This window comes from Chelonia mydas, chromosome 9 (assembly GCF_015237465.2).
Source record: "Chelonia mydas isolate rCheMyd1 chromosome 9, rCheMyd1.pri.v2, whole genome shotgun sequence".
NCBI classification, from domain to species: Eukaryota; Metazoa; Chordata; order Testudines; family Cheloniidae; genus Chelonia; species Chelonia mydas.
In genome coordinates, this window is record NC_057855.1 from 63882981 (window position 1) to 63954562 (window position 71582).

At 43.7% G+C, this 71582-nt stretch overlaps 3 protein-coding genes across 16 annotated transcripts; all 3 read right to left on the reverse strand.

Moving 5' to 3' along the window:
* Positions 1 to 2790: 2790 nt before the first annotated feature.
* On the reverse strand, positions 2791 to 34388 carry CENPI (centromere protein I). 14 transcript variants are annotated; one of them, XM_043522219.1, is made up of 22 exons: positions 34205 to 34291; positions 33001 to 33123; positions 32484 to 32856; positions 31942 to 32079; positions 29725 to 29843; positions 28946 to 29077; positions 27262 to 27310; positions 26776 to 26822; positions 23801 to 23890; positions 21645 to 21773; positions 21188 to 21352; positions 20791 to 20911; positions 17212 to 17303; positions 16760 to 16877; positions 16604 to 16668; positions 15911 to 16008; positions 14830 to 14965; positions 12171 to 12295; positions 9819 to 9867; positions 9435 to 9668; positions 5484 to 5525; positions 2914 to 4287 (listed from the first exon to the last, which is right to left on the reverse strand). In XM_043522219.1, the coding sequence occupies exons 3-22, from the start codon at positions 32701 to 32703 to the stop codon at positions 4156 to 4158; spliced, it is 2301 nt and encodes a 766-aa protein (XP_043378154.1). In that variant the 5' UTR covers positions 32704 to 32856; positions 33001 to 33123; positions 34205 to 34291; the 3' UTR covers positions 2914 to 4155. The 14 variants fall into 14 exon arrangements, with proteins under 14 accessions (XP_043378148.1, XP_043378152.1, XP_043378151.1 ...); XM_037909213.2 differs by having other exon boundaries at positions 28946 to 29053; positions 34205 to 34290; XM_043522220.1 differs by having other exon boundaries at positions 28946 to 29053; positions 32940 to 33123; positions 34205 to 34290.
* Positions 34389 to 37558: 3170 nt separating this feature from the next.
* TMEM35A (transmembrane protein 35A) lies at positions 37559 to 42183 on the reverse strand. The gene is made up of 2 exons (XM_007063918.4): positions 41912 to 42183; positions 37559 to 38826 (listed from the first exon to the last, which is right to left on the reverse strand). The coding sequence occupies exons 1-2, from the start codon at positions 42029 to 42031 to the stop codon at positions 38440 to 38442; spliced, it is 507 nt and encodes a 168-aa protein (XP_007063980.1). The 5' UTR covers positions 42032 to 42183; the 3' UTR covers positions 37559 to 38439.
* Positions 42184 to 47507: 5324 nt separating this feature from the next.
* TRMT2B (tRNA methyltransferase 2 homolog B) lies at positions 47508 to 55118 on the reverse strand. The gene is given in 7 exon segments (XM_027826329.3): positions 47508 to 47711; positions 49455 to 49554; positions 50395 to 50514; positions 51259 to 51363; positions 51529 to 51740; positions 54914 to 54995; positions 54998 to 55118. Coding segments are annotated over 7 exon segments (867 nt in total). The 3' UTR covers positions 47508 to 47584.
* Between the last annotated feature and the right edge of the window lie 16464 nt (positions 55119 to 71582).

Genomic DNA, 71582 nt, shown 5'->3' on the forward strand with positions numbered 1-71582 from the left:
GCCCAAATAGTGAACAGTTTCCATTTGGTAGAATGTGTAAGTTTGGTAGAATACTTTCCTAAGATGAATCAGTATATTTTGGACCTCTGAAGACGGTTGGAGGTTAGCCAGCTGGCATCCATGTGTAATGAAGGAGATGTACCTCCTTCGAGAAGAAGTAGTAAATGTAGTAGAGGATGGATGGATAGATAGATTTATACATTCCTAGGCCACAAAGGACCATGTAGTCTGACTCCCTGTATGACACAGGCCATAGAACTTCCGCAAAATAATTGCTAGACCAGATCTTTTAGAAAAACATCCAATCTAGATTTAAATATCAGTGATGGACAATCCACCACAACCCTTAGTACGTTTTCCAGTGATTAATTACTCTCATGCAGTACATGTTAAAAAAATTACAGCTTATTTTTGGTCTGAATTTGTCTGTCACAGAGTGGCAGGCCCCTGTGTCAGAGCAGGTGCTCCCAGTTGAGCCAATTAATGCAGCAGGGCAGCACCTGGGCTATAAAGGGTCAGAGGACATTCAGTGAGGGCAAAACTGCAGCTATCCTGCAAAGGCACCCAAAGAAGAGTGCTGATGCTGGGGAAGATGGTCCCTGTCCCCAAGTGAGTTTTGTTTAAGGAGCCCTAAATTAGGGGAAAACTAGGGTGGGGCACCCTGGCCACAAGGAACTGCTCAGATGCCAGCCACCATGTTACAGTCTAGCTTCAACTTCTAGCCATGGGATGGTGTTATACTTTTTGCTGCTAGCTTGAAGAGCCCATTATTAAGTAGTTGTTCCCCCATGTGGATATGTATAGACTGTAATCAAGTCACCCCTTAACAGTCTCTTTTTTAAGCTAAATAGACTCAAGGAGTTCAATCTAGCCCTCTAAATTCAGGCTTTCTAATCCTTTAATCATTCTCTGAATCCTCTCAGATTTATCAACATCACTCTTGAATTGTGGGCACTAGAGCTAGACACAGTATGCTAGCAGCAGTTGCACCAGTGCTAAATATAGAGGTAAAATAACTTCTCTCCTCCAACTTGAGATTCCCTTTTATGCATCCCATGATCAAATTGGCTCTTTTGGCCACACCATCACCAAGGGAGCTTATGTTCCACTGATTATCCACCACAATCACTCAGATCCAAGAACCAGAATTGAGTTGGCCCAGGCAATAGTGGTGTTACGTGATCATCGTGACTGAGCTCTGGCTGAGCTTTGTTAGAACCCATGGTATCAAAGCAATTGGCAAGTAAGCATAGATCCCGGGAGTACGGACATGTAGGAAGGCATCTGACAGGAAACCAGAGCTTTGACACCCCCTTCCCCTCCCCCCGGCCCACGCAGCAAAATGTAAATGGGTGACTGTACCTCATATAATGGTGTCTTTGACTGACCACTTGTGGTTGGTTGCAAATTGCCTGCTGAGGTGGTCTGCAAGGACTAAGTGGAAAGCTCCTGGAGTAATTTCATGATGAATGCATCCGATGAAGTGAGCTGTAGCTCACGAAAGCTTATGCTCAAATAAATTGGTTAGTCTCTAAGGGGCCACAAGTCCTCCTTTTCTTTTTGCATCAGTTCCTGGGACTCTCAGCTTTTTGACATGGAGAGGGAAGGAATACAAAATATCAGCAGACAGGGATGAGCATGATCTAACACATTACTGAGGCATTGTCTGTCCTGATCTGTCCATTCCTTCGTTACAGAAAGGAATGCTGTGCATGCCTGATAAATTGCTCCCAAACTCCAGCTTGCTTATTTCAAGGCAGACTTCCTGGGAAGTCAAGATGGTGGGTTTGGGGGCTCCCCATGAGAATGGAAGCATTTGTCAGCAGCAGCCTGGATGGCAACAGTAGAAAAAAAGGGTATCCCCCCTTGCATACCTTTAGAGGATTCTTCCACAAGTTCAATTATAATCTGTATAAGCATAGCATCTAGAAGTCCTAGTCATGGAGCAGGACCCCATTGTGCTAAAAACACTGTATAAACACACAGCAAAGATGTTCCCTGTCCCCAAATGAAAACTGGGGAAACCTGTTTCTTTTCTTCTAGATTATATACGTTGGGCAGAGAGATTTCAACCACTCACCACACAGAGCAGGTAAAGTCTGGCATGCTGTATTACATAAGCACAGGAAGCCACATGCCCTAGAAGTCAGAGACAAGCTCATGATATTTGTGGATGGGTCTATAACTAGTTGAGATCCACTATGGGGAATGGCCATAGTGAACACCTAGGACTATTAAAATGTGCTCTAAATTCCCTACTGGAGAAAAAGGAATTAAATGAGAGAGACCTTCAAGAGCAATTAGGTGATATCTCCCTGCTATCTTCAGAGGCTGAAAATGAATATTCCACCTCTAAAAGTGGAGTTAACAGGCATTTCAGGCAAAACCAGTCTCTGTACTATTATTGCATGGTATTAGTGGCCAGTACCATGAAGGTATTTTCACCACAGAGAAGAGGCGATTTGGGTAGAGCTTGCACTGTAAGATCATGTGAAACCATAAAAGTTTTCAGTACTGGGATTGATGATACCAAGGAGAGCTGGACAGAGGCCATTCATACTGATGTGGTGGGCACTGAGCTTCAGTACTGAGGAACCGTTATCATGGAGACTGGAGCACAGTGAGAATGTCAGTAGGATGCATTATGGGCCTTGAGCTACCCTTTAAAGGGGAAGGATGAGGAGATATCTTTTTGCTATTATGACTCCATGAGGGTAACCTAGTTTTATGCCCCCACAGATGGGGTAGGAAAAGGCCTCAAAACATCACACGTTAACTCCAAATAAAAGTTCATTTTGTCAAGAGTTATTCTGAAAGTCTTTCAGGAAAAGGTTCTCCTGCTCTCTGAGAAGATAGGAGCCACACTTGTGGGCATAGCCACTGATGAGAAAGTAAAAAGCCATTTCTCAGATCCACTGTTTGAACATAAGTGTTTATTAACAAAGTCATTAGACAACAACATGACCCCAAGGCTAATACGGTATTGGAGACAAAGGAACAAGCAGGATCTTTCAGAGGCAAGACACCACCATCTCTTGGTAACCATTGCTGAAAAAGGAAAAACACGTCAACATTTCCTGAAGTGTCTCCTTTTCGGAGGCAGAAAGAAAGTACAAACTACTTGGAATCATGATCAGTGTTCTCTCTCTTGTCCTCTGAGCATGGAAGTTCAAGAGCCCAGACCCTGCTTTACAACAACATCAGTGTGAAGTTCACCCAAAATATCCTGCTTAGAAAATGGAGTTCAGTTTCTTTTAACTGGATCTGAGTTTTAAAAAGGGCGGGAAGGAAGAAACATATCTCAAGAGAGTTCCTCTGCAGTGGCACTAAGGCAGTATTTTACATAATATAAACATATAATACACAGTTATGTACATCGCTACAAGCTCAAAAGGGAAAACTGCATTTAGACTTGTCACAAGAAAATAGTGAGCTGTTAGCAATGCCCCAAGGGTGCTCAAAGCATCCATAAAACATGAACTTCAGCACAAAAATTTTCCAGCTACAGTGTGAGAATATCCTACAGAGTGGTACAAAGGAAAGCATCCTCAGGCGGTTTCATACTGAAAGCAAAATCTAAGGGGTCAGTTAGGCCAGCCTGTTACAGACCCTCAAAACCAGTATAAACAGACACCAACACAGAGGACCCAGCAGGTTCCTTAAAGTCCCTGAGTCAATATATACAATACCGTAGAAAGGTGTGTGTGCATGCATGCATTTATATACACACACACACACACGGTGTTCCTCATTACACACCGCAGAGGGAAGTCAGGAATCACTTCTATGTGAAGGAGCACTGCTAAGTGCTATAATGAAATAAGAAAAGCAGAAGTGTTTGTGGCTTAGTTGAAGTAGACATTCCAGTATGAGGAAATGGATAGTGACCAGTGACATTGCACAGAACACAAACTCAGCAGCAGCAAACCACAGAAGTTTGGCAGGGACATCCAGGTTCAGTGCACTGTTGAATAAGGTCAGTTCAACCATTCTTTCCCTGTCCTTGTTTTCCTAAGGAGACGTCAGTATCAAAATGTAACACAGCTAGCTGCTCAGTCTACTTCTTCCCTAGACTACAGAGGTGTCAGAGGCAGGGCCTGCTATACTCTGCTCTCCTGGTCTGGACAATCAGAAGAATCCTTATGAACCAGTTTGTTACACCTGAACATTCCCTGACTTGGTTTGGGAGACCTGGGAAACACGATTGATGCTGCTTTCGATGAAGAGTTTCAGGCCTTGTAACCCCTGCATGTAGAGATATTCCAGATACCAGTTCCACCTCCTCCCCTATAGAAAAAGAAATATGGCAGTTAAGTGTCTGGGGCCATAGATGCAGTTGTAGCCTCCTTTTGCCTTAACGTGGAAATATGCAAATACAGACTATAAAAAGCCTGAATACACCTGCCCTGCCACATAATTATGCACTGCACAAAGATTACATCCCACCCCAGGCTCCCAAGTGACTGGATGCCTCATAGGATCTGACACTGAGCCTTTTACCTATAGGTCACCATTTCAAATCTGGCCTACCTTGATAGTGATCTAAAGTCATTATCATTTGGTAACTTCTCAGGACCTACATAAATCCCATTTCTGGGAGACAGAAGCCCACTGGTTGTCTCCTTGGCAGGTCCAGCAAAGTGGTTGGGGATTGAATGAGCCATAAAACTGAACTCTCCATCCCACAATGAAGTTACCCTAGTTCAGTTTTAAGGCACGTTGACAGGGCAGCACAAGGGGAAGCTTGAACCGTCACTGCCCAGGCTGATCCTATTCAGTGGAGGATTTCTGTGTGTAGCAGCATTCACAGTCACTTTAGCAGTACATTCACTTTAAAATTAAAAAAAAGAATATACTGCTACCCCAGAATGTGAACACTATTTAGACTGGTTTCAGAGTAGCAGCCTTGTTAGTCTGTATTCGCAAAAAGAAAAGAAGTACTTGTGGCACCTTAGAGACTAACTAAATTTGTTAGTACTCCTTTTCTTTTTGCTATTTAGACTGATATTGGAAATTCTGACAAGCTTAATCCATTTGTGAGAGAACAATTTCCCCAGGAGCAAATTCTCCAATAGTTAAGAGTTAAGTAAAACTTCTTGACCTACAATAAATGAAGCCTCAGGACAGAGGTGTGTAAGTCCACTGGCTGTACATGGCTGCTATACCAAAATGCTCCCAGACCAGAGTACACTGCTCTAGTCATCAGGTAACACACAGTCCTGTCCTCATTATGAACAGTTGGAACTCTGTAGTGAATGCAACTGAAGCAAGCTTCTCTGGATCCACAAGTGAGTCTTCATCTTTGATTGAGTTCTCATGCGTCATGACCAGACGAGAGCATAAACCCTCCTTTCAGGCGCCTTATCCTTCTCGTTGGACATGGTATTTTTGAAGATGGTGAATAGCACCCCTGTACTTATAGTATTAACCTATAGCTCAATACAGCCAGTTTTCACATACTATTTGAAAATAAAACACATTACCTTAATTAAGTTGAAGTTCAGGGTTTTATCTTCGGGCCAAGCCTTGTGGGGTGGGGGAAAAAAAAAAGTAAACAGAAGTCAGATCAGATAAAACCCTCTGTCCTGAGTTGTTGGGCCTCAGCCCTGCTGAGTCCCCTTAAGGCAGGAGCTCCGTGAGTGCAAGGAAGCTATGGCAATTGTGAATATGCACCAGGATGGAGCTGTAGCATTCTCCTGACACCAATCCATAAATAGCAAGGTACCATGGAAAGTACTCTGCCAGAAGTCAATACTTCTGGACAGAAACAAGGAATATTTATAAACTTATTGAATTCCCATGTCTCAAAGGCTAAGGAACCACCATCTCAACACTACCAATGGGAGCAAGAATAGAGAATCCTATGAGGCTTAGTTTATTGCCTCACTGTTTCAGGGACTGTTCTCTGAATCTGCTGCAGAGCAGCACCCTCTGGTGCTCTGGAAAGATTTACTCAACAATGGAGCATGTTTTCAGGAGAAGCAGGCACTGCAGACAAGAACTTTTCCTCTCCTTTGTTTTGCTAACAATCTTTAAACCTGTTTGTGGTTCCCATGTAGAGAACAGTCAGTGATTCTGGATGAGGAATGCTAGCACTGCCCATCAGCAATGTCTTCTACAGGGTGTGGGGAGGTGTAAGAGGACCTCAGGACAAAGATGGAAGGAAAAGAAAGTCTTGCTATAAAGCTGGAGAAGTCAGAATTCCCTTCTCCCAATTTTTGTTTATCATGTAAAAGCATTTTTAAGAACATAAGGAAAATCCCTTCGAAGTTCAGTTAGGTGAACAAGCAGCACAGTTACATTTTGTAATTAGAGCAACTGGGTGACGCAAGGTAACATGCTGTGGTCTTTGAATCTAAGTGGCTATTCTTGGGGGAATTCTGTGCCACTGCGCAAGAATAGAATTAATGTCCCCTGCAGATTTTACTCTTTCCTCACGGAAAAATTGATTTATGCATCCCTGTCAGGTAGCGGTTTGCGGTGGGGTGGGGCATGTCTAGTTCGGGCATTGAGAACAACTGGGAGAGACTTAAATCACTGCTTTGGGGGCGGCGCTGGGCTCGCTCTGTCCCTCTCGCTATCGCGGTGCACCCAGAGCCAGGGGACACCCCCGTCAGTGGCTCTTATCCTGTGCTGGGCTCCAGCTGCTGGTCGCAGCTGGGCTGGGAAGAGGGGCAGTATACCGGACTTTTTCCCCCCTGAACAGGCCACTCCCAGGGCCGGGTCAGACCCGCCCTCAGGTCTGCAGAAAGCTCCACATACACCCTGCTTCCTGCCCCCACATGCCTCAGCCGTGGACGAGGGGCCACTGTGCAAGGAGCTGCCCTCCCATCTGCCCCCCCCCGTACCCAGACTTCCCTGCTGAGCCCCACCCACTCTGCATCCAGACCCCCACCCCACCAAGCCCCCACAAGCTGCACCAGGACCCCCACCCCACCAGTCCCACCCAGACCCCCCCAACCCACCTAGCCTGACTCCCCCAGCACCTGGACCCCTCCACTGAGCCCCCTGTACCCAGACCCTCTGCCTTGTCCCATCCCTCCCATACACCCCTTCTGAGCCCCCAACCACCATCACCTGGATCCCCCCTACAGAGTCCAATTCCTCCTGCACCCAGAACCTCCCAATGAGCCCCCATGCACCCAGATCCCCCCCACTGAGCCACCCACACTAGGATCCTACCGGGCTGAGCCTGCTTGCCCTACACCTGGATCAGGGGGGTAGGGCTGGGCATGTGCGCAAGACACTGTCCCCTCTCGCTTACTGTGGAGCCACATAGATGTACTAATATGCTTAGTAAAGAAACTATTTGTCAAAAAACATTCCCTAAATTTTTTTTGTTGACTGTATTGTAACAGACATACTTGCTGACAGTTATTTGAAATAAATTACCAAAATAATTGAAAATGGTGTGATTACATTGTGTTATGTTGACAAATAAAATATCGTGCACAGAATTTTTAAAATATTTTTGGCATAGAATTCCCTCAGGGAGTATAAGCTGCACCCATGCACTGAACGTTCAAGGGTAGGATAGGGCATGGCAGTTTTCAGAGAATGCATATGATGCATGTCCCTTGCTTTGTTTGCATTCTGCATGGGCTCCTTTTGGAAATTCTGCCCTGAGACCAAAGACTTCTGGTTTAAAAGCAATATTTTAAAGTGCTCTAACACACACATGCAGACTTTGATTTTACATTAGAAGTATTGTCAAGGAAATTAGCAGTGAGTGACTAGAGAGGAAAGGTGAAAGACAGTTAGGATAATGTAATGATGTTTCCTAAACAATGGAATTGAAGGCTTGCCTACACTTGAAAGTTAACTTGGATTAAGGTCGAGAGTGAATTTGGAGCAAAATAAATAGCTCCAAGTGTAAACATTTATTTGAGAATAAGCCCCTCTCGCTGCCCCCCAGGTGAGCACTGAAGTTAGACCTCTGAAAACCAGAAATACAAAGTTAAGATACATGCCACACTCACAATGTGACCTTAACTCAAAAGATGGCAGAGTAAGGTCCCAACATGCCAATAAAACACATACCAGCACTTCCCTTACAGATGCTGCAAAACCCTTAGTGCTCATGTGCTGTCTTGCCAAAGTCTAAAAACCTGTTTGCTGTGGCAAAACTCAGGTTTAAGACAGGAGTAGCAAACAGAACCTACTTACACTTGGCCTACACTCAAACACTGAGGGTATGTCTACACCGCAGTTAAAAACCCACAGCTGGCCAGTGCCAGCTGACTGGGGTTCACAGGGCTCGGGGTAAGGGACTGTTTTATTGCGTTGTAGACATTCCAGCTCAGGCTGCAGCCCAAGCTCTGGGACTCTCCCATCTCAGAGCCCTAGAGACTGGGCTCCAGCCAGAGCATCTACACTGCAGTTAAACAGCCCCTTACCCTGAGCCCCACAAACCGAATCAGCTGGCATGGAACAGCTGCGGGTGTCTAACTGCAGTGTAGGCATACCCTGAGCTTACTCCACACAAGCCACCCCAGATTTGCTAAACGTTACCGCCCTTTCATCCATGTCCTGAGGATTCCTTCTGAGACATTGCCTTCATTTCCTCCTCATTAAGCCCTAAAGACCACTGTATGCCACAGAATGCGGACAATCCCCAAACCAAGGAAGACACCTGTGCACACCTCTGTGGCAACACTGTACAAAACTCAGTGCTGAAATGGGGCATACTTCATCCTTCCAAGTACACATGCATCTCATCATATCACAACAGCAGCTCCGTCAACCTCCTCCAACTTATTTGTCCCTCATTCAATACAGCTACAAATAACACAATGAAGGCATTTGGAGTGCATGCAGATAAATGTTGGAATTCAAATCTGTGGAGACTGCCACAAATTCTCATAGAACAGCCTCATCTCTATTAATTATGCTTCCCCCCCCTGCTTATTGAACTATTGCCAGTAGTTAGTGCCAGCTCCAGGGGACAGCTAAGGTTGTGTTGCGGGGGAGCATGTACCCCAGTTTTGCATTTCCCTGATTTTCAAGAGGTTTAAGTTTAGCCACTCTCCACATTCTAGAAGGGCACAAGGCACCACTGGGCAACCTCAATTCCACACTAATGAAGTTTTTGGACATTTAATATTTAGCCATGTTACTTCTACCCATGCCTCAAAAGGATTTGGCCACACTATAATCATGGAGTTTAAAAGCAAAACACGTTTAAAACCATTGCCTTATGTACTTTTATACCAAGCAACCAACCAAAACTAAACTGTTCAGACTGAGCTGCTTGGCTGAGATGAACACAAAGCACTGGTTTCAGCCCACCTAGCAGAGTACCAATGCTTGAAAACACAAGTCAACTCAAGCAGTGCAAGAGGGGGGACAGTTCTCTAGCTGAATTCTCAAGGTGGAGTGACTGATTCAGAGTGGCTCCCCACTATTGTGCTGCCAAACATTGCTCACACCCTTACCTGCTGCAGGAATAGTATAGCATAGCCCGTTAGGGCTGGGTGGTGGACAATGTTGAAGCTGTTCCTGACCTCCTGCACTCTGGTTTTCTTCAGTACTTCCGGATCTAGGCGAATGCCCTGAGGGTGGATATCCTTCTGGAATGCACTGGATGTCCACAGACAGCCCACCATGGCCATTATGTACTGGTTGTACTCTTGGTAAGTCTGGCTACTGAACTTGAATTGCAGTATTGTCTGATGGGATCAGAAAACAATTCTGTTGCACTGGTGTACTACCCTTACTCCTTGCAACAGTGTCATTAAAGCACTGCCTCCCCAACAACTTGTTTATAACCCTTTTATTACTGTCCACAGTACTTTACTGCAAAGGTTTGTTCATAGTACCTTTTTAATCAGCTCATTTTCTTTCGCAGCTACCAAGTTGGTTCGATACCTAAAGGAATGAACAAATGGAAGAGACTTAAGTGCCCTCTGAATTCTAATGCAGATAAATACTAGAGAAAGGCAGGAGTGCTGCTTCAGAACAAGTAAGGCAGCTTTTATCCTCCACTAGTAAGGCTGAGCTTTCCTCCTCCTCCAATTATAAATAAGGCTACCTTTTAGTCACGGGTATTTTTAGTAAAAATCATGGACAGTAAACAAAAATTCATGGCCTGTCCATGACTTGTACTATATACCCCTAACTAAAACTTGGGCTGGGGGGCCACAGGTCCTCTGCAGGGAGGGGGCGCTCCAGGAGTGCTGCGGGTGCTGGTGGCCCGAGATCCCCGCTGGTGCTGGCGGGAGAGGGAAGGAAGGCAGGTAGTGGTGTGTGGCCCAGGACCCTTGCTGGTGCTGGGGGGGGAGGAGGAGGGAGGCCAGCTCCGCAGAGCTCCCCTGAAGCGGCTAGCATGTCCCTGCAGCTCCTAGCAGGAGGGAAGGCCAAGGGGGCACTGTGCGCTGCCCCCTCCACAAGCGCTGGCTCCACAGCTCCCATTGGCTGGGAACCGCAACCAATGGGAGCTGCGGGGTGGTGCCTACAGGCAGGGGCAGGATGCAGAGCCCCCTGGCCTCTCTGCCTATGAGCTGCAGGGACATGCCGGCCGCTTCTGGGGAGCCTCCCTCCTTCCTCCCCGGTGAGGTAAGTGCCATCCCTTACCACAACCTCTTACCCCAGCCCTGAGCCCCCTCCCACTCCCAAACTGCTGTTGCTGGCCCAGGGGTTGCCCAGCTTGGGCAGCCCCTGAGCCAGCCACTGCAGAAGTCACGGAATCCGTGACGTCTGTGACAGACATGGAGCGTTAATTATAAACACTGATGGAAGGATGAGTTCAAAGGGACTTCACCACTTGGCACAGGACCAGCCTCCACCCAGGGACTAGGGAGAAGGAAGATACTAAGAGATGAGCTCTCGTTCAACTAACAAACTTTGAGGTTCCTTAGTAACAGAGAATATAGGACTGGAAGGGACCTCCTTGTTGCATGAGCAATGTGTTCCAACCAAATCAGGGACAAAATCACCTTCATACGACTCAACAGGCTATATGCAGTGTGCAGCCCTGAAATCTAGCACAAAAATGCAGCATGCTTTTAAAAAGGAGCCTTTCATTCAAAAAGTGTAGAAAATGGAAGCCACTGGAAGTAATAGAATCTGACAGTTTTTCCTGTATAAATAAGCACTAGCTGCTCTTATCTCCCGGAGAGCGCACAGTCACTTTAATTACCCTGCAGTCTCCTTAGAGAGAAAGCCACATGGACAGCCCTACGCCAGCTGTCAGCAATTGGCTACTTTTCTTATCCAATGCAACCACTGGAACACACACCACCAAGAACAGCAGCAGTTCAGTAGGTCCTACAGAGAAATGAACAATGCGCTCTCCAGACCTGCAGGCAGCCTCCAGGCCTCCTAGACTCAGAGGCAGCAAAACCCCTCAGACTCAGTGCTGCCCTAAACAGGGCAGCTCAGCACAGTACTCCTCTTTCTGCAAATGTGAGTCTAATGGTTAGAGCAGAGGTTCTTAACCTTTTTCTTTCTGAGGCCCCCAGAACATGCTAAAAAACTCCAAGGCCCATCTGTGCTGCAATAACTGATTTTCTGCATATAAAAGCCAGGGCTGGCATTAGGGGGTAGCAAGCAGGGCAATTGCCTGGGGCCCCATGCCACTGGGGCCCCCACAAAGCCACATTACTCAGGCTTTGGCTTCAGCGCCAGGTGGCAGGGCTCAGGGACCTGGGTTTCAGCCCCATGCAGTGGGGCTTCAGCTTTCTGCCCTGGGCCCCAGCGAGTCTAATGCTGGCCATGCTTGGAGGCCCCCCTGAAACCTGCTTGAGGACCTCGGACCCCTGGTTGAGAACTACGGGGTTAGAGCACAAGCCTGGGAGTTTGATGCTCTAGGCATCAGTCAGGAATTGAACCTGTTAGGTGAGTTACTTAAGGTCTCAAAGTATTAAGGGAATACCTACCTACCTACCTCCCTCCCTCAGAAATGGCATCAGTGACCTGAAACTTGTTTCTGTTGTTATTTGGGATAACAATACGGAAAAGGTTGAAAATCACTGCTGTAAAGTATATGGCCAGCACTCAGAATAGCCCAAGAACTCCCACTCCTGCCCCTTTCACACAGAGAGTGGGAGAGAACACAGAAGACTTCATGGAATTCCCATGCTCTTGTTTGACAACAGAGAGAGGCATCTCCCCAACGGATGATCAGAATAGAAGATGTGATAAAGTCAAAAGACCTCCCCCATCTTTGGTACCTGTACATAATGTAGCAGAGCTGGTTCAGACTGACAGAATCCATGCTGAGCAGTGCTGGGTAGAAAACTCCAGGAGGAGGCATCAACAACAAGGGTAGGTTATACTTAAGATAGACATCGCACACCTGCAGGAAGGAAACAAATCCATACAGGTTGTTACAACCACCGTTATCAATTCCTACAACACCTACAGAGAAAAACAAGCATTAAATCACTTGTCTGCGCTCCTATTAACTGACACCTTGGAAGGGAAGGTGGGAGAGAAGCAATTCCATTTGTTCCCTCCCCAACCACATCATCAAGTCTTTCATAGATTCCAAAGCCAGAAGGCATCACTATGACCATCTAGTCTGACCTCCTGCATAAGACAGGCCATAGAACTTCCCCAATATAATTCCTAAAGCAGATCTATTGGAAAAACATCCAATCTTGATTTCAAATATTGCCACTGATGTAGAATCCACCATGACTCTTGAGCAGGAGCTTGTGTAAATGTCAGTCTAAACCCTGAAAATTGGCCTACACTCTCGCACTGGGTAGTGGAGATCTAATTTTTCCCTTTAGAGACCATACAGCAGCCACTTTCTCTCTGATACTTCTGTATCTGTAGCTCAGGTCTGGTCCAGTCCAAGCTAACAGCAAGTCTGGGTTAAGTATTACCAGTGAATCACATAATTGAGACCAAATACATTTTATCAGTTAGACAATTCAAGTAGTAATAATTGGCCACAGCAGAAAGCTTTGCCCTCAAGAGATTTTAAATTAAAATGCTGTTTTTGTGCACTTTGAATTGAATTTGTTTCCCTCTACATATAGCTTGATACAGAAAAGATGTGATTTATTCATGATTTAAAATCAGCAGGCAGTAAACCTTGATTTAAAATCAGTTTTAATCTTATTTTGCATTTGTACTTTTCAGGTTATTCTTCTAAAGGAAGGTTGATTCTCATTGGTGGGTAACCATTAAAACGCAGGATTTGCAATTAAATAAATGTATGCTAAAATTGGTACTTTTTGCCAACTGCGAGATTACACTATATATGCATTTATTTAAATCAATTATATAGATTAACAAAGTAAAAATTAAGAATCTGAATTAATGTATTATATTAGAAGAGGGTGACGGATGCATTTTGGATTTAGTAGATTAATATTTTACACTCGTGATTTGTATCACATTGTACGTGGATAGAAACAAATTCAATTCAAAGGACACAAACAGTTAAATAAAACTACCTTAAATGTGCTGGACACAAGAAAAAAAAAATCAAAATATGTTTTACGTTTAAATAACTAACCGATCTGTTAAATAAAGGAAGTATTAGTAAATTGAACTAATTACTTCTGGTCACAATATCCTTTAAGATTTTAGAACTAGGATGCCTCATCCTATCACGCATTGTTTTTATTCATTGACTGAAAGACGAAGACAAGTTTTTTTGCTTTTTCAACTCCTCATCAATTTCTCAACTTTGAACGAACTAGTTGATTCAACCAGTTCTGTCAAAAGCTGGATTAGCACTTCAATAAACTCTGGTTCCAGATGTTTAGCCAGAGACTTCCTCCAGGTTCAGTAGTTTGACTTTATTTAAAAAACTTTGGCCGCAAACACGGACTTGAGTGTTGGTTTTAATTTAAAAAGAGTTTAATAGAGTATAATAAGTTTAGACCCTAACATTGTCGTCAATTTCAGACAGGTTTATTTTTAAAATGAAAAAAGTAATTTAAATAAAATCCCTTTATTTTTAAATCACTTTAAACTCTCTGAAACAAATAGTAAAGAAAAGGTCTTACTTTTTTCAGAAAAACATTTTAAAAAGTATTTAAAAGGATTGAAATTTGAGTTTTTTCTAGTTAGTTCAAAAAGATTCAGGTTGGTAGTATCCCTTTAATATCTTGCTATTGTGTGAGAGAATATCAATAGCACCCAACCCCCCCCCCCCCCCCCCCCCAAAAAAAAAAAAAAATACAAAAATTCTCTAGGATAGCTACTTGGATCCATGCTTCAGGGCTTCAGCTGGTCTCCTGGAAGGGTCAGGCTGTATAGAGAATTCTCTCAGATGTTTGGCTTTTGCTCACATGCTCAGGATCAGACTGCCCTTTTTGGGTCCAGGAAGGAATTGTCCCCCAGGTCAGATTGGCAGGGACCCTCTGATTTTTTTGCCTTCCACTGGAACATGGGGCTTGGGTTGCATGGGTTGGGAACATGGGGCTTGCTAGGATCATCTGGTCATCTCCCACCTACTCAATTCCGTGCAAATACAGAGACCCTGGGCATTAGTACCTCTTGGTCCCCCCTATTCTCTGTCTGTGGCACACAATTTCGTCTCCAGAAGACTGAAGTACTGGAGTCAAAAAAAAAAAAAAAAAATCTAGATTAGACTAAATTTGGGGTAAACTGGGTTGAGTTTAGTGGCCTCAAATGTGCAGGTCAGACTAGACGATCTGATAGTCCCTTCTGGCCTTAAACTTGGATGCAGAAGCTATCATCTATGACTAGTGGACCTGTCCAGCAATTAGAAGGCTCTAGCACTTAATCAAGCATAACATCTAAAAATTATTACAAGGAAGGATATGTTATGCTCTTGCACAATGAGTGGAAACTGCTCTTAGAGAAGTGGGACATCTTAAAATGCTAAGAGTAATGGGATATACATACTGTCTCATAGAAATCCAGAATAAAGTACAGCAAGAAAGTAGCATTGTTCTCCAAGCGCAGTGCTACAGTGGAGATCCACCCTACAAAGTGGATCAGCTCAGCCACAGAGTTCACCAGTCCAGAAAGAGTGGTGTTCCTACAACAGCAGTCGGAGAAACAGACAATGTTAACACAACTCGTCAGCTTTAAAATACAGAACAGAGTTAAGCAGAATGACAAGAGAACTCTAGGTTTCCCCACCCTCAGTGTTGAAGTCAGCAACATTAACTTGGATACATTCACAAATTAAACAGAACAGAGTTATCCAAAATACTACACAAAATATCGCCACGTCTTCATTGCTGGAGGGCTCTTGACTTCAATTTGCTGACTTTTGGGCCTGTATGTTCTCAATGTTAGTATTTTTACTAACATAGCTTTTTGCATCACTGCTTCAGTATTACAGCCTCAAGCCTGGATTGACAAAAACTAACCCCAACCTGCCTGCTTTGTGGTCTAAGATAAGTTGGGATATTTACATTTCGACAATTTAAAAAGCGCTCATAAGTCAGAAAGGAAGGGATATGAATTAAATGTTCAGATACTATGATGAAGAGTTGGGTATGAGAACCTAGGCAGATGATTGTTCTTTTCTAAGCCTAGAAAATACTGTTTGTGTCAAGTAGAAATGAGTGAAAAAGGAATTTTGACTTGGGGAACACAAGGATTATGCGGAGGCTATCCAGCCATACCCCGGAACTCCCTTAATAAAATGCTGTAAGTGTGGTTCATGCTACTGGTACATTCATTCTACTTTGAGTACTACATTGCTGAAAAGACATGCAAAACATTAAGATATGTTCTTTTAATGACATTACTGCAAGATACAAGATATGAATAAACCATAGCAACCTTAATAGAAGTGATTGCAATAAATTAAAAATAAAATAAAGAACAGGATTCACAACTAAGCTAATTTTCACAGAAGCCGTAAAGCATTTTCTGACTCTCTAGTCAACATTTGTGGTGGGGAATAAAAACAGGATATTTTCATGAACACCACACACAAATACTGCATGGTGTGCAATTCAGATGAACTTACAAAGGACTGATTTTAGGATCCGACTCCATATCCAACTGCATTACATGCCAATTCAGCCAGTTCTGCAACAGCTCCTTCAGACTCTCAAGAACACTACACTGCAAGAGGGAAAAAGCAGTGGATTATGTACATTGTAGAGGAATGTCTGAATGCTAAATAAAAATAGGCCATCATTTTCAAAGTATACTGTGAAGGTTTCAGACAGTTTATCATCAGGACTATGAGAAAGACAAAGAGCTAGCTGAAACCTCCATGTAGGACACCTGCACTCAAGGCAGGGAGATTAACAAAGGGTGTAACAAGTGCAGGGACACAGAACTCAGGCTGAAACGATGAAACAAAAGAAAAGCGGTCTTGCTGGATTATACCAACCTAAATCAGCATCATGGTGGGTGCAAAATATATTTGTATTTCCAATTCAAACACCGTGCCTTATTTCCAGTTGGAATTGCTTAATTAAAAATAATAAAAAAAAAAAGAAAAGGGCCAGGGGCTTCCTAAAATAGTTACCTCCCCACTATACATTTTAACCCTCTCTGTAAACTGGAGAGGACCCATGCTGGACAGGCCCAGATCCAGCACCAAACTGGGAAGCCCATTTTACTGTCTGTAGATTGCTTCACCTACTTCCCCTAGTGGGAACAGCAATACCAACTAAATCTGCATGTGACCAATATAATGTCCTTGAATTACCTTAAAATAAAGGGATGATGTGAAAAAAAGCTGTGCCAGAGGTTCACAAAGATGTGGTTTCATTTCTGAAAACAGAGGAGAGAAGTCAAATATCTGTGGAAGAATCCAATCCAGCCAGACCAGATATAGTCCAAGATCATAGTCTAGACTACATACCCGAGAAGCTGCCGAGGGGGATCCAGCTCACCAGCCTGAGGATTTGCGATCGACAGCAGAAACCATCCCAGAGGGGAAGGCTCTTATACAAGAATTCTTCACAGGAAGAGAACCCCTCCTGAAGGGTACAAGATTAAAACCTTCAAAAAAAAAAATTCATCACAATCCCTTCCCTTTTCCAATTCCCCGCCACAACTCACTAGAGAAGGGCAGAGACCCTCCCTCATGCAATCCGTCAGCTAATGACTGCAGCTTCCCAAATTATCATTCTTCCAGAAAGAGGAGACAGTTCAGCAACCTGGACTTGCCCTTCGAACGCATTTTTGCTAATCTCTTATTGCTGTTTCTAAGATTGTAATCTTTAAGGCATCCCACAGGAAATGGATGAGCCACAAATACATCCTAAGCAAAAGACTTAATTGAGTACAGGGCTTCATTAAGTAGGTGCTTACCTGCAAGAAACACTCTGTCTTGTAGACGATATCCAGGAAGTCCTTGAACTCTTCTTCATACTGCTGGTTATCAAGCTTATACCAAGTGCATTCTAAACCAGAGGGAATAAAGAAACAGAGTACAAGGAGTACAGACACGGATGCAACAACCAGAAGCAGAATCACTGCGGACTACGTGGCTCTGGGAAGAAGGATAAAGGAGTTTGAGGTACAAGTGGTGTTCTCATCCATCCTCCCCGCAGAAGGAAAAGGCCTGGGTAGAGACCGTCGAATCGTGGAAGTCAACGAATGGCTACGCAGGTGGTGTTGGAGAGAAGGCTTTGGATTCTTTGACCATGGGATGGTGTTCCAAGAAGGAGTGCTAGGCAGAGACGGGCTCCACCTAACGAAGAGAGGGAAGAGCATCTTCGCAAGCAGGCTGGCTAATCTAGTGAGGAGGGCTTTAAACTAGGTTCACCGGGGGAAGGAGACCAAAGCCCTGAGGTAAGTGGGGAAGTGGGATACCGGGAGGAGGCACGAGCAGGAGCGTGTGAGAGGGGAGGGCTCCTGCCTCATACTGAGAAAGAGGGGTGATCAGCAGGTTACCTCAAGTGCCTATATACAAATGCACGAAGCCTGGGAAACAAGCAGGGAGAACTGGAAGTCCTGGCACAGTCAAGGAATTATGATGTGATTGGAATAACAGAGACTTGGTGGGATAACTCACATGACTGGAGTACTGTCATGGATGGATATAAGCTGTTCAGGAAGGACAGGAAGGGCAGAAAAGGTGCGGGAGTTGCACTGTGTGTAAGAGAGCAGTATGACTGCTCAGAGCTCAAGTATGAAACTGCAGAAAAACCTGAGAGTCTCTGGATTAAGTTTAGAAGTGTGAGCAACAAGGGTGATGTCGTGGTGGGAGTCTACTATAGACCACCAGACCAGGGGGATGAGGCTTTCTTCCGGCAACTCGCAGAAGTTACTAGATTGCAGGCCCTGGTTTTCATGGGAGACTTCAATCACCCTGATATCTGCTGGGAGAGCAATACAGCGGTGCACAGGCAATCCAGGAAGTTTTTGGAAAATGTAGGGGACAATTTCCTGGTGCAAGTGCTGGAGGAACCAACTAGGGGCAGAGCTCTTCTTGACCTGCTGCTTACAAACTGGGAAGAATTAGTAGGGGAAGGAAAAGTGGACAGGAACCTGGGAGGCAGTGATGAAATGGTCGAGTTCAGGATCCTAACACAAGGAAGAAAGGAGAGCAGCAGAATACAGACCCTGGACTTCAGAAAAGCAGACTGACTCCCTCAGGGAACTGATGGGCAAGATCCCCTGGGAGAATAACATGAGGGGGAAAGGAGTCTAGAAGAGCTGGCTGTGTTCTAAAGAATCCTTATTAAGGTTACAGGGACAAACCATCCCAATGCGTAGAAAGAATAGTAAATATGGCAGGCGACCAACTTGGCTTAGCAGTGAAATCCTTGCTGATCTTAAACACAAAAAAGAAGCTTACAAGAAGTGGAAGATTGGACAAATGACCAGGGATGAGTATAAAAATATTGCTTGGGCTTGCAGGAGTGAAATCAGGAAGGCCAAACCAGACCTGGAGTTGCAGCTAGCAAGAGATGTTAAGAGTAACAAGAAGGGTTTCTTCAGGTATGTTAGCAACAAGAAGAAAGTCAAGGAAAGTGTGGGCCCCTTACTGAAGGAGGGAGGCAACGTAGTGACAGAGGATGTGGAAAAAGCTAATGTACTCAATGCTTTTTTTGTCTCTGTCTTCACAAACAAGGTCAGCTCCCAGACTGCTGCACTGGGCAGCACAGCATGGGGAGAAGGTGACCAGCCCTCTGTGGAGAAAGAAGTGGTTCGGGACTATTTAGAAAGGCTGGACGAGCACAAGTCCATGGGGCCGGATGCGTTGCATCCGAGAGTGCTAAAGAAGTTGGCAGATGTGATTGCAGAGCCATTGGCCATTATCTTTGAAAACTCATGGCGATCGGGGGAGGTCCCAGATGACTGGAAAAAGCCTAATATAGTGCCCATCTTTAAAAAAGGGAAGAAGGAGGATCCTGGGAACTATAGGCCAGTCAGCCTCACCTCAGTCCCTGGAAAAATCATGGAGCAGGTCCTCAAGGAATCAATTCTGAAGCACTTAGATGAGAGGAAAGTGATCAGGGACAGTCAGCATGGATTCACCAAGGGCAAGTCATGCCTGGCTAATCTAATTGCCTTCTATGACGAGATAACTGGCTCTGTGGATGAAGGGAAAGCAGTGGACGTGTTGTTCCTTGACTTTAGCAAAGCTTTTGACACGGTCTCCCACAGTATTCTTGCCAGCAAGTTAAAGAAGTATGGGCTGGATTAATGGACTATAAGGTGGATAGAAAGCTGGCTAGATTGTCGGGTTCAACGGGTAGCGATCAATGGCTCCATGTCTAGTTGGCAGCTGGTATCAAGTGGAGTGCCTCAGGGGTCGGTCCTGGGGCCGGTTTTGTTCAATATCTTCATTAATGATCTGGAGGATGGTGTGGATCGTACCCTCAACAAGTTTGCAGATGACGCTAAACTGGAAGGAGTGGTAGATACGCTGGAGGGTAGGGATAGGATACAGAGGGACCTAGACAAATTGGAGGATTGGGCCAAAAGAAATCTGATGAGGTTCAACAAGGACAAGTGCAGAGTCCTGCACTTAGGACGGAAGAATCCAATGCACTGCTACAGATTAGGGACCGAATGGCTAGGCAGCAGTTCTGCAGAAAAGGACCTAGGGGTTACAGTGGACGAGAAGTTGGATATGAGTCAACAGTGTACCCTTGTTGCCAAGAAGGTCAATGGCATTTTGGGATATATAAGTAGGGGCATTGCCAGCAGATCGAGGGACGTGATCGTTCCCCTCTATTCAACATTGGTGAGGCCTCATCTGGAATACTATGTCCAGTTTTGGGCCCCACACTACAAGAAGGATGTGGAAAAATTGGAAAGAGTCCAGAGGAGGGCAACAAAAATGATTAGGGGACTGGAACACATGACTTATGAGGAGAGGCTGAGGGAACTGGGGATGTTTAGTCTGCAGAAGAGAAGAATGAGGGGGGATTTGATAGCTGCTTTCAACTACCTGAAAGGGGGTTCCAAAGAGGATGGATCTAGACTGTTCTCAGTGGTAGCAGATGACAGAACAAGGAGTAATGGTCTCAAGTTACAGTGGGGGAGATTTAGGTTGGGTATTAGGAAAAACTTTCACTATGAGGGTGGTGAAACACTGGAATGTGTTACCTAGGGAGGTGGTGGAATCTCCTTCCCTAGAAGTTTTTAAGGTCAGGCTTGACAAAGCCCTGGCTGGGATGATTTAGTCGGGGATTGGTCCTGCTTTGAGCAGGGGGTTGGACTAGATGACCTCCTGAGGTCCCTTCCAACCCTGATATTCTATGAATACAAACCCCCCTTCCCTGGACGGGTACTGTTAAAGTCAATGCTGTCATCTCAGATATTTTTATGTACCAGTAAAACAACAATCACACATGCCTGTACAGTTAAGTACCATTACAGCCTCAAAGATATCCTTTTTCCTCCTCACCATACCTGGTAATGTTAAGTTCTTACCTTCTTGAAGAGTCTGGCCCATCCAATAGTAGAGCCTCAAGTAGATAGATTCATCTTTGACACAATTAATGTAGTGAAGCAGCAAGGAGTTCCTTAGCACTGAGCCCATCTGGGAAGGAAACTGCAAGAGAAACCAGGACAACCAGCTATTGAATGTCTGCTTCTGAAAGGTGCCAAAACAAAGCTGACACTATCAGAGTAGTCCAAACTCTTTCCACCAGGCAATACACACAGGTCGCAGGTTTTCATATCACTCCCCAATACAGTATATCCCTTTGGAGATAGAGAACATGTGCACCTATTCCCCAATAAATAGGTTATATATATATCCATCCATCCATCCCTGGGTCACCTTTAAGATTACACATGCTCATGCTGAGGCCTTCATGACACTCACCTCTAGGCGGTGGATGTTCTGTAAGAGCTGGGTGAAGGTGTGTAGCTGCTCCACTGGGAAAGATTCACTGTGACTGAGGATGTCAGCATGGTTGATCTCCTTGCTGCTAGTTGGATTGTTCGTGTTGGTACTGCATGCAGGCAAAATCAACTGGGTATTCCATTTCTGGAGAGAGAAACAGGAAACCAAAATTAATAGTAGCAAACAGGATTTCAGTGCAGTCAGATAAATACACTATAAACAAGACAACCAATATTAGCCCAAACTGGGAATCACTCACTCACTTGCTATCCTGCAAAGTACTATCCTGTGAATCATAACCCAGACTTGCAATATAAAGGCAGAGTTTCCCATTAAGTTACACTACCTTCCCCAATGTCTATCCAGACCCCAGCTCCTTTCCACAATTCAGCATGCTTGGCATTGTCTAGGATTCACATAAGTTCTCATAACTTACTCTTTTACGGGACTGAGGGTGACATGTGCCTAGAATCAGTTGCTGGGATGTTGGAGACGTTCCCTGATTTCTTCGCCTTATGGTGTTGATTGCTGCCTTCCACAGGCTTTCTGAGTTCTTGAAGTAGGTCTGAAAACACAATCCAGGCAGCTATGTGTGAGGCCAAACTCTAAGGCAGAGTGACAGAAAAATCAATTGCCAATTTGATACATGTCACTACAGTGACATTTATGTGTTCTATTGTAAGGACTGCGCTTGACAGTCCTAAAGGTGCTATGTTTCTCTGTCACAGTACAGTACAGCTTTTATTTCTCTGGACTCATTATCCTTTAACTACAATCTGAAAGATGTGTAAGTAATTTTCAAGGCATATGACCTTTCTCTAAAAGGTAAGAAAAAAAAGTCCCCGGGATCTCAAAAGCATGGGAATTTGCATCTATTTTAGGATCTTGATGCCGATATGCTGTCCATTCATAAAGACTGGATCTAAAGTATTTCATGTATTAAATAAAACCCGCCCAGGTATGCGTGTGTGTTTATAGTGAAGATCCCATGCATTCAAACAGCAGTGAGATCTACCATAGAAGAGAACTGGATAATCACAGCTTTCATTGAACATTGGATTAAGTTTCTAGATATCATGGCTGTGAAGAAAACTTTTGAAATACAAACCAAATGCAAAATTGCCAGCATAAGTCTTTATCTGAACAAAGTCTGCGCCACTGAAGTTACAATCAGTTTTTAAATAATAACCCTTAATTAATGCAAGCCCCCAAACCCCCAATATGGCAACTCTAAAGTTGCCTTATGAACCAATTTAACTAAAATAGATTTAAAAAAATTTATGAGGTGAACTGGCCTAAGCCTGGAAATATCTATCTCCAATGCATGTGTGGGTACCAAAAGTTCTATCTACTCCCACCGATAAATCTGCAGCACAATGAAAACTGCTAATTTGGGGCAACGTAAAATAATCTGAAATGAACATTAAAACAAACGCCACAAGGAAAACTTGACTGATTGTGTAACTTGCTTTCATACTGTAGTCAGTAAAAGCCTCAATTTTTAGAACTGGACAAATTTGCCTCACTGGAGTGCCAGAAAAACCAGGCAGCCTTGCTGCAAAATGTAGGTTTTGTTTGCTGCAGAGTTCTTGGGGGTCTTTGCACAGTATTAAGCATATAAATAAGATATATGTACATATCTTAACTTCACCAAATACCTTGCTGCGTACACAGCACACAAACATTTATGAAAATAAAGCCATCCAGTCTGTTCCTACCTTGAAACTCCCCCAAACCCATCTCAGAACACATTGTCATCTTCCCCACCATTACTTTTCATATAGCTAAAACTTTCACTGTGGGTCAGGGCACCAAAGTGGGTTGCAACACCATTTTAATGGGGTCTCCAGGGTTTGCTTAGACTTCCTGGGGCCCAGGGCCGAAACCCAAGCCCCACCGTGAGTAGCCAAAGCTGAAACCCGAGGGCTTCAGCCCTGGGCGGCGGGGCTCAGGTTACAGGCCCCCCCCTAGTCTGGGGCTGAAGCCCTTGGGCTTTGGCTTTTCCTCTCCCTGGGGTGGTGGGGCTCAGGCTTTGACCCCCCCACCTGGGGTAGTGGGAGTCAGGGGGGCTCGGGTTTTGGTCCCCTATCTTGGGGTCATGTAGTAATTTTTGTTGTCAGAAGGGGGTCACGGTGCAATGAAGTTTGAGAACCCCTGATCTAATGTTTACTCTGACTGGTGTCTTCCATTATTATTATTGTGCTGCAGCAGCACCCAAAGGTGTTTGGACAATGCCCAGCAAACTCATAGGAAGATATTACCTTCCCCCACAGCGCTTATGATCAAATGTACAAGACATAAAAAGAGTACAACAATAGGAGGAAAACAGGCAAGGGAAGATGAGAGTAAGGACACGGTTACACCTGCTTGCTATGTGCCCTTCTCTGCTGAATTGTTTTATAGGTTTTCTCATTTCAGTATAAATAAATGGTAGAAATTCCATTGAAAACTAATGGTTTCATTTTACTGAGTGGAGAGAGGGTACAGAATTATTCTTTCACCACTGAATTATGAAGCAAAGCTGCTTATGTAGGAAGGACAGTACACACTTTAATCCCAACACGGACACATGAGAGTCACTCCATTCCTCACCTTCATCTTTGCAGGCAGAGTTATAGACACCAGCTCAGGGCAGAAAAGTTTGTACAGGGATAGCAGAGCCTGGAGGTGAGGCTGCATTCCCTGGAAGAAAAAGAAGAGAGTTAAAATGTGCACCATAAGAAACAGCAAGGAAAACCCAATTGATACTGCAAGTCTACACACTAGCATGTTATTAATCAGTCCAAAGTAGCATTGTGCAATTGAGGAGGGAGGAAAAGGAGGAAGAAAAGAGCATCTCTACTGAGGGCTAGAAATAGTAAGGAAGTTCAGGTGGGAAAAGAAGATACAGTTTAAATTGCCAGAGATAAGACTACTAATAAATCAAATATACTGTATAAAATGTATATCATATATCTAATACCTAAATACACATGCAAGTGGTTTTACTGGGATACCCATACTCCCCAATTGCACTTCATTACCTGAGGAGTGAACATAGCATTATATAGTTAAACTTCTTGAAGTGCTACTGATTTTGTAAAATATATTAATAGCTAGCTCTTACAGGAAGAGTTCTTACTGTACAATATGTAAGACATATAAGATAATATCCTCTAAGATTATCTGTTACAGGTACCATGTAAACATTAAATTGACATTAAGCCAAGGGGTGGTGAGGGAGGAGTTATGCCACACAGATAAGAAAAAAACTGACAATTGCAGGAGTTTAACACCATTTTAAGACCTCTGTGAATAATACCAATCCTACTGGGATAGATGTCTTTAGCTAGATTACCCGGATGTAGCCACAGCCCCACATTTTGTAGCCTACTCTTTCCCTCAAAACAATCATACCAGAAGCACTTATTTCCAGTCATGAAGTCTCAAAAGCACCCTTCACAAATCATCATCATGGCAAATCCCAAAGGGACAGGCTTCCCGGAGATCAAATGCCATTGAGATCATATCTAGCTATGTCCTTAAGACTGTCTAGCTGGATGTTCAGTCTATGTCCATTATTGGCAATCTTTTTGCACCACAGACATTTTTGGTGCCCATGTGATTGCTAGCCAGGTAGCAACATTCCTTGGTAAATGCATTTCATAATTTGTTGGTCTTCCATCCCAATAGCATGTCCATACCAAAAAAGTCAGCAAGACTGAACCAATGCTGACGAGGGTGGTGGAAGGGTTCAGCTACCAATATGCTCATTGCTGATCTTGTCCTGTCTGCCACTTAATATGCAGCAGCCAACGAAGACGACAAGAATAGAAGACTTCAGACTGGTATTCTTCAGCCTCCCCAGCACTCATGTTTCAGTGGTGTATAATAGTCCTGTAGACCCACAGCTTCATACTCTGACATTTCCACAGAAGTCAATCAAGGACCCAGAACTTGGTGGTGGTGGCTGCTGCTCTACGAGTGTACGCATCTTTTGAACACTCTCTAAAACGGTCTGTTTTCCAAAAATTCAGTAGTTGCCAACTGCTCAATATCCCATCCAGAAAGATTAATACCAAGCTGATCAGATGACAGAAAGAGTGAGACTTGGTCTTTAATGCTTCAGTGGCCTTGAGCAGTTTCGAACAGAAAGCCATCCACCCTAATTAACCTCTCCGCAAAAACTTCAGCCGCAGAGCCCCAAGTTATTTGCTTCCTGCCATTGCCAGATCCTAATAAAAAACAGCATAGCTGAAAGTGGACAGTTTGATGGTTTTAAAAAGTTAAATTATTTTCTTGGCATTTTTGTATTCTGAGAATCCAACATAAAGATGATGACAGCTATTTTAATGGCAATAGCTTTGGTGGGTGGAAGAAGGGAGAGAGAGAGAGAGTCCTCAACATCCAAGTGTTGAGTATCTTTCATATTTTTCAGTTTTCCACCCCCTATGTCCTGCACTATGTGAAATATTTCAGAGTCAATAAAACCCAGAAGTGTTATAGTTGGAGAGACTAAAGCTCTCTCCCAAATCATTTACATTCTGTGTCTGCATTTATATTCTGTGTCTGCATTCTAATACTATGTTGGACAGCTTGTTAGCCATCAGTGTGTTTTACGATCCATGATCTCACTTGGTAGATCTTTTAAAAATCTCAGTTTGTCTGTAGGAGGTAGGGAAAGAGCAGTAGCTGCTCCTCCCTCTGGATTCAGGTTCCCACTACCTTTCTAGTAAGGGGAAAAGAGATGTTGGGATAACCAAAAAGATGCTGCAGTTGGGAGTCTAACGCAAGAGTAGGTAACAAAGGATAAGAGTACCAAAGGAAAATAAATGCTGTCCAAGACTGATTATAGATGCAAGAGAAGGGAAGAGAAGAGAAGACAAGGAAATGGAGGACACCTAGAGAAGGGCAGATAGGGGATTGGCAGCAAAGGGAAAGAGAACACAAAAAGAACCGATCAAACAGAAAGAAAAGGTATAGAGAATAAAAGTATGGGTTGGAAGAAGCAGTCTGGTGGTTAGAAGAAGTGACCTGGCATCAACATCCCAGGTTTTATTCCTGGCTCTGATACTGACATGAGTACCATGAGCAGGTCACAGCATTTGTGCCTCAGTTTCCCTTTCATATAATGGAGATATCCAAGAATATCAAAACAGCGAGCAGATAACAGTGCTACAGAAGTATAAGAAATATGAAGTGAACAGGAGAGTGGAAGATAAAAGAGGGAGTGCAGGAAAGGAAAAGGGAAGCTAAGAGATCACTTTCAAATTTGTTTAATTTTATCTACTCTAGCTGTAAAATGTGTAATTTTTGTAACTTTTTTGTAAGTGTCATTGTGTGGGTGCTTGGAAGGGACACAAAGTCCAAATTAGGGATGTGTGCTGGTTTGGAACAGTCCTTGTGCTAAATGACAAGCTGTGTGCGCAAACCCTGGCATTCCAAAGGCTGGAAGCTACTGTTCTGAAGTCTAATCACCTCATCCTTTGCAATGACATCTGCCATTCCTGTGAAAACATTAACCATAAGAGTTGTAAGCCTAATTCCAGTTACCTTGCTTACTTGTTTCAGGATTTCTAGTGACTCACCATCTTTGCCTGTAGATCTACCAGTCTCCTCACGCGAAAAGGCTTAACTGTGAAAAGAAAAAACAATTAAGAACATTATGGGTAGAATATAACATATCAGACATTTCGGTACAAACGAGAAGCCTCTTGGCCAATACACCAAAACAGATCAAGCTACATATGGAAAAGGGCAGAAACAGCAGGAATAGACAGACCAATCATCAGCTTTATGCAGAAATTACTGGTCAAGGGTTTTTGGCCTGTTATGCAAGTCAGCCTAAAAGAGTATAATGAGTCCTTTCTGGCCTTAAAATTGATGAATTTTTGAAGCCATCATGTTATCACTGCAGGAAGAAAGCACTGGGGAAGATAATGGTCATCACTTTTCTGAGCACATGAAACCAGCCCTGTATCACACAAATGGATGGTCAATGCATATTTATGTTCTGTATGACCAAATCAACTGGAGCCATAGGAGCAGTCAGGAAGCTGATGGAATGGACTCACCGCTCTCTCTTCTGGTCAGCAGATACAGTAGATGACAAACATAGGGGCACTGCAGAGAAAAAGGATCAGTAAGCAATCTGATTCATCAGGATGGTTAATAGGCTAAATTCAGAAACTACTTCCACTGGACACAACTAACAGGCTGGTATCTCATACTGAAGTAAATCTCCTCAGGATCCTGCTGCGATACTGAGGTTGAAGTGCTTCAATCAGTTCCCAGGATGCAGAACATGCACCAGATTCCTCAGGAAGAAGTTCTTGCTGTCATATGTATACAGTGCCAGTACAGTTCTGCATTAGAACTGACAACCAATGCGTATGCCAATAGTTTCATTTGACACCATTATGCACATTCCTCGGTGAAGCTGTTCAGTCAGGGTCCATTTGGGAGATGGCCCTTGTTTCTCAAATGAGGGCTAATCAATTCAGAAGTTGGTGAGCAAAAGGACATGAATTAATGTACACTAAACCAGCTCACAGTTGTATCAAAAACAGCTTCTTTTATCAGCGCTTATAATTGAGGCAAATGCATTGGGGGTCTGGCATTGATTTCTCTGTGCCAGATATTAATCTTTGCTGCACTTTCAACTGACCTATTCCTAAAGGGTAGGAATTCAGTTGTAGGAATCCAATTTTCAGCAGAGGTCACAGGCGAAGCTGAGCAAGACCAGCCAAACATACTGCAGGAAATACACCAAAGAGGATATAAGTCTACTGTACTGCAGTACATTTTAAACAACAGACACATCATGCAGGACTTTTCACAATGAACAGCAATTAATGTGCCTGCTCTCTCATGGAAAATACCTATAGGATTTAATAGAAAATACTCTCACTACATTTTTAAAAACCCTACAGAAATAGAATGATGCTCCTGCTAGAGTATTCCATATGTCCATTAAAAAATTCTACAGAAATGGCCTCATTCTCTCAAATTCTATAGGTTTCTAGCATAATTTCTATAGAACTCTATGTATCTTCATTTGTTTGATGTTTTCTAACAGTCCCAGAGGGCAACATATGAAAACGTTACATGCTTTTCTGACCCCAAGTAGAGTTCTGAAGAGATCAGTATTTCACACCTTCCCGACATGAAACAATGGGTGGTGACCATAAAATACTTCTGTAACTACCATATAAAAAAAAGTCATGACTGCCTGATTCCCACTTAAGTTATATTTATCTTAGGTGAAATGGCATTTGGATTCTGTTTATTAAATAAGCATTGCTTTAAAAGGCTCTTTTTTTGCCTAAGGTGTGCAGTCAGTTCCATCCTGGGACGTGGAGGTTTTACCTGTTCGCTGTCTGACATTAAAGGCAATGCTAGACACTGCAGTGTCACACTGTCTCTTGGGAACTGAGATAGCATTCACTGTCACTCTGCTCTTGTTACAGAGCATGAAGCCCTGGATAATCATTTACACAACCTTGCTGTAGGTGCCCAAACTAGAGTAATCTTATGTTGAACTTCCATGCTGGGTGTCTTAGGTTCAGAAGAAATTTTGGAATCATTGGAAAAAAGCAGAGTGAAGAGGGCCAGTCACTCTACTATAAACACATACTCCAGCACCAGAGGAAAGGGCTCCACTCTAGTTACTCCAGACCAGCATAAATGAGACGTACAGTTCAGGTGAACACTCTAAATTCGTTCAGAGGCGAAGGAACATTCTCTCGTTCTCCTTACCAGCTTCTCATCTTGCAGGGAGCAGAAGAAGAAGCCGTAGAGCGCATGAAGCTTTTCTTTGTGATCAATGAAGTCAAACATTGCAATCAGCCATCTTAAGAAGAGCAGCTGCAGTGAAACAAGAGAATCACCCTGCAGTAAATGAGGGAAAAGACCAGACAGACTGAACACCACCCAATTCCAGATGATTTATTTAAAGTTGTACACCCTCCTTGAGATCAGCAAGGCAGCCAGGGAACATTTTGAACAGTTTGGTATAGCCAATCTCTTTGTAATGGTGTTAAAGCTTGGGAGAGCAGTAAACACTAAACTTAGAATGAAAAAAGTGCCCTGTTTTTGAGCACATGCTAACCTCTAGGGAACTGATCACTTGAATTTAGACTGCTCTGACTAGCCATGCAGACCAGTCAGATTTATGGGATTCCAAGACAAAGGCTTCAATCTATGCACCTTCAAGGATTATTGGAGGCCATATTTTGTTCAGACCTTGAATTATCATGACAGGCAGGAACGTCTTGCTCCATTTTGGGGAAATGTTTGACACCACAGGCATATTGAACATCTTGATGTAAGTAGCTTCCCTAAGAAACTCAAAAGTACAGAACTCTGTTAAAGACCTGCTATTCCAGTGCTAGGCTTCTCTGCCAGTTTTGCTAAAGGGTACCAACTATGTGATGACTATGCACATTAAGCCTCTGGATTTCCTCTTCCTACAAGCAGCCTGCTCTGAATCATCTGTCCCCAGTAGCTATTACTACTACAAGTGTTTGTAAAGTTACCTGGGTGCTGCCAGAGCATTTGCCAACACAGAGCCAGGATACTGCTGAAACCACTGAACTTTCTGCTATTACTGAGGCTGGAATCAGGCACTTCAAGATCCGACTATTTACTGTATCAGCTAGAAAAGAGACCATGTAGAGTGAGACATTGCTTCAAGTTCCAGGTTCTTTGGCATGTCATATGCAGGTGAGACCATTATGTCCTTTCTGGGACAGATTATTTACCTATTTGCAGCTATCACAGGCTAGAAAAAGAATTTAACAAGGACTTACTGGAAAAAATTCTTACAAAAAGCTTTAAGACTGGTTAATAGTCAAAAAGTAGGAACCTGATTCTCCTCACACCAGTTTTACAGACGTGCAACTCCATTAACTTCAACGCAGTTACTCTGGATTTACAGTAGCATAACTAAGAGGAAAAAAATACAGCCAGTTGATGTGCATACTGCCTTTATTAGCCTAGATACCTGGAGTATTATGGAAGTATGAGCTGAAGGAAAAAAAGGAATTTCCTTTGAATCAGCATAAGGTCAGAGTATCCGAAACCATTTCGGATTATAAATCCAAGTGGCCTGAAAGCTAAAACCACCACCACTACCACCACAATTTTCCTATATTATTAGCCAGTTCCAAGTTCATCCTAACTAGAGTTATTGTCTAGTAGACATAAAATTGGACCACCCCAGGACTTTAGTTAAAGAACTAAACACTATTTAAATACTAGAGTCAGGCAAAAGTAACATGAATTCTTTATAGCTAATATTTGACTAAGGAACAAACAACATAAGAAAATAATACAAAACACACGCATTAGCAGCTGTTCTTTTGTTGCCATACAGTGTCTGAATCAGTAGCTTGACAGTGCTCGAAAGGGACTTGGACTACAAGCCAACACTATTCAATACTGGTCTATGATGTAAAGCACTAGTGTGCCTATTTTAAACTCATAGACTTTAAAGGTCAGAAGGGACCACTGTGATCAATGTAGTCTGACCTCCTGCACCTTGCAGGCCACAGAACCTCACCTGCCCATTCCTGTAATGGACCCCTAACCTCTGGTTAAGTTACTGAAGTCCTCAAACCATGATTTAAAGACTTAATGTTACAGAGAATTAATAATTTACACTAGTTTAAACCTGCAAGTGACCTATGCCCCATGCTACAGAGAAAGACGAATCCCCCCAGGGTCTCTGCCAGTCTGACATAAGGGAAAATTGAAATGAACCTGGCAGGTCAAATATGGACTAAAATTTGAGTTTTGTAAACATAAAACCAACAGAAATGTTTCCCTAGCTCTTTTCAAAATTTCAAATAGAGTATACTGAATGGCATTCATTACAGCATTTGCAACATGGTGCTAGTACACCAGAGCTAGAAAGTGAAACCGACTAGTCTATCGTGATTACTCAGGACAAGGGAAAAGTAAAAATATCAGAGTAAGAGTGAGAACTGAATTAAGTGTTTAAAATTTCACTTATGATTTGTAATGTTATCTACATGTAAAATGTGAGATTGTCAGTTGCACATCAATTTAGTTTTGTAAAGAACCAATTATTTTAGGCCAACAGAAAGGGACCTACTAAAGTTGTAATAACCAGAAGAAAAATATCCTTCACGCTCTAACACGCATCTTTAGTTTTTTGAGGTAGAGGATTGTTATTTGTTTTAAATCCATTGGCTCATCACCAATTTAAAAGCAAAATGGTGGTCAGTAATTTTGAAGAACACACTTATCGAGTCTGCACTGACACTCCATTCCTTTGTCCCTATGAGACACTGCAAAAGTTGAAGCTAAAAATAAGCAGTCATGTCAGTTGCATGTCAAGGGAGAAGAAACCCAAACAATCCCCAGCATGTAAGAGGAGAGAAAGGTTTCTAGGGACTACAAGCCTTTAAGAGATTTTATAAAGTAACTGAAACAGCAGTATTTTTTAAAATTTGAAGACAAGCAGTAATCCAATATTTTTTAATATATATTTACAATTTTTATCTGAAGCATTCCCTGTCCCTACTAAGTTTGCTGCACTTATTTTAGCAAGAACTCAGAATTTACATTAAAGAACTTTAAGGATGCTGTAAATTTACAGTAAGGGACAAACCATGACAAAATAACCATCATAACATATTCTCTCAAAGCCATGGATATGGTAAAAAAGTGGTGTCTTCCTTCCCTCTCACATTCACAGTGGGCATGCTAGCAATTTCTGAATGTTTTACCAAGGTGGCCACTGAGTGCAACATTCAGCAACACATCAAGTCCTTCTGGGGATAATCCTCTCTGCAGGGCAATGTTTTCCACAGTAGCCAAGTGTTTCTGCAGAACCTCATTCTTTTTCAGTGGAATGTAGTCTTTAACTAAAAAGAAGAAAAAAGTTTAGGGATTAAAGTGCATCCTAATAATCAGCCTCCTGAGAAATGCGTATGTCCACATGCATTCTGTCCCCAAATCTGTCTTCTGCTCATAGTTTACCACTTTAAGAGAAAACACCCTGGTTTTCAAAAGCTGCTGTCCACCCACAGCTCCCATTAATGGTTCCCCTGTATAGTTTGTTTTCTCTGTCTGGGTGTTTTACAAAGTAATTGGGGTAGGGGGGGAGAGAAGAGACTCAAGATAGGAAAATGATTATAAAGCCACAAAAACAGCCAGATGGACTCAAGTTGTATGTGAAACTATTTTAATCTCATTTAAAAATGGACTAGATTTCAAGTTGATAGTGCCCTTTTCAATATCAGAAGCAAAGTCATATCACTGCTCTTACCTCTCTCAAAATAGGTCAGAGCTTGCTCCAGATGGTCTTGTGTGCTGTTACCTGCCTGGTCACTGGCAGATTGCTGCTTCTCTTTCTCATGTTTCTGTGCACTTTTCAAGTCCAGAGTCTTTGGGCCAGTTGTTCTCTCTCCTATTTGCCATGCAGAGAAGCTACTATGGCGAACCTGCAAAGTCTGCTTTGGATTCTTGGCATTCTCTCTTTTCTGCATCCCTTCAGTCTCCCAGCTGGGAAGGGCGAATTAAGTACTCACTCATCTGCCAGTCTGGTTCCAAATCTTTCCCCCAAAGAGGCAAGAATATAAATCAAGGCCCCACAGCCAGATATACCCCCAGCAGTTGAAGAACATCAAAGAGCCACTTGCCTGCAAGAAGATGAAAATCAGTTTATCCACAGCCTTTCCAACAAACCCACTAAAGGATCCAGCATAAAGTAACTATGACTTGCCATAAACCACTTAGAGCATCATGTGCCCCAGAAAGGTCAGATAATCCAGTTAGAAGAGTACCTATATACACAGGCCATCCAGTGTGTACATACAAGCCCAATTCTTCCTTCCAGCAGAGAAAGATGAAGGAAAGCTCACAAGTAGGGATTTTTAAAGGGAAATGTCATCTTGAAAATTAAACATCTGAAAGACATTTACAATTGTAACATATAACACTGAAAACATTAGCAAAAATAATCAAATTATTTTTCCAGTTTATTTTGTGCATTTGGCACCATTTGCGCACTGTTTCACTGTTTTATTGAGGGCAACTTTCCACCCCAAGGACCCTCAATTTGTGAGTTATGACCCCCTACAAGGTAGAATTTGCAATTTTGCCACAGCCAGAGACTTGATATTTTTTATCTCCCTGTCCTGCAGGGACCTGCCTTAAACTGCCTCTTCTTGTTCTCTGGCTTTCCCTTCAAGGGGAAGTTAAGTAGCAGAGGAGGCTGCAACCACGGTCTCTTTTCTATGGATTAGTACTTGCAGTCTGACTTTCTCCTCTAGCACTCAAACCAAAACACCAAGCAGAATGCTTGCTAGCGCAGCACAGAAGTAACACCAGGGATTACTATTCTACCCCAGGCACGAGCAGTTTGGTATTGTTGGCTCTCCAGCCCACCAAACTCCCCCTGGCTAGAAAGGTTCTTAGATACATCAGCAGTAGAGCAGAAAAACAGGCATCTAATAACACATAGCACATATATTCTACAATTAATCAGTGTTTAAACGTTCAAGTTGACAGGGCCCCTTTAAATAACCCACCGTTCTGAATTTCCAGTGAAGGGGGAAAGAACGGAGCAGAGACAGAAACAGGACCGTGGGCAGTCAAATCAGGCAGGAGCCTGGCCATCGCCCAAGCGTCTAGTGATCCCTGCTCCGCAGGCGCTCTCCCCGCGCTCCCCAATCTCCCGGGCCCCTGCTCGGCGCTCGGCCCCCGCAGCAGGGCCCTCAGCATGGAGCACCCAAAGGCCTCTGGGCTGCTCAGAGCTGCCCCAGCCCCAGTGGCGCTCAGAGCCCGACCCTGGACAGACCGCGAGGTCCCCAGCTATTCTGCGCCGCAAGCCCTTGGGCCCTGCACGAGAACAGTCAGCCCCTGCTTCCCTCACCCCCCCGGGCACGGAGAGGGTCACCGACCGGCCCCCTGGTAACACGCCTGTCCCCCGAGTATCTGCTTCCTCAGGTGGCTGCCCACGCTGCCATGGTAACACCCCCACTTTACCTGACTCCACTGGTACCGGTTTTTTTTTTAACCGTCCGATCAATTCAAACCCCCGCGCCACTCCCCAAGCATGCGCAGATCGCAATTGTAAGGGAGCAGAGAGAGCGAGGAGGTGATCATTGCGCACGCGTGTGGAGCCCTCGGGTGCGGATTGGTCGGCAAAAACTGACCTCATGAGAGCGTCGATGTTCCTTGTGAGCATGCGCAATTCTCGCGCGGGCGGGGGGAAGAAGCGGGATATCTTTACGCATGCGTATTAAGGTGATTGAGGTTCGTGACTGGGCTATGCGCGTGCTCAGTGCTATGGAGGGCTTTTTTTGTCGGTTGGGTCAGGGTCAGGTGGTCACGTGACAGCAGGGGTATTGCCGCGCGGGGCGGAGGAAGAACCTTGAGTTAGCCAAGAGCGAGGTCGAACGTGGGCCAGGCCTACGTAGGGGACCCTCCCTCATCAGGGCAAAGGGGCTTCCCCCTGCCCTGGCAGCGCCACACCCCGCAGGGGGCAAACAAGCAGAGAGCCCACGTAGTGCCTGCCCGCAGAGGAGCCCCGGGGGCCTCTTCCCCAGTGCGCTAGGGGTACAGGGGCGCCAGAGGTTTCCTCCCTGATGTCTCTGAGGCGTTCACACACCACTGCCCACGAATAGACCTGTGTGCTCAGGAGCATGCAGGGGAGCCATGCCCACCTCGACCCCCATGCCTGCCCCAGCCCACCTACCTGCCCCAGCCCACCTACTCAGGCCTGCCTGCCCACCCATGCCCACCTACACATACCTGCCTGACCAAGCCAACCTGCCTATGCCTGTCTCCACATGCCTGCCTGTGCACCTACAAATACCTGCCTCCACCTGCCTGACCAAGCCAGCCTGCCCACGCCTGCCTCCACATGCCTGCCTGTGCACCTACAAATACCTGCCTCCACCTGCCTGACCAAGCCAACCTGCCCACGCCTGCCTCCACATGCCTGTGTGCCCACCCATGCCTGCGTACATACCTGCCTCCACCTGCTTGCCCAAGCCAACCTGCCCACCTACACATGCCTGCCCACCCATGCCCACTCACACATGCCAACCTGCCTACCCATGCCCACTTACACATGCTCACCTGCCCACCCGTCTTCCTACCCACCCATTCCCACCTACATGCATATACCTGCCCACTCATACCCACCTGCCTGCCCACCCCTGTGCACATTTCCCAATGCACCTCAGCATAGTGGGCAGCAACATGCACTCTGGCATGCCTTGCGCAAGTGGAAACACAGCAGAAGGCGTGTGTGGTTTTCAGCAAGCCAGAAGTTGATGCACCAACTCACTATCCCTCTTGCTTTGTCAAAGCTGCCTTTTGACTGCCACAGAGAGAGGTTCTGCCCTGCAAGCCTGTGTCTCTGGCAGGGAAGTCGCTGCAGTGCCAGTTGCAACAAGCAAGGTCTCTCTCCTGCAGCTCCTATGTTGTTTCTAGGGAGCATAGGCCCTTGAAAGGGGCTGCCCACAGAAGAGCTGAAGTGGTGGCAGCAGGATGGGAGGGGACATTGCTGAATTCAGGGCAAAAGGCGAAAAAAATGAGAGGAGTAAAAAGGAACTATTCTCAGTGGTAGCAGATGACAGGACAAGGAGTAATGGTCTCAAGTTGCAGTGGGGGAGATTTAGGTTGGATATTAGGAAAAACTTTTTCACTAGGAGGGTGGTGAAACACTGGAATGCTTTACCTAGGGAGGTGGTGGAATCTCCTTCCTTAGAAGTTTTTAAGGTCAGGCTTGACAAAGCCTTGGCTGGGATGATTTAATTGGGGATCGGTCCTGCTTTGAGCAGGGGGTTGGAATGGATGACCTCCTGAGGTCCCTTCCAACTCTGATATTCTATGATTCTATGAACCTGAAAGGGAAAGTTAGCATGATAAGATGCCATGCTGGGGCCTGGATTCAATTACTGGCCCCTTATCTCTTTACTTCTAGCAAGCAGGAATGACTAGTGCTCCAAAAGTAGCATGCCAACACACATTGGGGCAGGGAGGGCAACCCGATATAGGCAAATAGAGAGCTCTGTTGGTAGACTCCAAAAAGCAGGCCTTATCTTGTCCTTTAATGAAAGTTGTAGCTGCAGTTGGGGGTCATCATAATAGTCCAATATGGGAGAACTGTAAAGGCTCTGAAAAGGGGATGGAAGTGAAGTGATGGGAAGGTTTTCAGGCTTTCATGGCATATGAAGTGCTTTGAGTTTGCATCAAATTTATAAAATTTTCAAGATTTTATGCTGCTTATGCTTTATTGGTAGGGTGTCCAAAGCTATGTGAGATATTTCACTAAAGCCATGAACCTGCTCCCAAAAGCTTTATGTAAATTTTAGATGTGACACAAGTGAGAATGGCAGCCATGCAGCGGAGCACAGCAATACAACTGTGGGCACTTAGTTTAAGCATGTGCATGTCTTGGTGGTTCTGTAAAGATATTTTAAAAATAAACACAGTGACATTTAATTTTGGGTATCAGGTAAGAAATTACTTCAGAAGGTGGAACAAGCTACATATGCATTTGGGCTGACTTTGGAATAGTCACTTAAAACAGAAGATTCTATAAAAAGCATGGTCTCTTTTATAATTTTCCCTGTATTCTCCAGGACAGCTGTTATGAGAAGTAACTAAGCACAACTGGAAGTTCTGCAAACGTCAGTCTCAATCCCTAATATTCATCCAGTTCTCCCCATAAATGTATTTTTTCACCTCCAACCTAATCTGTTCTCCAAGGTATCCTTATGACTGCATCATGACAAAATGTCAGGGAACTTGAAATAAAAATGGGGGAGATTATATACATGCAGAACAAACTTACAAAAATGGTATCTCTCCCTTAACAATGGGGTCATCCTTAACATATATGCAGCTGAATGCTGTCTAATGTGCTGAATACAATTTTTCAGGGGCTGAGATTGAAGGTTTCTGCAATATAGGTGGCACCTAGTCTATTTCTGCTATATCCTTAAAAAAGCGGCAAAGTGGGTGGCTAGACCTGACACAGTACTCCAGGTCAATATGTATCCTTGGTTTATATAACGATAATATTTTCAGTATTACTCTCTAGCTCATTCTTCGCATACCCTAGCAAGTTTGCCTTTCTGATTGAAAAAATCTCTGCTCAGTGTGGAGAGGCAATGACTGCTTCATCATAATGGTCAGTCCCTTTCTTAAATGGTTATAGTAAATTTAGAACACAATGATGTAGTTCAGATTGTTCTTTCCAATGTGCATTATTTAGCACTTTTCAGCACTACATTTTCCTTTCCATGATAGAAATGGTCATACTCAACCAGGAAGGGACTTTTGGGCAGATGTCATTCCAGAAAGACATTCAACTCTGCCAAGACATTTTCCTCCAAATTTCAAAAAGTTTATTTTCATGAATAATTTAAAAAAAAAAACAAAAACCCACAGATAACTACCAAGAAAAGCAACAAAATTTAAATGCATCTGCCAAATTTTCAGATATAACACAGAGAATCAGGCGCTTTGTGACAAGACTGGTCCCCTACTTGCTCAGTGACCTCCTGTGTGGATGTGAAAATGAGGATCCTGGGCACCCATAACAATAGCTGGCAATTCTGTAAAGTCTGGGTGAGCAGTTAGGAAAGGGTAGGTGAGCAGGTAGGAAAGGGTATTTATTTATTTTTGGAGGGAGACACTGACCACGGCTCCTCTTTTTGCCAGCAACAGGCACGTGGGTTTATTACTGGGCAAATACCAACCTTTGGACAGTTCTAATCCGTAATCCTTATTCTCCACTGAGAGAGATGAAAGGGATGCAACAATTGGCTCATGCGAAGCAGGAAAAATAGTTTCTCTGTCCAGTTCATTGCTCTAGTGTTACACCCTGTACAAAAGGGAAAACCCAGGCAGGTGAGGTATAAAGGGATCACCGATCTTTTTCCCCATAACCAGTCCACACAGAAGACTTGTCACAGAGGTGGTTCTGAGTAGGGGCTCCCTCCCATGAACACACACTCAACAAGGTACATTTTTCCCCCATGGACTAATTAAAAGACAATGTGTATGGATATGGTTAGGGAAGAGGGTAGTTCTACGGTGTTTGGGTTGCACAAGCCAACATGTGGTGATTGCCTGACAGACTGTTTCCTAAGCCCCGAATGCAACCTTTTAAACAAACAAACAAGAATAAAAAAACCTCTTTTTTTTTTTTTTTTTTTTGGAGAGAGCTGCCTGGAGGGTCCATGTCCCTCAAATGCATTCCTCTAAGACACCTTTACTTTGCCTTTCTCAGGAGCTGCCTCGTGGGCAAGTGGCTGCTCATCACCATTCACCAACAGGATCCTCTTCTCAGGTGGCTGCTCCTCAGGCTGGCGGGCGATCAGTAGGCGGCAAGTGAGCAGGATCCCGAAGACTAGGGCATGGGCATAGCGCTTGAGTGGGTCACCCACTAACTGGTGAAAAAAGAGCACAGCGAGCACGAGCAGCAGGAGGAAAAAGTTGGCCACGTCCTTGGGGCGTCCAGGCACTAGTGTCATGACAATGCCACATGCCACCTCCAGGGCACCAATGCTCTTGCGGAGAAGGATTGAGCTGACTCCCATCTTCTTCAATATGGGAAGGGCTCGGACGTAGCTTTTGTAGGCTCGTTTCTGGAATCAAACAATAACAGTACAGGTACAGCACTCATTAACAGAGAGCAGTAAAGGGTAGAGAAGGATAGACAGTATCTGCTATTTCATCCCACAGGATTGCACAATTTTTTATTGAGTCAACCTCATATATAAAACTGTACATAAAGATCACATCACTCATCACTGTTGTATAGCTAGATACCTCTAGGGTGGTATACAGCAGATGTTTGGCATCCCCACTAGGGAATCTGTTGGAACAATATTCCCCACTCACCCCAGCTCCCAATATCCACTTTCATGGTCTCTTCTTTTCTAACTGGAAAACATAATTCTTTGAGATGTGAATAAAAGGAAGTAACTGTCAGGCTAGGAACTGGCTAAGACACAGTGTAGTGGGCATACATTCTACATGTTCTTGGGAAATTAATTACTAAAATCTGAAGATGCTATTTATTGTTAAAATTAACAATGCAGAAAAGGGTTGTCAAAAAAAAAAAAAAATCCCTCTCCCAAACTGAAATGCCTTTTTTAATTAAAAGGAAGATCCTAAATAATGCACCTTAGTCTTTGCAGAGCCAAGGGACAGAAAATAAAAACAAGATGCATGGCAAATCTCGAAATGGCCTAGAAACTCCCAGGGTTCTAAATTTCACATACAGTAGAGACTTAGCTGAGGGCTGTACGTCAAAGGTAGGATTTGCTAGAGCAGGCTGTCTCTCTCCACATACCCTTTTATGATCTTTTCTTTCCTGTACAGAAAGCAGGCTGGCATTTGTCATCCTGGTTCTGAGGGTTATGCTGGATTTACAAACAGCCTTTTTAATAACAACCTTTTTCCCCCGCCCCAAATAGCCAAGGGGAGAAAAGTAGGTATTGGACAGAACAACTTAACTTACCTCCCCACAAATATTCAAGCTCTTTCATTCCAGCATCACCCAGTGAGAATTTTTTTCTCTTTGAGCACACTTTCAATTCTTCTGGGTTTTAAAGAGGCCCCTAGTTTACTAACAATGCCTAACACTATTTCACTTCCACTGGAGTGTACTGGTCACCACAGATATTCCTGACATACTGGATTCACACCCCATTTTAATATTTCTTAGGAGGAGAGAAATGGTAGACTTAGATATTCCAATCAGTTCTGATCAAATATGAGCTCAGCAAAGCTGACCGGTAAGAATCAGTGACTTAGCCAATTTCTCAGTACTCTCAATGTCATTATGGAAACATGGTCAGAACATCCAGTCAGATGCATTCAGACAGCTTTGCTTTTTCAGCTTTGTAAAGTTGACAAAGGACAGTTGGTGATATGTTTTACACACACACACACAGCATTCTTGTTGCTATAAAGAGGTTAGCATTTCTGTTCCAAGCCTACATTTTCAGGCTTTAAAAATATGCTTTGAAGCAAAGCTTCTTCCCAAAGCAGCAAACTTTGTAATCAGATGTGTAAAAAATATTGGTTTAAAAATGAAATTTGGCAGTAGTACTCCCTAATCACTAGATATTTTTAATACCGTAATAAACTGGTTCACGAGTATGTTCTTTGAATGGACTTAGAACTGCTCAGCTCAGTGTTAGGTCCTATGCTGTAAACAGTTAACAGAGGTTCTTCCCTTAGCTCAGGTGGCAGGGGCCTGTGCTTTTCGGAGCTGCAGAATTTGAGTTCTAACTCCATTGTCCCATATGGGATTCAGCATAACAAAAACCATGAAGTTCTACTGGGCCACAGCTATATTACAATACAATATAGTACAGGTGATGGGGATCATGTCTAATCTGCGTGCCTCAATTTCCTGATTTGTAAAAGGGGGATAATAATTTTAACCTACCCACACAGGGCTGTTGTGAGGCCTAATTCACTAATGTTTACAAAGCAGAGAGGAGCAAAGGATTATAATCATAGTGATCAAGGATTCTGTAGTGTGTTTAAATTCAAAATCTTGTTTTTAAAACTTATTTATTTACATTATCATAGCTTGGGAGCTGTGGCTTCTGGATATTCTCTCCTTCCTTTCACCCTGCCCCACAAGTCACCTCTTCACACCCTCCCCCTACTGGGAAACCCATTCTGTGGGCACCAGCAAGGCCACGGAGACCCAGATGTTGTTCGGGAGGAAGGGGAAGGCAGCTGAGCAGGTGCACTGAAGAGAGAGAACAGAATGTGCTGGAAACTTCCACCATTGTTTCCCAGTGATCCAAAGAACCTCAGCTTGCAACACCTTCCAGCCATGTTAGTAAATAAGAGACAACGAAACACATAAAACCACAGAAGAAGGAATTAAGCACAACTGCTTTGTCAGCCTGCACCTCGCGGCGGGTCAATTTCTGCAGCGGGTTCGGCCCTGGGCAGAAAGAGTGAAGGAAACTCACTGACTGACAGACAGACAAATGCGTATGCTGATCGCTGCTCTCCTTCCAGCCCTCCCCAGTGTTACAGAGAGGCAGGCAGGCTCACTGCTTGGTGCTGAGGAGAATGATAATATCTAGTCCTTTTCTAGCACCTTCTGACTCAGGATCTCAAAGTGCTTTACAGTGGTTAATTAGTCCTCACAACCCCTGCGAGGTAGGGTCATTCGGTGTCACCACCCCCATTTTGAGGCACAGACAGTTTAAGGACCTTTGAGTATCTGGTTTCCAAAGCAGGCACATTCCCCTTCTCCACCCCAGGTCCTTTTCTTGTCAGGGGAATGGAAATACCCCCTAGTGTGACTGACTGGTCCTGGTCTCCCCCTCTTTCTATAGGGACACCAGACTGGCTTGGGGTTTCACCCTCCTTGCACTGTCCTCCCTCTTTCTATTCATCGGAGATCACCTGCAAAATCAGCTCAAACAGAACCAGACCAAGGCCTGTCGGCAGGATTTGATTCTCAGCAGCTGGGTTTTATCTGTTTCTTTGTTTAGCACCAAATAAGGAGGAGAATGAGCTTCCCGCTGCCCTCTCCCCCCGGCCCCAGAATTCCAGGCTCCACAGCATTGCTGGCTGTGTATCCTCCAGCAGACGTTCCTTCTGCATGGCTGCTCCTGTTGCAAGGTTGTGGGGAAGAGAACATGCAGCCGCTAGCAGTAGGTCTCCCATCCCTGCCACTGCTGCTGTACTCACCATCTCGTTGTAGGCATCTTTGCTGAGCCTTGGGGTTAATTTGATCGTCCCCATAAAGACAAAGAAAAGCCCCAGAGCCACCGAGAGAGCCACAATGGTTACAGTTCTGGGAGATGCCATTCGGCCAGTGAGAGGACGTCCTAACTAGGCCTCTTGCTCGCTGTCCGTGCAGGAGGTGGTCAGCCACCATGGAAGGAGATCAGGAGCAAAGCTGCAGAGGCAGTGAGAATGACAGACACTGAGAGAGAGATTCTACCTCTTCCAGTCAGCAACCTCTGGGTCCTAATGCCCCACCAGTCATACTACCTGTTAGTTGCATTGTGCTACCACTTGCCTTATAACAAAATAAATAATAGTAAATAAATATGATTTATGGCAGGGTTACATTTATGTAGCACCTTGTCTCTCCAAAGATCCAAAAGTACTTTATAAATCACCCTCCTCTGGGGAAAAAAAACAACGAGGAGTCTGGTGGCACCTTGAAGACTAACGGATTTATTTGGGCATAAGCTTTCATGGGTAAAAAACCCACTTCTTCAGATGCATGGAGTGAAAATTACAGATATAGGCATAAATATATATTGGCACATGAAGAGAAGGGAGTTACCTTACAAGTGGAGAACCAATGTTGAAGGCCATTTTAATCAGGGTGGAGATAGTCCACTCCCAATAATTGATGAGGAGGTGTCAATACCAAGAGAGGGGAAATTGCTTTTGTAGTGAGTCAGCCACTCCCAGTCCCTATTCAAGCCCAAATTGAGGGTGAATTGTAGCTCAGCAGTTTCTCTTTGAAGTCTGTTTTTGAAGTCTGAGGTTGAGAGAGGCAGCCAGGTGCATAGCACAGTGCATCCCATTGGGAGGGTGAGGCTATTTTGGCTAACAGCAGTGGAGCAATCCCCTATCCTTAGGAAAGGCGCTCTATGATTGTTAATGCTCAGGCAGAGCAGTCTGCACTTCAGTTTGCAAGGGCTCATTCAAATGTTACAAACAGAAAATTGCGTGATGCTCAATTTATCTACATCAGAAGGATAAAAGATGGAGTCATCCCTGCTGGAATTTGAGTCTGTGGCGGGTTCCAGTGGAGTCTGGTGTTTAAAAGCTGAAACTCAGCCCACTAACTCATACCCTCAGCTCAGAGACAAGATATATAGCTCTTTGCTCCATATGTTTAATCCAAGGGCTCAATACACAGATGAAGTGTCTCTCTAAATCCTTTACCCATTGATTTAAATTCATCATCTCTTCTCCAATTTCTGGGTCCTGAACCATATGCTCAGGATGCTGACCTTCCCTCTGGCACCCACTCCAAGTGTAGGAACCTGCTGTCCAGCTGTCTAGCCCTTTTGGGCTTCCTGTTCCCTTGGGGGATCATCTGTGTTCTGGCAGATAGGGTCCTCCATTCTCTTGCCTACCCTGCCCTGCAGCAGCCTTTCTCATCTTAATCTGCTGCAAGATGGCTCCCTCCCCCCAAGTACCCATTTATAGACTTCTGCTGGGGTCACTTGCTTCTTTTGTTCCACCTTGTGATAATTTTCCGTTACTCCCAAATCCCCTTCCTTTCAGACAAGAGGAGAAGTGTCTTCTCCCAGGTAGAGCAAACCAATTGTCCTAAAGTGTTTTTTACTCTGAATAGATGATAGTTGAGTGCTCATCATTCACCATTGTCTGTGGCTTGGCAGCGACATGACCCAACCCTTCTAACTCGTGGTAGATTCCCGTAGATATAGGCTTTCCATGACAGAGTAAATTCACAATATGATTTCATACAATCATCCAAAACTCAGAAGTGGTACAGACAGAACCCCAATTCATCATAGGGCTACCCTGTATCAGTGGGCTAGCGGAAAACAAAAAAATTAGGCCCACTGCCTAAGAAAGGTGTCAGACACTGCATCTGTAATAATTGGCCTGGCCCCTCTTCTGAATGGGCCCCAACCTGTTGTAAAGAGACCCAACTCCTGGGCCCACTTGCTCCAAAGCCTGCTGCCTCTGGGTAGTGAGTGGTCACTGTTCCTTGTTCTTGGTCTCTTAGACACACTCCGAGGTGTAGACCCTGTGTCTGACACCCTTCTTAGGCAGTGGAAACCTGTAGTTCCTCTGCCTAAACCGGTGGTTCTCAAACTTTTGTACTGGTGACCCCTTTCACATAGCAAGCCTCTGACTGCGACCCCCCCTTATAAATTAAAAACACTTTTTTATATATTTAACACCATTATAAATGCTGGAGGCAAAGCAGGGTTTGGCGTGGAAACACAGCTCGTGACCCCCCATATAATAACCCTGTGAGCCCCTAAGGGGTCCCGACCCCCCAGTTTGAGAACCCCTGGCCTAAACCATGGAACCACTGCCACAGCTTTCCCAAGCCCCAGTGGCTTAGACACGTTTTTCCACAGAATACACCTGGCCGTGGGAGCTTTGGTTTCCTAGTTACCCCTTTAGAGATAATGTGGCAGTACAGTAAGGAACACAGACTTAGCAAAGGAATTTCTTGTCCACAGACACTTTACTCTTAAACAACCCTAGAGAGATACATATCTATGGAAAACAACAAAATCCTGAATTCAGTTCCTCTGGTCTGATCTCATCCCTCCTGTGAGTCATGGGTCTGGTCCAAGTCCTTAGGCCAGGCAGCCCTTCCTGCCTTCTAGACCTGGGCTCTTTGCATGTCACAGTGGCTCTAAAACAGTGTCTGTTCCTCTTTTACCCATATGCTAACTATGGGGAAGTTCTGGGTTGTAGTCCCCTTTGGAGGCCCCTCCCTGTCCACATCAGCTCTGTATAGAGAGTCATTTAAAAGTAAATAGCCCAACAGGTAGAAAACCATTGTTCAAGCCATTCAACACCAAGGGCTCTGCCATAATTTCTCGGACATAGTGTTTCCACAGGGTATCAAGCCCCTGCTACAAAATGGATTCTGTAATCCACAGAGGTGGTTGCAATACATCAAAGGTCATACTCCAAAATGAAAATTACAAACAAAGTAGAGCCCCTGAAACAAGATGGGATTCACAATTTGACAAACTGATGTCCCCAATCTGTGACAACATCATCCTTTGAAGAACTGGGCAGAGCTGTTAATCAGCAAAGTATAAGGGTAAATGGAGTGATACAGAATGTTAAAGAGTGTGGATTGCAGTACAAATACGAGAAAGGCCAGATTTCTGAATGGGACAGTGCAGACTACTTTACAGTGAATGCAATAAGAAAATGGCAGTTTGCTGCTGGCATCTTGCAGGGACAATTCATATTGCAGGGATCAGCAATATACAGGAGAGGAAGTATATGTGGAGGGGAGATACTCTGAAATCTGTTTTCTCCTCATTTTCTCCCCATACAAATAGCCATTTCCAAACAGACTGATGGTCCAGCTAGTGGGGTAGCCTGTCTTCAACAGTGGTCAGTGATAGATTTTGCACTTTGTAGTTGGGGTTTATATGAGAAATGTCTTCCTGACCCTAACAGGTGATCAGATTCTGCCATGAAGCATGAGGATTAATAGTCCCTGCAATTTTATCCTACTTAATGTCACCATAGATTTCTTTCATTTTAATTATCTAATTGGTTCAATGTAGGGCTGTCAAGCAATTAAAAAAATTAATCACACGATTAAAAAAGTTAATCACATGATTAATCGCACTGTTAAACAATAATAGAATACTATTTAAATCAATATTTTGGATGTTTTCTACATTTTCAAATATATTGATTTCAATTACAACACAGAATACAAAGTGTACAGCGCTCACTTTATATTTATTTTTGATTACAAATATTTGCATTGTAAAAAACAAAAGAAATAGTATTTTTCAATTCACCTACTACAAGTACTGTGGTGCAATCTTTTTATCATGAAAGTTGAACTTACAAATGTAGAATTATGTACAATAAAAACTGCATTCAAAAATAAAACAATGGAAAACTTTAGAGCCTACAAGTCCTTGTTCAGCCAATCTGCTCAGACAAATAAGTTTGTTTACATTTGCAGAAGATAATGCTGCCTGCTTCTTGTTTACAACGTCACTTGAAAGTGAGAACAGTCGTTCTCATGGCACTGTTGTAGCCGGTGTCGCAAGATGTGCTAAAGATTTTTATGTTGCTTGATGCTTCAACCACTATTTCAGAAGTCATACGCTTAATGACGGGTTCTGTTCGATAACGATTCAAAGCAGTGCGGACCGACGCATGTTCATTTTCATCATCTGAATCAAATGCCACCAGCAGAAAGTTGATTTTCTTTTTTGGTGGTTTGGGTTCTGTAGTTTCTGCATCAGACTGTTGCTCTTTTAAGACCTCTGAAAGCATGCTCCATACCTCATCCCTCTCAGATTTTGGAAGACACTTCAGATTCTTAAATTTTGGTTCGAGTGCAGTAGCTGTCGTTAGAAATTTCACATTGGTATCTTCTTTGCATTTTGTCAAATTTGCTGTGAAAGTGTTCTTAAAACGAACAACATGTACTGGGTCATCATTCAAGACTGCTATAACATGAAATATATTGCAGAATGCGGGTAAAACAGGGCAGTAGATATACAATTCTCCCCCAAGGAGTTCAGTCACTGATTTGATTAACACATTATTTTTTTAACAAGCGTCATCAGCATGGAAGCATGTCCTCTGGAATGATGGCCAAAGCATGAAGAGACATATGAATCTTTAGTGCATCTGGCACGTAAATATCTTGCAACGCCAGCTACAACAGTGGCATGCAAACGCCTGTTCTCACTTTCAGGTGACATCGTAATTAAAAAGTGGGCAGCATTATCTCCTGTAAATGTAAAAACCTTGTTTCTCTTAGCGATAGACTGAACAAGTAGTAGGACTGAGTGGACTTGTAGGCTCTAAAGTTTTACATTGTTTTGTTTGAGTGCAGTTATGTAACAAAAAAATCCTACATTTGAAAGTTGCACTTTCATGATAAAGAGATTGCTCTAAAGTACTTATATGAGGTGAATTGAAAAATACAATTTCTTTTATTTATCATTTTTACAGTGCAAATATTTGTAATAAAAATAATATAAAATGAGCACTGCACACTTTGTATTCTGTGTTGTAATTAAAATCGATATATTTGAAAATGAAGAAAAACATCCAAAAATATTTAGTAAATTTCCATTGGTATTCTATTGTTTAACAGTGCAATTAATCACAATCAATTTTTTAATCGCGATTAATATTTTTTTAATCATGTGTGTTAACTGCGATTAATCAACAGCTCTAGTTTAATGATATCTAAATAACATGGCAATAGTACTAAAAGTACAAAGGATTTGACTTGTATTTAGTATATTTAAAGCAGTTTCACCAAATCCTACCCATGAAAACCCAGAACAGCAGAGAAGGGGTCAAGAGGTGTCTAAGCCATTTTGATCGCCTGGCAAAGGGGATAGGGATTGAGTGGGAAAGAGAAACTACAAAAGAAAGAAAGAGGATCTTTTCACACAGAAAATCTCAGTACACACTGGCTTCATACTTCATAGGATATGCAAGGGACAGCACAGCGAGGCAGGCTGAGAATTCCCAAAAGAGTTTTAATTTACAACTTTCAAAAGAATAAATTAAATCAGAGCCATGACCATTCCAGCTTTCTGAACATTTGTAGTTCTTCCTCACCCTCAACTTTTAAAAGGTATGAAGTCCTGTTTTGTAGGAAAACACATAAACCAGGACGGCCCCTCAGCGGGTGAAGAGGATCACCAGCTCACAGTGCATTGTTTGGGGAAACATGTCAACTGGGACAGCCAATAGAGGGGCAGATGGCTCTCTCACAAGCTTCTTCCCAGGGTCTGGTGGGCAGCAAAACCTATAAAAAAAGAAGGAGCAAAAGGCATCAGTTTCCCCATTAATCCAGAGCCAGAGGAATGTTGTCTGTGTTTCTAAAATCCTTCCCCTCTCCATTTCCTTTTCTTTAGTAATAGCTGACCCATGAAGAATCAGAAGATATATTAAAGATACTTATTATTTGGGAAAGAAAAACCACTCAGACTGACACTGACACTGGGTTGAGGTCTGGAACCTGCTCTCTTCAGCCCCGGACTGTCATAAATATAAGGGGAAGGGTAACCACCTTTCTGAATACAGTGCTATAAAATCCCTCCTGGCTAGAGACAAAACCCTTTCACCTGTAAAGGGTTAAGAAGCTAAGGTTACCTAGCTGGCACTTGACCCAAAATGACCAATGAGAGAACAAGATACTTTCAAATCTGGAGGCGGGGGAACAAAGGGTCTGTCTGTCTGTGTGATGCTTTTGCCGGGAACAGATCAGGAATGCAGCCTTACAACTCCTGTTAGTAAGTAATCTAGCTAGAAATGCATTAGATTTCCTTTTGTTTAATGGCTGGTAAAATAAGCTGTGCTGAATGGAATGTATATTCCTGATTTTATGTCTTTTTGTAACTTACGGTTTTGCCTAGAGGGATTCTTGATGTTTTGAATCTGATTACCCTGTAAGGTGTTTACCATCCTGATTTTACAGAGGTGATTCTTTTACCATTTTTTTAATTAAAATTCTTCTCTTAAGAACCTGATTGATTTTTCATTGTTCTTAAGATCCAAGGGTTTGGGTCTGTGTTCACCTGTACGAATTGGTGAGGATTCTTATCAAGCCCTCCCCACGAAAGGGGGTGTAGGGCTTGGGGGGATATTTTGGAGGAAGACATCTCCAAGTGTGCTCTTTCCCTGTTCGTTGTTTAACACACTTGGTGGTGGCAGCATATGGTTCAAGGACAAGGCAAAGTCTGTACCTTGGGAAGTTTTAACCTAAGCTGGTAAAAATAAGCTTGGGGATCTTTCATGCAGGTCCCCACATCTGTACCTTAGAGTTCAGAGTGGGGAAGGAACCTTGACATGGACCAACTCCAATAAAGCATGGCTAATCTGAATGATCAGGGACAAATTTAAGATTTGATTTCGCACAAAACGCCAGAGCTAGGAAAGGCTTTATACCGTTAGAAAATAATCCTAGGTTTTGCATTATCTAACCATCTTCATTGTTCTTCTGCAGACCTTTCATTGCCTGCTATATGGCCCTGACACCGCAAAATACTTAGCCATGTGATTAACTATAAGCATGTGAATGGTCCCATTGACTTAATTTGCCAGATGGGAACCTATTTTCTTTACGGTGAATATATTGGATACAGTAACCCAGATGAAGAAATGCTGCTTGTTTGATTCAGTGCCATTAGAATAAGTTTTGCATTATTTTCTATCCATCTATGAATGCATTTAAGCATCTCACTTGCTTTTCCCCCCTCCCCTCTTTTTGAACAGCAGTTCCCCACTGAACCCACATCCTCACTGAACTCTTTACAGTGACCCGGAAGTCTTTTATCACAATGTGCAACTTGTGAATAGACACACCAGTAGGCACACAGGTGTAGTAACTGCTGGGCGGGCAGGGCTGAGCCTTACAAGGCCAACCCCAATAAGGTTCAGACCAAATGAAAACCTCCCCAAGCAATTTGTTGTGCTCTTTTCCTCTGGGCATGGCACGTCTCCCTCATAACAGTAGAGACAAAACCAAAAAAAAAGGGCTCCTTCTCACTCAAGGAAGTTCCTCATGGCTTCTCTTTCAGGCTTGCAGGAAACATAGATCAACGTACGGATGGCCTCGCAGTTTTGAATGGCCTGCACCACACGATAATCTGAGAGCAGAAAAACATCAGACATTTACATAGAAAAACACCCCCAGAATAGAGATTTTCCTAAGGACTGGTCAACATTTTCCTTTTAGGCCAGCATCACAGAACTACATTTGGATGACCAAAACCAATCACCCTTAACAGAGTGAAAACAGAAAGGCAGCAGGGGGAACCGACAGTGCTCAGGCGCAAGGGAGTTCACATTGTTAGGGTCCAAAGTGGCAGGTTAGTGTCACCATTGCAAGGCAGACCACACTAATAGGATGCAAGCTTGTTCAGGCAGAGCACTGAAGTGAGGGAGCTTGTCTCATCTTCCCAAGGAATGAAGGATGGCAGATGAACTTACTCACCAAATTGATGAGAAGCATGCACAAACTCCCATATCAAGACGGATTTAAAAGATTGCAACTGTTTAAAGAGGAAAACTGGTAAAGGCATAGAAAAATAATGAATGGTATAGAGAAGGTAGATAGGGCAGTGCTACTCAACCTCTCTCAAAACTAGAGCAAGAGGGACATTCGATGAAATTGAAAGGCATCATATTTTAATCCAATTAAAGGAAATACTCTTTCATACAATGCATGGTTAGCCTGTAGAACTCATTGCCACAATTCATAATTGAGGACAAGGTTATTCTGTAAGTGCCTACTGCAGAGTTTCTTGCACTTTCCTCTGAAGGACCTGCTGTTGGCCATTTTGATGCCAGCATGCTGAACTAAATGGGCTATGACAATATGACACTTCCTATGTTTCTATTTAAAGTTTTTTTTCTTTTCTGTATTTGTTCCTTCAAAACAAGAGAGATATTGTCAGGTCTCAAAAAGAAAGAATATGTTCTCTTACAGAGTCCAGCCCGGGATGGGTTCACCACTGCAACAAGGAGTTGGTCATCCTCTCGCAACATCAGGAACTGCAGCAACACCGTCTCCGCCTTCCCACTGTGAAACTCACAGTTTGAGACCCCTGTGCAGAAAAATCATTCACCCAAACGCTCCCTGCAGGCACAGAATCAACCCCACTGGAAGATGAAGAGAGAGGACCCCTCAGGCACAGCAAACCTCAGGGTCTCTCATCCCAAGAGGGTGTCTCCCTGAGAAATGCATACCTGGCATAGGGATGCTTTCCATGTCAACAAAGAACATCTTAGGGATTCTCCCTACCTGCACCCTCCTGGATCATCTCCTTCCCTTGTCACTTTCCCCCAGTTTTCCTCTAAAGGAACATAAAGTCAACATTGCTGACTTTCCATGTGGGGAGCCACAAGTTCTTGTCCCTACCCCCCGTCATCTAGACTCAAAGCCCTGAGGTGTGTGTGGAACCCAAGATGGCATGCTCGTCTGGGGGTGTGGGTCAGAGCACATGTTAATCTTTGCCCATTTTGCAATGTGGAGGTAGAAAAGGCACAAGGACCTGACATCAAGTCTAGATAGTCCTCCACTGCCATTCCCACAGCCATTCTCTCATCTCCCTCCATTCTCTTTAGCCACCAAGACCATTTCATGCCCCTTTCACGTCACAGAGTTAATAGAAACGGGGGGGGGGAGGAGCATTGTTGTGAAGTAGGAAAGGGAGGAGTGAGGTGGTTATAGCACAAAGCTTCTCCCCTTTACTGGAACATCTGCAGGCCACCTTGGGACTATTAGGAGCCCTCCACTTAGGAGATACTTTGTATTTTGCAGCAGTAGATTTTAAACTCCTTCCTCACGCCATTGAATGTTGCATTCCATTTGGCATCCTCTACAGCCTGCTCCACCACCTCGACACCAACAACCTTAGGTGCTTGGCAAGCCAGAGAGAGACCAAAGGCACCTGGAAAACAAGAGAGAGAGAAAGAAATTCAAGGTTTTAAGATGAAGAAATAGGGAGCAAGACAGTGGTTAAATTCTGGAGAGACCACATCCTTCACACCCAGAATAAAATCATGACCTTGTCAAACACAGACTTGTGTCGACCCCACTGCATTGTCAGTTCTCACAGTTCCACAGCAGACATCAAGAAGGACAGTGTTCTTATCAGCCCAGCTTAACTTCCCAACTGTCTGGTACAGAACTTCTGCCCCAGCTGTGTTGATTTGGAAAAAGGCATCTGGAGAGATGCGAAACGTCAAGCCCAGGACTTCCTCAAAGATGTATCGTTCTCCATAGAGGAGCTGATAGAGGGATTACTGGTGGGAACTTCCAGTCATGATGCTTGAAGGGGATATAACAAGAGAATCCATTAGAGAACAGGATTTTTAACAAAGAGCCAGTTTATTTAACGTCCTTTTAGTATGGTGTTAAAACACAGGGAGAACATTCCCCCGTACCCCACATCCATTGATCTAGACCAGATCTCGATCTAGAGCAATTCTCTAACTGATTTCTTCTCTAATCTAAAGCACCACCTTTGAGTTATTATTTTCTGTGAACACTTTAGTAAGTTGAAGTGATCATTTACAAAACTTCTGTCACTTTCAAAATCTGGAATTAATGGTTGTGGTCCAAACAGAAGACTGGGAGGGAGACCTTCTATTTGTAATCTTTGGAAAGTCACTCCAGCTTTGTTCTTTAGTTTCCCAATCTGTAAAACAGAGGTAAAAATATTTATTTACCTGCCTCATAGGAGTTTTGCAAGGCATAATTTATTAATGTTTCCAGAGTACTTTGAAATAATCAAATGAAGACATAGCCATCCTAAAATGGTGTCTGTAGAAGGGCTGCCCAAACAAATATCACTATTATTTGTCAGTCTCTGAAAGAATTGTCCTGATGGGAGCGTAGTTGGATTGCAGGTTTGAGGATATGGGTAAGAAATAGGGGGTAGCAGTGAAATTTCATTTTCAGTATTCCTGTTGCCTCTCCCTCCACTTTCTGACATGATGCAAGTTTTATCAGGTGAGTGCAGGGGGGATCCCTTTCCCCAAGCCCCCTCTCCCGAACGACACAGCCGGGGCCAGGACGAGAGAAGCAAAGCGGGTTGCTCCCGGCCCCCTGCTAATCCCCTGGGCCACTTTGAGACTGCGGGGCCCCCAAAAGTGCCCCCCCACAGCTCCTGCCTCCCAGACCCTGGTGGGTAGGGAGCCCCTGACCGCCCCCAAGACCCTCTGCCCCTTATCCAACCCCTCGGCCCCAGCCCGGCACCCTTAACACCCTGCTCAGAGGTTCTGTCGGTCGCAACATGATGCTCCAGGGAAGTCTTGGCAGGACGAACCCAAAGTTTCATGGTATGGCACCTGTTTATATAGTGATTTTTCTTCATTGGGACAAATGAGTTTTGCACCATCATGCTGTAATCAATTATCGTTTGACGCGTGGTTGTTTTCTTAAATTGTTTTTCTCATTTTTTATTTTGTTCTTTCATTAGTCTCTCAGGGAGTTACCTGATGCTGGTTTTGATCACAGCTATTTTGTCCCCATTGATAGGTGCCTGTCTTATTTTTAGAGTCGTCAATCTGCCCTCCTCTGACATTTAAATAGGGGCGTGTTGCAATCTCCTGGCATGTTTACGTCCGTCCTCTATTTCTCCCTAGGATATCTGGTCCAGCGATGGCCTTCATACTTATCTTCTAACACAGACATTCCTCATTCACACACAAAACAGGACTGATTTACACAGAGCATTTGAACAGAAACATCAAATTGCAATGCAAGAGAAAACAATCATTGCATTCATAGAATCATAGATGATTAGGGTTTGAAGAGACCTCAGGAGGTCATCTAGTCCTGCTCTTTTACTTATTTTAGAATGCTAAACCTACAACAAAGTGGTGACCCTAAAAGGTCTGTTACGGCCTTGAAATCAGCTTCAGACACAAAATTCTGGCTGATGCATCTCTACCAATGGCACACCAGGCCATTCCTTTCTGCTCTCAGAAAGGGTGGCTGGCAGGATATGGTCAAATTATACATCAATACATTTAATACATGCTACATTATTATTCTTCATAATTATGCAAAATACAAACAAATTCCTACTACTACACAGTCAGGGGAGAGAGAAAGAGTAAAGAGATCATGTTGCCTTCTTAACACTCCTTATTTTGAAAACCCTCCATGGGCTTCCTCCAGCCTACCTCACAGACCTCGTCTCACTGCACTAATTGCTCTGTCCACTCTGACAATGGTCTCACTTTGTCACATCCCCCAATCTTACCCTTATTAATCAGATTTTGTCATTTGAGATATCCATCCTGTATCTTCCACCAGATCATCTTTCCATCTATTGTCACCTCTCTTCGGCAAACATCTTAACAGTGTTGTCCGTTGCACTGCTATACATATTGGAAGGGAAAATGTGAACTGCTCATACACATTGATTAACCACCTAGGCAACAGAATTCTACATGTTACTGGACAGCTCATAATTAATCTGTGAAACTCTCTGCCACATGGTATTACTGAGGCAGAGCAATTAAGAGGACCCATGAAAAAGGATTACATTAAAAATAAGGATAAGAATGAAAAAAGTATATAAACCAACGTATTTCAAGATATACACCAACCACTTGCTCTCTGGGTTTAGCATGACCTTACTCTACAGACAGGTATACCATAATTTTCTCTTATTAGGCTTCTTACACCTGTGTCTGAAACTTCTGGTATTGACCTCTGTCAGAGACAGGCTGGCAAATTAGATGGACTTCTGGTCTTACCCAGCATGGCAAGTCTTATGTACCTATGATGTTGTTTCCCCCTTACCTGTGCCTCTTAATTTCTCTCTTGTTCTGTTATTATTTCTCAAATTGCGCTCTAGGGAAACCATCTCAATGTTTCTTTATCCTGCCCCAAGAGGGTTAGGAGAAGGGAGAGCTGAGCACAGCTGACATCAGGCAAGTACTTGCTGTGTGAGCTGCTCTAGGGTTGGCATGCAGCCATCTTATCAGGTGATGAAGCCAGTGCTTCAAGCTGTCAACAGAGTAGGCAGAAGCATAGCTGGATTACACTGGAAGGGCTAATTGCACTTGGTGCAGTTGCTGCACCAGAGTTTGCTGTCTACACTAGCACTTCAGCAGTGCAGAGTCACATGTTGAAATGTAGCAGCAGTGTGCTATCCCTCTGAAGGTGTGAACATTTGCATCACTGGGAGTAACTGTGTGTGGTGTGTTAAATGCAAAATGGTTGTGCTGGGGACTTGCCAGTGTAGCTGAAGTTACAACTTTCCTTTTTGTGTAGACAAGGTCTTTGTTAAACTTTGCTACTTTGGTTGTGTAGATGAACCCTAGACACTGATCTGTGCACACTTGAACTCTTCCCACTCCAGAGAGTGAGTGGTTAGTTCTTATTGTTGTAATTTGGTTCCCGTACAGTTATGAACACCTGATCTGCAGTCAGAAATGGTGCAGATTCCTTGGGCTCGCACAGCATATGCTGCATAAGTTCTATACCTCTCTTTCCAGGAGGACTCCAGGCCTGGCAAGCTGCAGCCCTGTCTAGGCTTTTTCTCCTTCATCCACCTTTTCCTCGTCCTTTGTTCCTCCCAGCCACCTGTCTGCAGTGCTCATCTGGTGCAGTGCTCAAAGACGCCTGTTTCAGACTCAGCGGCCAGCAAGTGCGCAGGTGTATCAGTCTCAGTGAGCAGGAGAGAGCCATCCCAGAGCTGAAACCCTGGAACCAACACCACACAGTGACTCCATTATTAATATTCCAGATAGTGGGGAATTCTATAGCAACACAAACTATACAACAATGACATGAAACAGACAAAAGCTGGGAGAAGCGTTGCTTTGGCCACCACCTTGTGTTTTACCCACTGTGCTGTATCTAGATATATTACGGTACTCAGTGAAATTAAAAGGCAGCAAGTTTAAAACCAATCAAAGGAATTAAAAAAATACAAGGCATAATTAGCCTGGGGAACTCATTACCATAAGATATTATTCAGGCTAATAACTTAGAAGGACTAAACATTTATAGAAATAATAAACATATCGAAAGTTACAAAAAAGCAATGAAAAGAAGACACCAGTTCAGCCTGCCATATCTGAATTGCCCTAACAAACATAGAGAGTTGTGACACCCCTCCTCGAGACGGCGCAGCATCTCAAGGGGCAGGGAGAGCTGCAAGTGAAGCCCTGAAGCTTGAGCTGCTAGACTTACGTGCCAAATGTCTCTATTTAAGATGGAGAAAGACTCCCCTGCCCCGCCCCACACACAATATTTTTCACCCAGTCCCCTATGGAGTGTCTCCAATGAGTGGCAGTGTCCAAAGGTGCAGCCCTATATGTCTCTCCAGATTTCTCTCTCCATTTAATATCTTCCAAATGCTGACGGGTCTACAGGGAGGCAGCACTGAGGAGATTAGGGCAAGGGGAACCAGTGCCACAGAGACCCAGAGACAAAATACTGGGAGAGAAGAGACTGGAAGTGGGCACCGAGAAGAGAAGGAAACGTCCTCCCCTCCTGACTCCCTCTCTTGGGGTTTAGCGGTATTTGCAAAGCTGAAAATGTGTGTACATTTTACACACTGTGCTTAGTTAAAGGAGCACCATCAAGGATTAAAGCCCCTCATCCTCAGCCCTTACCTTTGTTGCCAACACCCCAGCAAACCGCTTCCAAATCGAATTAGCCTCTAGTGTTAGGTTTCAGAGTAACAGCCGTGTTAGTCTGTATTCGCAAAAAGAAAAGGAGTACTTGTGGCACCTTAGAGACTAACCAATTTATTTGAGCATAAGCTTTCGTGAGCTACAGCTCACTTCATTGGATGCATACTGTGGAAACTGCAGAAGACATTATATACACACAGAGACCATGAAACAATAGGAGGAGGTATTGTTTCATGGTCTCTGTGTGTATATAATGTCTTCTGCAGTTTCCACAGTATGCATCCGATGAAGTGAGCTGTAGCTCACGAAAGCTTATGCTCAAATAAATTGGTTAGTCTCTAAGGTGCCACAAGTACTCCTTTCCTCTAGTGTTAGGCGCTTTATTTCCCCACTTGCAATGGTAGTGACACTAGATGGCGCAGTTGTTTCCTGGTTTCCAGGCACCAGCACGGTGACGGCACCTACCCATGACATAGCAGCTCACTTAGCCTTCGGCGGCTCCTTAAAGGGATAGAAGAGGTTAGATTGCATCCGATGAAGTGAGCTGTAGCTCACGAAAGCTTACGCTCAAATAAATTGGTTAGTCTCTAAGGTGCCACAAGTCCTCCTTTTCTTTTTGCAGATACAGACTAACACGGCTGCTACTCCGAAACCTGTCATTAAAGGGATAGAGAACTGCTCTGCAATGTCTTCGGAGACGAAAATGTTGCTGATTGTTAAATGTGCCCCGTGAGTCGCTTCCATTCTACTCCTATGGCTACCATACCATTTATATAGCACCTTCATTCCCAAATGATTCCATGGCATTTCACAGACTCTGTACATACAGCTCCACCGAGAGGCTGCCACTTCTGGGTTAGAAAGTGGAGCAATGTTTGTGTGTGGGGAACGTTTGGCCAAGCAGGACAAGGCAAACCTCTGTGCCGGTGAAAACTGCCAGGAGGTTTGTAATATCTACACACAGCTTTGGTTTTAAGGTTCCACCTCACAAAATAATCTGCTGTTTGAATGCTGGTGAATAATGAATAGGAGTCAACTTTATGCCATCTCTCTGAAATGTTCAGAGTACAGAATTGTTGAATATTTCAGAACCCTTTATGCCCCCAAGAAATGAGAAGACAAACATTGCTGCAGCAAGATACAACTGGCTAATATCTGGTACTGAATAATAACCTGATATGGAATCACATGCCCCAAGTTCTGGGAACCACCCTGAAGATTCAGATGATAAGAACACTCCAAATATCAGGGAACCTGCTGGAAGAGTGGTTTTAAAGCATTAGCATTCTGTAAATGATACCCACTGGTTAGCTCAGTTCCAGCTATGCTTGATGAGGGAGACTCCCTTTTTGAGGGGAGAAGGGGCACCCTGCCCCTTTGGATTTGTTGAACCATCCTGCTCTGGAGGGCAAAGCCACTGATGGTGCCAAAAGCTCATGAAATCCAGTCAGGGCTTTTGTCTCCAGACCAGATGCCTTGGATATCTGTAACTGTCATTGTACTAGTTGCACTGTGTTCTCATTTGCTTCATCTCTAGTTTAACAGCAATGGGTAAATATGGACAGTTGGAGCAGGGGCTTGAAAATGATTCTCTCTAGCTACCAGTTTCCAGATGGAAAAATCAGCCAGGTCCAGTTAAAGAGCTTAGCATTGGTCTCACTCACTAGTTGAAAAGACTTCAACTATATCCCCTCCAAATACCTTCCTGAGAACTCAGACTGCAAGTGATAGTTGTCTTATTAAACCAAAACCACAAATAAGGTGTAAATAAGACATAAAGTTGTTTATGCAGAATGGACTGAGAAGTAAAGAGCAGCACTGGGTTCTACAATGCTTCTTGAGTGAGTTTCACTGGGAACTTTGATGGTTCTTTACATGCCAGTCTTCATTCTTGAGCTATCTTCTGATGCTTTCTATGCATGAAAATACATACTGTTTCCTGCAGAGATGTTTTCATTAAGCTTGTTAGGGACTACACAGATCTGAACATTGCAGTCTGGCTTTGGGATTCTCAGCCTACCTGCACACCAATCTTTTCTGGAAACTTCACCCACATTTCTTCTTTCACCCTGCGCACTAGCAAAAGGGAGAGTTCTCTGGATGCTGACATGGCAAAGGGTTTAGTATTTGGTACCAATTTAATATTATATTCCCCATCCTGTTTTCCCAATCCTTGGAATAGTTTTTGGAACCTCTTAATAAATTCAGATTTCAGGTAGAGTCTCATTTTCTCTCTCCTCTCCTGTGGTGGGATTCAGCTACTTTGGTGACACCACATTGAATGCAGAGAGACTCAGGCCACCTTGATTTCCCGCCATCTTAGAACTTCTGAACTTCTCATTAAAGAGCTCATCCTGTCCTGTCAAAATGGTGGCTCTAAGCAACTAAAATTAACCCTAATCTCCAGACACTGCAAATGTTTCATCCCTCCCTAATGTGAATGGCAAGAGCTGGGCTCAGAACAAGTATCTGAGACATGCAGGTGTATAGTCATATGCTTATACCTTCGTTGGGAGAGGCTGCTGTCTTGAACACCATGTTTCCTTATCAGTTAATTAATTTTACCTCAGATGCTGTCAGTCCGTGCTTCGCAAGCTGTCAGTTGAGAAAGGGGAAGAGAAGACACAAAAGGGAACAGGCCTCATACTGAAGCCCGGATCTGTAACATAACACCATCCGATGAAAGTGAGCTGTAGCTCACGAAAGCTTATGCTCAGATAAATTGGTTAGTCTCTAAGGTGCCACAAGTCCTCCTTTTCTTTTTGATAACAGCATAAACATCCCTGGAAAATGCATGTTGTGCAGCAGACCCTTGGGCACGAAGCTCAGAAGCCAGGCTGCAGTTAGGCTGCCAAGAATGGCCAAGTGGACATGTAGCTTCCACCAATCACCTTGCAAGCAGGCACAGCCTCCTGGCTTGTCAGAAGTTCCTATGCCTGCTCCTTCTAGGTGAATGTCCAGCAATATGCTGCATGTAGGAGGAGGAGCATTGTAGCTTCCATTGCTGGCTAAAGAATCGTTTCACTGAGGGACATCAGCTCCACTCACACTAACGCTCCATAAGTCATTTATTTATTTTATAGAGGTTCTCTCAGCTATGGGATATAGTCATAGTGTCTCTACTTGGACTGTATAGTCATGTGCATTAATCCTCATAGAGGAAGCTCCCTGGAACAGGACCCTTGCTGACTATTTGTATATGAAAGTGTATTGTTTGTATTACAATAGCCCCTAGAGGCCCCAGTCGAGATCAGGGCATCATTGTGCTCCATACTGTGCGTACACATAGCAAGAGATAGTCCCAGTCCCAAAGAGCTTTCAGTGCTGGATGCCCTACTCCAAACCTGGAAGGCAGAACAGAAGCACTCTCTCTCTCTCTTTCTCTCTCATTAACACTCTGGTTTTGCAGTATTTGCGGTAACTGAGGTGGCCCCAGCCTGCAGTTCAGTCACAATGGCTGGGGCCCTTCCTGTCCTGCAGGTTCTGTCCAAAATTTTGAAGAGCCTGCACGTGCAACAGCTGGGCAAATAGGCCCTCCTCTCCAGCCAGGGCTCTGTGCTTCTCATGGATGACAGAAAGGATGCAGGTTGCTTGGGAAAGATCAGAAAGAGACAAGTTAAATGTCAAATCCTCGCTTTGCCACCACACTTCACAACTTCTCCAGAGATGGAAGAAATATGCTTTGATGCTCTCCATATCCACAGGCAACAGAAACAGGAAGGCTTTGCCATTGAAACAGTCTAGCATTATGCCAACCCGGTACCACCCTAATGATATCACTGTTATGGGGGAAGAGAAAGCAGCTTCCTCCAGCAGTTTTGAAAACTTCCTCACTGCCATGGAGAGTAGAGCCACTGCCTGAATCACCTTCACCGCTGACAGGAGCAGAAAGCTGCAGGTCACACAGGAGTTCTGTGCCACAGCCTGCTTTCCTCCAGGGTAGAGCATTGTGGACAGGACAAACCACTGTCTGAGGGCTCTCCAGTGACATAGCACATCACTCAGGAACAGGGAGCAAGTCTACTCCATGAATCTGTCCTCAAATGATGAAAGCCACGTAAACCACCTGGCTTGAGGGAAGCCAGGTCATTGTGATAGAACACTCACGGAGCAAGAGTGCTCAGCAGTTCTAGAACTGCCGCTCAAAGGCCCCAGTTGGGGCCAGAGCTTGGAGGCGGCAGTTGGAGGTCAGAGATGGCGGGTCTCAATCGGAGGATGCTGAAGGTGGCCATGGAGCACTATCTCTCTGCTGGTTCCCAGACTGCAGATGAGGTGTTAAGGCCAGAGGAGAAGCTGGGAGAGGTAAGTGCCAGGCACATGGAGAGGGTGAGGTTGGGTGGGGAAGCTGGACTGGAGGCATGAGGTTTTTCTGTGGGGTTGGCCGGAGGTGAGGCTGGGGGAGATTGGAGAAGGGTTTGTGAGGTGGAGAAGCTGGAGTAGAGGGGTGTGACTCCAGACTGGGGAAGACAGAGGGCAGAGTGTATCGAAGTTGAGCAGGTGAGCAGTGCAGGAGGCTGCCATGGAGTATGGTTTCTCTGCCAGGTCCTAGACGATGGCTGAGCTTGCAGGGGGGGGAGAGAGAGGAGAAGCGGTGAGGATTTTGGCTTCCAGGGGTGGGGCTGAGGGAGGAGGAGGTGGTACATTTGAGTCCAGTGGGAGGGAAAAGGTGACACGCACCCTGGACATACTTTTTAAAGAAGTTGGACAATGATGCATGCAGGGAGGGCACTTCCGTCCCTCCCACCCCAGCCCACAGTTTCCTGAATGTAATGATAAAAATCTTTTCAAATGTGTCTTTGCTTCCTGGGTTGCTCTGAGTTTTTTGTTGGTGTCACCTGGATAGTTACAGATTAGATTTTAAATAAAGTTATAGGGCTAGATACTCAGTCTCACTTTATCCCAGCCTCTGGCTTTAACCCACAGTTGCAATGTACTTTTTCCCACTGATCTCAGTGGGCTTTGTATCAGGCCTTAAGACATTTCAGTTACTGATGTGAGGGTAGTCAGCACACAGAGGTCTCAGTGACCTCAACTACACATGCAAATTCTGTGCTCAGAAATAGAGACCAGCCTTTAAATTTCTCACCCTTAGAAAGCTGTGTCATTTGTTCTCTGCTAGAAACTAATGTTTGAGTTACTAAACTTAAAGGGTTGTTTATGATAATTGCAATGCAAATGGATTATTAAAATGTTAGCCTGAAATCCCATGACTGTGTTCTCTTTCTAGATCAGTCACAGACGACAGTTACTAGGCATAGGACCTACTCAGCTCTTGGAAATGCCACTTGGTGCCAAGCTCCCCTTGCTACCAGGCTCCAATACATTGTTCTATAGAACAAGTCTGGGTGAAAAGGTAAAAAATTAAATATAGAGAGGGGAAAAGCACATCTCATTTTCTATATTCCTCACTCCTGCCACTAAATATGCTGAGTATGCTGGAGAATAACATAAGAACATAAGAATGGCCCTACTGGGTCAGACCAACGGTCCATCTAGCCCAGTATCCTGTCTTCCGACAGTGGCCAGTGCCAAGTGCCTCAGAGGGAATGAACGGAACAGGTAATCATCAAGTGATCCATCCCCTGTCGCTCATTTCCAGCTTCTGGCAAACAGAGGCTAGGGACACCATACCTGCCCATCCTGGCTAATAGCCATTGATGGACCTATCCTCCATGAACTTATCTAGTTTTTTTTTTGAACCCTGTTATAGTCTTGGCCTTCACAACATCTCCTGGCAAAGAGTTCCACAGGTTGACTGTGCATTGTGTGAAGAAATACTTCCTTTTGTTTGTTTTAAACCTGCTGCCTATTAATTTCATTTGGTGAAACCTAGTCCTTGTGTTATGAGCAGTAGTAAACAACACTTCCTTATCTACTTTCTCCACACCAGTCACGATTTTATAGACTCAGTCATATCTCCCCTTAGCCGTCTCTTTTCCAAGCTGAAAAGTCCCAGTCTTATTAATCTCTCCTCATACGGAAGCAATTCCATACCCCAATCATTTTTGTTGCCCTTTTCAGAACCGTTTCCAATTCCAATATATCTTTTTGAGATGGGGCGACCACATCTGCACACAGTATTCAAGATGTGGGCGTACCATGGATTTACATAGAGGCAACATGATATTTTCTGTCCTATTATCTATCCCTTTCTTAATTATTCCCAGCATTCTGTTTGCTTTTTTGACTGGCACTGCACATTGAGTGGATATTTTCAGAGAACTATCCACAATGACTCCTTTCTTGAGTGGTAACAGCTAATTTAGACCCCATCATTTTATATGTATAGCTGGGATTATGCTTTCCAATGTGCATTACTTTGCATTTATCAACATTAAATTTCATTTGCCATTTTGTTGCACAGTCACCCAGTTTTGAGAGATCCTTTTGTAGCTCTTCGCAGTCTGCCTGGGTCTTAACTATCTTTAGTAATTTTGTATCATCTGCAAATTTTGCCACCTCACTGTTTACCCCTTTTTCCAGATCATTTATGAATAAGTTGAATAGGACTGGTCCCAAAACAGACCCCTGGGGGACACCACTATTTACCTCTCTCCATTCTGAAAACTGACCATTTATATTTATCCTTTGTTTCCTATCTTTTAACCAGTTACCAATCCATGAGAACACCTTCCCTCTTATCCCATGGCAGCTTACATTGCGTAAGAGCCTTTGGTGAGGGACCTTGTCAAAGGCTTTCTGAAAATCTAAGTACACTATATCCACTGGATCTCCTTAGTCCACATGCTTGTTAACCCCCTCAAAGAATTCTAGTAGATTGGTGTGGCATGATTTCCCTTTACTAAAACCATATTGACTCTTCCTCAACAAATTATGTTAATCTATATGTCTGACAATATTGTTCTTTATTATAGTTTCAACCAGTTTGCCCATTACTGAAGTCAGGCTTACAGGCCTGTAATTGCTGGGATCACCTCTGGAGCGCTTTTTAAAAATTGGCGTCACATTAGCTATCCTCCAGTCACCTGATACAGAAGCTGATTTAAATGATAGGTTACAGACTAGTGTTAGTAGTTCTGTAATTTCACATTTGAGTTCTTTCAGAACTCTTGGGTGAATACCATCTAGTTCTGGTGATTTATTGCTGTTTAATTTATCAATTTGTTCCAAAACCTCCTCTAATGATACCTCAATCTTGGACAGTTCCTCAGATCTGTCACCTAAAAAGAATGGCTCAGGTTTGGGAATCTCCTTCACATTCTCTGCCATGAAGACCAAAGCACAGAATTCATTAAGTTTCTCCACAATGGCCTTATTGTCCTCGAGTCCTTCTTTAGCACCTCGATCGTCCAGTGGCCCCACTGGTGGTTTATCAGGCTTCCTGCTTCTGATGTACTTAAAAAAAAATTGCTATTACTTTTTGAGTCTTTGGCTAACTGTTCCTCAAATTCTTTTTTGGCCTTCCTAATTGTATTTTTACACTTCATTTGCCAGTGTTTACGCTCCTTTCTATTTTCCTCACTAGGATTTAACTTCCACTTTTTAAAGGATGCCTTTTTGCCTCTCACTGCTTCTTTCACTTTGTTCTTTAGTCATGGTGGCTCTTTTTTGGTTCTCTTACTATTTTTTTTAATTTGGGGTACACATTTTAGTTAAGCCTCTATTATGGTGTCTTTAAAAAGTTTCCACGCAGCTTGCAGAGATTTCATTTTTGGCACTGTACCCTTTAATTTCTGTTTAACTAACCTCCTCATTTTTGTGCAGTTCCCCTCTCTGAAATTAAATGCTACAGCGTCTGGGCCGCTGTGGTGTTTTTCCTGCCACTGGGATATTAAATTTAATTATATTATGCTCACTATTACCAAGTAGTCCAGCTATATTCACCTCCTGGACCAGATCCTGTGCTCCACTTAGGACTAAATCAAGAATTGCCTCTCCTCTTGTAGGTTCCAGGACCAGCTGCTCCAAGAAGCAATTATTTAAGGTGTAAAGAAACTTTATCTCTGCATCCCATCCTGAGGTGACATGTACCCAGTCAATATGGGGATAACTGAAATCCCCCATTATTATTATTATTATTGAGTTTTTTATTTTAATTTTAATAACCTCTCTAATTTCCCTGAGCATTTCACAGTCACTATCACCATCCTGGTCAGGTGGTCGGTAAGCTTTTATTATTATCATTCATATTGCCCTGTATGTTGACAATGTGCTACACAGTGTGAAGTACAGCACATAAAACATGGGCGGTTAATGCATAAATCAGTTATCCTAGCAAAATATAATTTCTCAAACAACATACAATATTCAAATACGTATATTTTTTCATGGCTCTAACAGACAATGTCCTGGCATTTCTAAGTGGAGTTACTGCTCTTCAATACTTATTCATAAGGAAAAAATGCTGCAAGTAATCAAAGAAAGCCATCAAATCCATGCCACTGGGAAGAGGAAGGAATTCCAAGTACTAGTACTCCCTGGTACACAAAAGACAGCAGGGCTCAGATCCAGCTCAAGGGCTTTTATCACTATCTAGCCATTCAGAAGCACTGATCAAAAGGAAGTTCTATGATCATGCCCCTTGTAGAGGAAGGCTACTGGCTATGCATTATGGACAGTGCTGGAATTTTCCATTGAGCCTAAGGAATTTGGGTACTTAATTCCCTTAGGATCCTTTGAAAATCCCAGCCTACATGCATATAGGGATATACCTCAGATCTGTAATAGGAGAACAGAACTTCCAATTCCATATACTGTCTTCTAGGCCAGTGTCAGTGCCATGTGTGTTCATTGAAAGCTCAGATGTTGTTGTCTACCTGCACAGGTTGGGAGTGCATGTATTCTCCTTTCTGGAACTGCCATTCATGAATCAACCAATGGGGTGCTGAAATCTGTAGGGTTCATGATAAGCTACCCAAAGTGCCAGCTTGTTCACCAGCAGGCATTTGAAATAAGTAGAAGCCCTGGTAGAAATTGCTCAACTCAAAGTTTTCCCACCCCAGGATTTGATTCAGGATATCATAAGTGTGGTGGAGGGGATTTGTCAACTTGCTACATAAGTTAGATCTTTTGATCTCAACAGAATTCACAGTACTGAATGGCACATCTGCACAGGAAGCAACCCCAGTGGACCCAAGCTACCCAAAGACTCTCACATTTCATGCAGGTGGCAGATGGCTTTGGGGCCTCTCTGCCCAGTGGCAGTCAAGAACAATTTTCAGCTAGGACCTGATTTCTCTATTCCACTAATACATGTTGTAATCACCATGAATACATCCACTCTGGGATGTGGAGACCACACAGAGAGACTTCAGACCAGGAACAGCAACTACACACAAATGTTCTAGATGGAAGAGCAGGCCTGTCTATGCCTACTAAGCACTGTAAGAGACTTGGTGTCCCAAAAGGTGGTCTTGGTTCCAATGGAAAATCAGGAAGAAGCAGGGAGGCACCAGGTCCTGTAGATGTGAGAATGGGTTTTGCCTCATAAGATATTTCTGGTCACCACTTACCCAGCAGGGAAAGAAAACAGTCACAGATTGACCGAGGCAGTTGCTAACAGACCTTGTCATGAGTGATACCTGGATTTGAAAGTGGTTAATCTTCCCCACATAGGGAAATGGTGGAAGTAGACCTCTTTGTCATTTACCTAATCAAGAAGCTACCAGTTTGCTGCTTGTGATACTGAGAAGACTGCTTTGACAAGGGACACCTTCACTGTCCATACCCTGTATGCCTTTCCCCACCTGTATCTCATGCAGCAAAGGTGAAGCAAAGATTCAGTGGTCCCAACAGACATTCTGGCTTCACCCAGCTATGGATGAGGGTGGCTGATCCTGTCAGGCACAGATGATCACTCAGACCCAAGACAATTCACTCCATCCCAACACAGGAGACTTCTCCCTGTCATCCTGCTTCCTGACAGGGGAGAGCTCAGGTGGCATGAGATTCCTGAACAAGTGTTGCAAGCTCTAGAAAGCCTTCTAGCAGAAAGATCTGAACTGAAAAAGGTTTTCAGCATGGAGCACTCAGGTGCTCCTTTCAACTCCCCTGTAAACCACTGCTTGACTACCTTCTTCATATATCTGATTTAAAGACAAATCTGTTTCTCCATGTGGATCTGTTTGCCACACATTTGAACTCTAACACTAAAATATTCTAACCTGATGGCCTAAATTTAGGCACCTAAATCCATATTTCAGCAGCTAAATTAGTGGCATGATAGTCAGAGGTTCTAATGCAACTCCCATTGATTTCAGTGATGATCCTGTTTCTTGTCTAGTTCCATTTATTTTGGTCAGATAATGACTGACTCAGCAGAGGAGCACCCCACTGGGTGAAGCCATTAAATCTTTCCAGTTCTTTGTCATCTATATGTGACAAGTCCTTGGCTTTGGTGCACATTGTGTTTCCATGGTTTTTTTATCAATTTTCTTTGTTTCCCTTAGATCTCTTGGTTCCTCAGAACACCCAGCTCTTTCAGTGCTTTTAGCTAAAGCCTTCACTGAGTTATCTGCTGTTTTTGGCTGTCATATTTTGCATGTGTCAACAACACCAGCACACTGTGTGTCATTGACCTGGTTATCTTCCTCACACAGAAGTTGTCTTTCTACACTTTAGTTTCATCTTCTCTTCTGTATATAACTTGCTCAGGATTCAGGAGTCCTTTGTAAATTCACTCACTGTCTTGGAGACATTTCACTAAGTTCGCAAGGTGAGATCAGAAAGAGCACTCTAACTGAGACTCTGCATTCTAATTTCATGGCAGCAAAAAAAAAAAAAAAAAGTAAAAATACTGTTGTAACTTTCTTGCAAGGTGATAGCTTGAAAATGGCTGAAAAGTTATCAGTCATAACTGGGGTTCTTTAACGATATTACCTCTAAGTCTCTAGTCAGCTTCTAAGTAATGGGGGTAAGAGGAAACTTCCCCCAGGGGAAGGTGTCACCAGCTTGCCTGAGCCAGTGGGCATCTTGTGAAGTGAGCTCGCTAATTTTCCTGTTAATGTGTACTCAGGATAGCCAATTAATGTGTAACTCAGGATAGCCTCGGTCTTACATGCCACAAAGTAAATCAAAAGTCTCTCATTGACCTGAATGTAAAGTGCAGTCAGAATAGGCTCTGATCAAGTCTGGCTTCTTGGTTTAAGGGAAAGGAAAGATCTTTCCTCTCCTCTTCTTGCTTCACCCAGAACTACCATTTGATAAAAGCAGCATTGCCAACATCAAAACTGGAGTTTTTACTGGTCTGGTGAGAAAAGTACTTATTTTATTTGAAAGTAGGTACAAAAACTACAAAACCAAAATCTAGTGCTATTTAGAAAAGAAGCAAAACAAACAGCTGATTGCATCCTCCTGTTTGAGCACATGGAATATCCTCTCAGCATCATCAGAATTGTCCTCTGCTAGATTAGAATTACTTATGCCACTGCCATTGCTATTGCTTTTTTTGCCTAGAAGTCATACATCTATTCGAAATGGACAATCAGCTCTCATGTTGGAGTGAACAATTTGCAACATATTCCACAGTTGTTGAGGGAAACTCTGATAATTAAAATGGCATTTAGTTAATCTGCCATCGTCTTATATTGAATTTTGCATGTTACCAAATTCATTGTAGAAAAGACTCTCAGTTACAGCATTACTTATTGTCAGGGATAGTATGTTCAATGCATATTGTGAAATTTCATCAAATGGATGTCTGCCAAGTGGATCTTTGTAGTCTTTCACTTTGCATCAGAAAGTGGCAGCATCAGTTGGGATTGGTCAAGTTTTTGCAGTCCAATCTATTAATATCAAATTGCACCACTGGTTCTCCAGTTTTGACATTTCACATTGGGCAAAATGTAATTCTAATGGCAGTTCTTAGAAAATTACTTGATTAATCTGGTTCAAACAATGAGACAGAGAAGTGTTTGATTTTGTAAAGTACAGTGAGTGCTGGAGGAAGTCTCTTCAATATTTCTGCCACAACTACTTGCAGAAAATTGGAACACCTTTCTTTCAAAGTAGACTTGAAAGCAGGATCAAAGCTCGCTGCTTGTAATTCCCTGTGAAATTCAAAACTAAAGTCAACCTTGTCAAGAGGGAGGTAAATGGAAACAAAATATAGGTTGACATGCAGTATGACATGCACTGGGTGAAAGATGCATTTCAGCAGAGAAAAGGCAAATGCTTTAAACTTTTCCAATAAAGAGAAATTATCTGCTTCTGTTTTCTGGAAAAGCAAATTATTGAGCAGGAACTCAGATAAGACTGATCTCAGAAACAGGAGATACAGCCTATTACTCTCATCACTATTCATGTCACTGAGTATTCGAGCTATGCAGAAACGCTCACGAGAACTTGCAAATTGGAAATGTGTTTTGATTTCAATCCAAGAATCAAGGATTCTGCCTATGGCTTCAGAACCAGACAGTCGTCTTGTCTGAGAAGACTGAACAAACACTGCAGGAGTTTCACCATCATTGATAAGTGTGTATATTTATTGGTATGCTTCATGAGGCGTTGTGCTCACTTTAAACCAAGAATATGTTTCCCTCACCAGAAAGTCAATACAAGACGGAATTTCTTTGATTGCTTTGCAAGCACAGAGGTGAACTGTGTGACAAACACACTGAACAATACCAAATTTGGACACTTTCCCTTCGCTTTCGGTGAAGAGTGACTGACTGACTGGATCCACATATATTGGTACCATCTGTGCCAATTCCAATACAATTTTCAATGTTTATGTTAATTTTCCTCAAAATACTATCAAGAGCAGAGAAGATATCATCTGCTGTTGTTGAGATGACTGGAACCAAACTTAAGAAACCAGTAATGATCTTCTGTAAGGAATTGTTATAGTAACACACACACACACACTTTGAAACTGCAACATCAATATATTCATCTACTAGAAGAGAAAAGTTGGAATTTCCAATATCCTTATACAGTCCATCAGCAAAACAAAGACCAATAACATTTTTGATCAGTGCAGTGCTTGGATATAGTTTCTCTAGGCATTTTTGTCCTGAGCAAAATCAACCACGTGATAAACTGTCCTAAGAGATAAATGACATGCAATATGGCAGCAGTTACTAGTTCAGTTCTTTCACTGACTCCTTCTAGTCTTGGCTGTGATGGCCCTGATGTAATGTGGATGACAGCACTTTTGTGCTTAGAATTTTTGATAGCATGCTTTCTTACGTCATTTAGCTGTGGTCACAGCTCTGTTCTCCGTGCAGTACAATAAGCTGCATCCTCATTACTTGGACTTCGCTTCAACCACAATTTCATTTCATTCATCTTTTCCCATTCAACTCTGTACTTCCTCTTGTATTTGCCATATTTCCCCATAGTCAAGGATAATTGGGCCCTACCAAATTCATGGTCCATTTTCGTCAATTTCATGGTCATAGGATTTAAAAAACAGTAAATTTCATTATTTCAGCTATTTAAATGTGCAATTTCATGGTGTTATAATTGTAGGGGTCCTGACCCAAAAAGGAACTGGTGGGGTGGGCGGGGTTTGCAAGATTATTGTAGGGGGGGTTGTGGTGCTGCTACCCTTAATTCTGCTCGGCTGCTGGCGGCGGCGCTTCCTTCAGAGCTGGGCTCCTGGCCAGCAGCTGCTGCTCTCCAGCTGCCCAGCTCTGAAGATAGAGCTGCTGCCATCAGCAGCGCAGAAGTAAGGATGGCATGGTATAGATGGCATGCCATTCTCACGTCTGTGCTGCAGCCTGCAGAGCTGGGCCCTCAGTCAGCAGCCACCACTCTCCGGCCGCCCAGCTCTGAAGGCAGCAGCGAGAAGTAAGGGTTGTATGGCATGGTATAGATGGCATGCCATTCTCACGTCTGTGCTGCAGCCTGCAGAGCTGGGCCCTCAGTCAGCAGCCACCACTCTCCGGTCGCCCAGCTCTGAAGGCAGCAGCGAGAAGTAAGGGTTGTATGGTATGGTATTTCCACCCTTACTTCCGCGCAGCTGCTGGCAGGGTACTGCCTTCAAAGCTGGGCACCTGGCCAACAGCTGCTGCTCTCCAGCCACCCAGCTCTGAAGGCAGGGTGAGAATACCACGACCCCTCTAAAATAACCTTGTGACCCCCCTGCAACTCCCTTTTGGGTCAGGACCCCCAGTTTATGAAATGCTGGTCTCCCCTGTGAAATCTGTATAGTATAGGGTAAAAGCACACAAAAGACCAGATTTCCTGGGGGGAGACCAGATTTCATGGTCCGTGCCATTTTTTTCATGGCCATGAATTTGGCAGGGCCCTAATAATGAACTAAAACGACAGTTCTCAAAGTTCATTGCACCCTTCTGACAACAAAAATTACTACATGACCCCAGGAGAGGGGACCGAAGATGGAGCCTGCCCGAGCCCCACTGCCCAAGTTCCACCACCAGGGCGGGGGAGGGGAGGTGCAAAGCTGAAGCCCTAGGGTTTCTGCCCTGGGTGGGGGGCATGTAACATTAGCCCTGGGCAGTGGGGCTTGGGCTTCAGACTTGCTGGTGCCCTGGGCCAACACCAGCCTTGGTGAACCCATTAAAATGCAATGAAGACCCACTTTGGGGTCCTGACCCACAGTTTGAAAACCCCTGAACTAAAAAATTGACATTAAGAAAACCACAGTAGTATGTAATTGTTTGGCATTACAGTTGCCACATGTGATAGTAGACAGGCCCCTAGATTCAGAGAAAATTTCTAGTAAGGCTTAGTTCTTTTTGTCATGTTATTTTTAGCTGATATATTAGTTCCAGTCATTTGTGTGTTTTAAATAAATGTATCTGAATGAAATTCCAAGCTGTTCTCCACCCATAACATTCCCCCGCCCCATCATTAAGTATGGAATCATTTTCTTTAAGAATGATGGTTAGGACATTATTATTAAATCTGTTTTCAGCTCCCAGTTAGGCAGGCTAAATTTGGCATGACTAGTAAACCTGGTAACAGTTGTTGCTAGTCTTGGAAGTAATGCTAGATTTCAAAGCTGCTACTGTTGCTAGATTTAGCAGAATTGTCAAAAGCATAAGCTCTAGATTACAGCATTACTAAATTCAGTGGCAGTAGTGGCCTCCAAATCTATTTGCCTCTAGCTGTTCAGTGTAGCACTACGGAGCAACTAGATCTTTTTAGCTGGTCTGCTGGGTCCTGACTGGCCTCTGCTGGCTCCCAGCCCTTCTAGCTGCTGCAGAACCAAGTTTTGCTAGTTTCATCAGCTGCTGACCCAAGGAGGCCTTTCTAGGAAACCACTGGAGATCCAAACTCACTGTCCTTCTCTTCTTAAAGGGCCACTTTGTGAAGCTGGGTATTGCAAACCAACAGAGTGTTTGGCAGTAAGGCAGTAAATGCCTGTTGTACCCCATCACAGAAGATTATTTAATAACTGCCCACTGCGTGGTTTCTTGTACCTTCCTCTGAAGCAGCTGGCACTAGCCCCTTGGGAGACAGGATACTCGACTAAATGGACCCATGGTCTGACTTGGAAGGGAAATTCCTAGGTTCTTCCATGTGGTAATATTTTCCAGTTTACTATTGCAGTGCTATAGTTTTTTGGCATGGAATTTACTGT

Excerpts from the sequence above, each read along its gene's own strand:
- CENPI (XM_043522212.1), bottom strand. The coding sequence starts at position 32,703 with ATGCAGAAAAGAGAGAATGCCAAGAATCCAAAGCAGACTTTGCAGGTT. Across the intron at positions 29,844-31,941 it reads TGCACTCAGTGGCCACCTTG|CTGATACAGTAAATAGTCGG; the intron begins GTAAAACATTCA and ends TCTCTTTTCTAG. Across the intron at positions 20,912-21,187 it reads AGAACATCCACCGCCTAGAG|TTTCCTTCCCAGATGGGCTC; the intron begins GTGAGTGTCATG and ends TTTCTCTTGCAG.
- TMEM35A (XM_007063918.4), bottom strand. The coding sequence starts at position 42,031 with ATGGCATCTCCCAGAACTGTAACCATTGTGGCTCTCTCGGTGGCTCTG. Across the intron at positions 38,827-41,911 it reads AAGATGCCTACAACGAGATG|AAACGAGCCTACAAAAGCTA; the intron begins GTGAGTACAGCA and ends GTTTGATTCCAG.